The sequence below is a fragment of the Acanthochromis polyacanthus genome, chromosome 5 (assembly GCF_021347895.1).
Source record: "Acanthochromis polyacanthus isolate Apoly-LR-REF ecotype Palm Island chromosome 5, KAUST_Apoly_ChrSc, whole genome shotgun sequence".
NCBI lineage: Eukaryota > Metazoa > Chordata > Actinopteri > Pomacentridae > Acanthochromis > Acanthochromis polyacanthus.
Genome location: NC_067117.1, coordinates 7,013,033 through 7,070,177, shown reverse-complemented (window position 1 = coordinate 7,070,177; position 57,145 = coordinate 7,013,033). Strand labels below are relative to the sequence as shown.

The following is a 57,145-nucleotide window of genomic DNA, read 5'->3' as shown; positions in this document are numbered from 1 at the left end:
AGTCTTGCTCTTGTCTGTCTTATTTGAAAATTCTCCCAAGTGTCTCTTATCCATAGTTCAAGGCTGTTTTATTTGGTGTCACAGTATTTCAGCTGTTGCAAACTAAATTGTGACATTTTCTTCAGGTTTAAAGTTTAAAAAGTATACAACGGCTTAAGGAGTTAAATCTTTCTTACTCGTTTAGGATGGAAAATCTTATTCTGCAGCTGTCATAAATGTAATGGAGTGATGTGCATTATATTTCCCTGTAAATGTGAAGTACAGGTACAACATAAACTGAGCTAAATGATGCAGAGATACCTCAAACTTGTATGCATAGCACATCAGTAAATGTGTTTTGTTATAGTTCATCACTGTAGCCAAAGGGGTTGTTGTCGCTTGTTGACCTTTGACTTTTGTACCTGCTTTAAAGCATGGATTTCTGTCAGTTCTTGCCATGTCTCATGAGTTTTAAAGCTCCAAAAAGAAATCACGCTGATCATTAGCCGATCTAAAAATGAATCATGACTCAACTGTTGTCTCGGTGTAATTGGGTGCCAGAAGCAGCGCCTGTCTAGTAGCAGGATCGTGATGTTTTTTTGGTGCTGAAGATATGCGGAGTGGTTTCAGACCATGATTTAGATGCTACACGGACACAGCAAAGTTCTATTCGGTTGTTTATATAGATCTGAATATGCAGTTTTTGTTTCTGCCAGCAGACTATGGAACCATGTCTAAGAGTATTGGGAACTTGCCCTGTTTAAGTACGGAGATGTTTATGCTTCTTTGTAAGTCATCTATTGTGAGAGTGTTTTTCTCTGGTTTTGTTCTACTTTGCCGAAGCTATTTTTGTTTGTTGTGTTTTATGGGTTCGTTGCTCTTGAACCACAAGTCTGCTCAAAGAAAAAGTAGAGTCAGCAAACACTGGCAGTCGTGTTTGTGTGTACGTGCCAGCCGGTGTTTGTTGGGGATGGAGGGGTGTCTCGGTGTGTGGTGAGCCACCTTTGCCCGTTTCTTGGCCACTGCACAATGTTGTAATGATGGTGGGGAGAGACCGGTGTAATTACATGCCTGGTTTCTGTCACAGGAATGGAAGTCATTTTAGATTCCACCCTTGTTTTCCAGGCTTCTAATGCACTGATGCCTGAAAAACAAGCAACACAATGCAAAGCACTGATATAGATGAAAATGTAGCTCCCTCCTCACCCTTCCTCTTTTCCCCTCTTCATCCTCTTTTTTCTCATTATTTTTGAACCTCTCTAGCTTCTTGCATCGTGTCCTCTGATAAGTCACCAAGAGTGACTCATTTCAGCTGCAAAGACAGGAATGGGTGCGGTTTCTGATGTTGTCAGGTTGTTCTTGTATCTTCTTCATGGCGATTTGTTCGGTAATAACATTTAATAGGTTTATTTCATGAGTCATCAATCTCCCAGGCAGAAAAAAATGGGTTGAAAAGTTCAACAGTGACCTTTACAGATGTGGAGCTCCCAAACGGCAAATGTTAAAGATATGGACAAATAGGAATCAAACATCCGTGTGAAGTAAAACTGGTGACAAATTCTTTGCATGTAACTTAATCCATGCCGTAGTAAGGTGTGGCTGTAAAGGACAATGATCAAACAGCATGACCGGTACACTCCTTGGACCAGACACTAAAAAGCCACCTTAGATTGCAGCTTTATTCATAATACCACATATGTAGTTGTTTCATGATGGGCATTCTGTTGAGGAGATGCTGTGTGTCTGAACAAAAAATGCTTATTGCATTATGATAAAAAGAATGAATAGGATTGAATAAACTATTACATGCAGCAGGTCACAAATTGAAGGTAAAACCTGACCCTTTGACTTCTACTGGCTCCGTTATGCTGCTTTTGCTCGTATGGTTTGCTTTCCTCAGAGGGAAGGGTCACAGCAAATCAATACAAAGTTGTTCTGAGTCACCTTTATCCGATGATGAAACATTACTAACCTAATAGGAGTGGTCTCCTCCAGCATAATAATGCCCCCATCCAGAGAGCATGATGGGCCACTGGGTGGTTTGATGAGTATACGGTATGACCTTTGCAGACCTCAATCCAGCTGAACTCCTATTGTAGCATTGGAAACAGCATCTTTGACAGCATTCTTCACTACCTCTATCAAAGCACATGCAACAACCGAGGAAAAGTGTTGTTTCATCCCTCCACTTTGAGTTCAGGGACTTGTAAAATCAATATCAGAGTGCATTGAAGCTGTTGTGGTAGCATGTGGTGGCGTAACACCTTACCAAGTCACAGTGCATTAGCTTTTCCTTTCACTTGTGATCCAGCTGGGAATGCTAACATAGACCATACACACAGACGCTAACAAGCTAACAAGCTAACAAGCTAACAAGCTGGCTTTGAGATGGGGAGGATCAGAGCTGCCAACTTGTGACCAGACCTGAGAGGGAGATTTGGTTTGTGTGGGATGCGGACAGGGGATCTGAGGGCCCTCCCCCAGAAAATTTTGAAAATTATTAATCCCATTTCCTGCATTTTGATGTAATTTAAGAGCATTTTGCCTGTTAAAATCTTATTATAGCGATAATATTAAGGGATAATTTTTAAAAAAAAACCAAAACATTGAGCTAAAAAAAATCTAAAAAAATAAAAAAAACAGAGCAAAGACAGGCAGTATTGAAAATGGTTCTTCATGTAAAATTTGGATGAAAATTCTGTGGCTGGATGTGCGCGACACATTTCAGTATTTTCCCTAAATATCTGCATAATTGAAATAACTCCAGCAAACACTTTGTAACATTTGTCTTGGAGGATTTTAATGCACTCAACAGCTTCAAGTTGACCACATCAGCCAACTAAACAATAAAAAGTGCTGAAGCAAAAACAAAACATAACTTCAGAACTTAAATTATCCATTCACTGAACAGAATTACAATCAGACACTAAACTCTATTAAATGTCAAAACAATCCATGTGACTCTAAAAACTCAACAGCTTTTCATTTCATTAAAAATATTTGCGTATTAACTATTAAATCATACATATACTAATCACATGGGATAATTTTTTTTTAGTGCTGTGTCAAAATAAAATCTTCTATTTTTGCATATTTCTCTTACTTAAAAGTTCCTGATCATCAAACTAATATTTATATTTACTGAGTGTTACACAGTGATGATCCAGAAAACACAAAATGCCATTTTTGAACTGTAGTTTATTGACAACCTATATCAATGTGATAAAGTAATTGCCCCCTAAACCTAACAACTGGCTGGGCCCCCCTTGGCAGCAACAACAGCATATAAACATTTACAGTAGCTTGTGATCAGTCTTTTCCACTGTCATGGAGGAATTTTGGTCTATTCTTTTCTGCAGGATAAGTTTAATTTGGTTACATTAGATGATTTTTGAGCATGAACTGCCCTTCTATGGTCTTGCTAGAGAGTCTATATCACTCTCAAACCTTAATTTTGTTCTTTTTGAGCCACTCAGAGGTGGACTTGTTTGCATGCTTTGGGTCTTTGCAGCATTAGCGTTACACCAGATGGAACAGACCCACGTTTTCCAAAAATTTCCACCTTTGACTCGTCAGTCCACAGGATGTTAACCCAAAAGTCTTGGGCCTCATTTAGACATTGTTTTGCAGCTCCTGGACAAGCCTTTATGTTCTTTTTTGTCAGTAATGGTCTGTACCTTGCGACTCTTTCATGGATGCCATTTTTGTCCAGTGTCCTCCTTATTGTGGAATCCTGTAGATGGACCTAAATGGAGGCCAACGGGACATGCAGACCTTTAGGTGTTCATCTGAGTTATTCAGTGACCTCCTGAATGAGATGTTGATGCACTATTGGAGAAATGTTGGTAGTTGCTCCACTCCTAGGCAGATTTATTTGTGCATAACGTCTGTCACTATGGTTTTCTGGAGTCCCAGAGCCTTAGCAAGGACTTTGTAACACTTTCCAGACTAATAAATTTCATTGACTTTGTTTCGCATCTGTTCTTGAATCTCTTTAGAACATGGCATCATCAGCTGGTTTTTGAGACCCTTTAGTTACTTCACAATGTCAGACAGGTTCTATTTACTGATGTTTGGGTTCAACAAGCCTGGCAGTAATTCTATGTGGTAAGACTGAATGAATTTGGTCATTTGGTAGACTGGTAGCTGAGGGGGCATTTACTTTTCCACATAGGGCAAGATGGGCTGGACTGCATTTTTACTTCCAGAAATAAAACTGTCATTTAAAAACTGCCTTTTGTGTGTCCTCTGAAACTTAAGTGCGACAAATTTAACCCTAACCCAAGTCAGTAGAGTTTCTAAGTCAACAAAGATAATGACTCAGTATTGTAAAGGATAGACACTTTCTGAACACCTCTCACACAATCAGGTCCTTGAAAGAAATGGAGGGATGAAATATGACAACAGATGCTGCTTTGTCAGCTTTGATCTGCAGCCTTTAGATTTCTGTTCAATATAAGCCAAACACACCAAACACGCACAAAGTACAAAGGCTGACTTTCTTTAAATAAATATCATTGCTTCTTTGAGCTCATATAGGTCTAAACAATGAATCTGTGAGATAAAACACATTCCCAGATACAATCATTTTGTACTTTTGACATTTCAACGCTTTCTGTCATCCACCACATTCGGAACTTTCAGAATGAACACAAAGAGGTGAGACAAAGATGTGACTTTGGATGCCTTCTGTGTGTTCCCTTTTACACAAGAAAAGCAACCAACGTGGGGGCAATGGCAACAGGGAAGAATGAAACAGGACAACAGATGTCGTTTGGTCACCTTAGCCCTGGCCCTTTGGCTCTCTGAAGTGATGAGCTGCGTTTGCACACATCAAAGCCAAGGGCACCTGCCTGAAAGAGAATTTAGGAAAAAAAATAGTCCTTTTATTCCCCTCTGTTGCTAAAGGTGAAGACTGCAGTGAGGCGGCTGGATTTCTGTCAGAACTCTGATTTGAAATAACCGTACAAGGTTTTATCCCGGACTGCGGCTTTTCATTAGTGTCCCTTTCGACATAAAATCAAAATGAATAATAAGAAACTATAACTTAGACAGCAAAATGAATAGAGTACAGAAATGCGCCTGAGCTTACTGGCAACCTTTTTATTTATTCAAACCACCTATAGAATAATAATAGCTGGCATCAGATATCTATTCAATAAAAAGTCCAAGAAGCTTGTCAGTGCATATATTATTTCAGGATCAAGTTGGAATATGTAATGTAACTGCAAGATGACATCTCTTGAGACTGTAGGGTTGCATTCTGCCAGAATAATGCATTCCACTCTGGCTTCAGTAAACATTTCTCATCTGGCACTGGCGCAGAATACCTATATTGTATACAGAAATGGAACAGATCCCTGCTGTATCTGTAAAAGTACAATATATCAGGTAGAACACTGTCTGGGAGGGAGAACATCAGCAATAGCAGGAGGTGAATTCATACCTAGTTTGCAGCAGGAGCTGGATTTAGTTGGAGATTTCAGGAGGGAGTTTAGGATTACAAAAATATAAAATCTAATAGCTACAAAGTTACAAGTCTTTAGTATTTTTATGGAATCAAATCAGTTTTCTTTCCAAACTCTCTGCCAGAAAATCAGTTGGGATTTGTTCGATCTTAAACGGTAGATTTAGCATCTCAGGAATGGAGATGAGTGGGCTGGACTTTAAACATGAGTAGTTCACAGTTTTATAGCAGCTGTAAATTTCAGACTACAGAGGCTGTGGCTGATTTCTAGGGAGCAGTTGAAGCTCTTCAAAATAATATTGGGTCTGTTAAATTGAGGTAATAAAATGAAGTGTCCTGGGTATATTTTTTAAAATTGATTGGTTCCATAAAAATGAGAAATTTTGAGTATTGGGTCATTTGGTAGAATTTAGTTTTGTTAGCATTTCCTGAAAATAATCAACAACAACAAAAATCTAATTTGTTTTATTCTGGGTACAACTGGCATTTACCCATCTCTGACCTATTTCTTAACTTTATTCAGGCCATCTGACACACATGCATTTTTAAGATGATAAAAACATAGGTTAGAATATCTGTCATATTTTTCCTCCAGCACAGATTAGTGCTGCAGGTGGGTGGTGGGGTCGATTGTCAGTGTTACGTTTCACCCCCCCCCCGGTCTCAGACAAATTAAATTAACTAAGGTTGTTCACAGGTGAAATTAACAAAAACTGCACAAGCAAACAGAAAACAGGGTTCTGTGGTCTAAAAGAGGATAGTGTGTGCTTGAATACCACTATGTCTACCAAGGTGGTAGACCAAACAAAACTAAAACCCCTTAAAAGAAAAACATTCCCCAAAACGAAAGAAATGAAGTGCTGGGTTCTGTGCCCTGACACGACACAAAGACACTTAAGTTTCCATAAGAAGGCCGACTGATGGTGTCAAACCTTCCAGGTCACCTACTCACAGCCATCTGAGCAGTTGGGCGATCCCTCCTTACATCCCCGCCCAGCTGATTGGCAACAGCACACAGCTGAGCTCAATCACACAGGTGGAGCAGATTGAGCCTGATCTGAGAGCCAGGCTGTGAACTTCCCAAGTCCAGAACATTAGAATAGATCTTTATTGTCACTGTTACAGAAAACAATGAAAATCGGTTTAGTACTCTCCGAATAGCAGCATTAAAAATGGTCTATATAACACACCTTGCATTGCATCAAAAATATTTTTTCCCATCTAAAAAAGAAAAATCTATAGAGGACTCAAAGGCATAGAATACAAACATGAGGATTCCTCTTGACTCCTCTTCAATGGCTGTGCGAAGTTGCTGGATATTGGCGGGAACTGGTACACGCTGTCGTATATGCTACTCCATCCACAACATTGACATCAGAAAACCGCTCACCCACATGACGCCACACACGCTTTCTGCCATCTGCCCTGAACAGTGTAAACCGGGATTCATCTGTGAAGAGAACACCTCTCCAACGTGCCAGACGCCATCAAATGTGAGCATTTGCCCAAACAAGTCAGTTACGACGACAAACTGGAGTCAGGTGGAGACCCCGATGAGGACGACGAGCATGCAGATGAGCTTCCCTGAGACGGTTTCTAACAGTTTGTGCAGAATTTCTTTGGTAATGCAAACCGATTGTTTCAGCAGCTGTCCGAGTGGCTGGTCTCAGACCATCTTGGAGGTGAACATGCTGGATGTGGAGGTCCTGGGCTGGTGTGGTTACACGTGGTCTGTGGTTGTGAGGCTGGTTGGATGTACTGCCAAATTCTCTGAAACGCTTTTGGAGACGGCTTATGGTAGAGAAATAAACATTCAATACACGAGCAACAGCTCTGGTTGACATTCCTGCTGTCAGCATGCCAATTACACGCTCCCTCAAATCTTGCCACATCTGTGGCATCGTGCTGTGTGATAAAACTGCACATTTCAGAGTGTCCTTTTATTGTGGGCAGTCTAAGGCACACCTGTGCACTAATCATGGTGTCTAATCAGCATCTTGATATGGCACACCTGTGAGGTGGGATGGATTTTCTCAGCAAAGGAGAAGTGCTCACTCTCACAGATTTAGACACATTTGTGAACAATATTTGAGAGAAATGGTGATATTGTGTATGTGGAAAAAGTTTTAGATCTTTGAGTTCTTCTCATAAAAAATGGGAGCAAAAACAAAAGTGTTGCATTTATATTTTTGTTGAGTGTAAATACATTTACAGTGCCCTCCATAATTACTTACACCCCTGGTTAAGATGTGTTGAAAGTCTTAAAATAAATTCAGTTTTTATTGCAGAAGCATACTCTCACACTGGAAATAGTTGAAAAATGTATTATAGGAGAAGATTAGGTGCTGTTTTGTTGGCAAAAGAGGGTTGTACAAGTATTAACATCAGGGGTGCTAATAATTGTGGCACACATGATGTGATGTAAAAGAATTATTTCTTAATGTGTGGTTTTTCCCCCACTGAATAAATGCACTTGAATTAAAGGTTGGATTTTGCTCTTTTTTTTCATTATGGTCCTGTATTATTTAGAAAAAAAAATGAATTTATTAGAAGCTAAAGAACACATCTTAACCAGGGGTACCAATAATTATGGAGAGCGCTGCACATATACATATATATGTACTCCATATGTATATGCTCTGTAAATAGACCCCACTCTGTAATGGCAGTAATGAACGCAGGACGATGAGGAGGAACAGGAGGTGTGGGTACGCATCCTCTGAGCTTCATTGCTACTACATATTCATTCTGTTTAACCAGCAGACAGCCTGCTGCCTGCCTGCTGCCGTCTGGAGATGAGAGGACTTCAATTCACCAGTATCAACCATACAATCAAATATTACAGACCCAGCAATCAGTGCAATGATGAGCCAGCCTCTGTGCCTGAGCCCACGTGTGCCCATTTGCAAATCTGCCAAAAACAATTTCAACTATTTCAGCAATTATCCATTTCTGTCCTAATAGAATACTGGCTGCAAGGATGGACCTGGACCTTTCATTGGTATTCAGAGCTTGTGCCATCCTCACTGTGAAGGGGAAATGGAAGCATACACCTGTTTCCACCTATTTCTCCTGAGCTCCGTAGTTCAGCTCACAATGCACTGGACATGTGCTGCATCCCAATTCCCACTTCGTATGCTATGCTGCATTGGTGTTGCTTGTGGGTCACAGTCCTTCTGTTACACTACTGGAGAGTTAAATATCAGATTTTGTATGATGGTACAACATATTGGCTCCCAACCCGGGATTTAAACCTGTACAAGCTTTCACTCTCCAGGCAGGGGAAATAACAAGAGGCATAGTTCTGCTCCACAGCTGTATCTTTTATCTTAGATGGGTCGCTAGTATTTTTTTCATGTGAAATACTACCTCCCCCAAGCTGTAAGTATTCAAATGGAACAAAACATGAGGAGAAATTCACTCCCTGAGTGAAACGCTCAAAGATATGCAGCCTGTGGCGAGGTCACACCACAAATGGCTGGGAGCCACTGGTGCAGTGGAGCCTGCAGTTAGGACTCAATAGCTCCAAATCTTGCTCTCACAGTTGGATAATCATGGCCAGGCAAGTGTGCAGCTTGATTTGCAGAGGCCCTAAATGAATTTAAAGTGCTGTCCTTATTTCAAAGCACTGTGGGGAAGTCACAGCTGAGAAATAAAATTATGGACAGAAGCAAGAGTGAGGAGTTTCTTTGCCGCCCGTTTGTGAGCTCCACTAAATGTCATTGTTTTTTTGTTTTTTTTCTTTCTTTTTCTATGATTGCCTATTGGATGATCTGGGTTTCACCATCTTACTCCAATTAATTTTTTAGACATCTGGGATCTGCAATCAAATCTGCTACAATCGTGAAGCCGACTAAAGCTGCATCGATCAGTGCTTTTGCTGCTAGTGAACCAAATGCCAAGGAGAAAGTGGGTGGTTGTAACAAACCCGCAGAGAATTATCTCCCAGTTCAGCCACTCACTCTTTCAGTCTTTCGAGCAAACAATGTCAGTGAGTGCTGTGTGACTGTCAGCTTGTTTGCTGCTATCATGGGAGAACTTAAAAACACATAATTAGATATAGAACAACGCTATCACTGGAATCTCTGAGCTCAGTTTTACCAACTAAGGATAAAAATATTTGGCTGTTTAACCACCAACTGCTCCCCTATGTTGACCAGCTAGTTTTTTAACTTTGTCTTTCAGCTGTTTGATGCTATGCAGAGTTGCTTTTATTGCATTTTTACCGCCCGGCAAACATCGTTTTCTGGAAGGTATTGTTTTCAGCTGCATGATCTTGCTTGCTTGCTTGTTTGTCTGTAACAATTTGGTTTCCGTGCAATAACTCGATAAAATATTGATGTAGCCTCACCATATTTGGTACACAGGTGTACCATAATAAGACACAGGTCAAGTTCGAATTTGGTGACCTTGGCCTCATTTTCAAGGTCACAGGGGTCATCTTTGTCGCTGGGCGGTCCAAGTTTGGTAAAACTTCTTGTTTTTTTTGCGGCTGAAAATAATGCTGAGAGAGTGCTGACAGAACCAAAACAGTGAAGTTGAGGATTAGACCGTGATAAAATGAACTAAACTCGATATAAGGCTCTGTAAAGGAGCGTTAACTCCATTCTGGTGCTGTTATTCAATTGACTGAATTTCATAGTTTTCACATGATCATATGATAAATTACTGTAAAATATTCAATATAGATGCTTTTAGCTTTTCTTCTTGTGAGAAAGAATCCAGGAACCAACCAGCTGAGATTAAAATGGACAAAAAGTTGGATTGTCAGAGGGAAATATAAGACAAACAAACAATTAGCATCTTTAATAATTTTATTAAAGTTCTTTTTCAGTCATTTGGTGGTGAACATGACCAAACCAAAGCACAACAGAAATATGAACATATGTGATTTCTGTATGTACAGATGCAATAAACTCTACCATGATGAAAATAAATACATTATACACTAAATATATATATATACATATATCTTTATAACGCAGTGATACAACGAAATCTCCTCACAAAGTGTTAATTCCCTTACATGTGCACATTTTTGAAAGATGTTTTTTTTTTTTATACTGAGACTGAGATTGTTTCTCAGACTTGAAGACGGAGAAGGTGTAACTAATAACTGACCACTAGTATATCGAGCAATAGATAGATGTCAGGGAAGGTGTAGCGTTTTTCAACATTTTTAATTTTTTTGGCATTCTGTACACATGACAGGAGGAAAGCTAAATGAAAGAAAAACAGTGCTACAGTATCATACAGCATGTACAGCCAGGATGTGGCCACATCAACATGCATGCTCAGGCTGCAGTAACCCCCCGTCTCCTCATCTCCTCGGCCTTTTTCCATCCCCAATTACTTCTATTCAACAGTAAAGAACTCATCAAAAAGCACAAAACACCACTGGCATTGTAAGTTTCATTCCAATTCGGGCTGCTCTAGTTGCCTATACTAGCGTCTTTTTGCTTGTTCTCCGCTGGCAATAACATCAGACAAACACTGCAAGAGAAAGGAGGCCATACCACAAATGAGAGACGGGGATAGAAAATTCATGAAATGCCTTCTGCATTGCGGAGAATCAGTTGTCTTCAAGTCTATAGATTGGCTATAGGGTGCAGCTATCCCTTTTGACATAAGCAGCACAATAATGAGCAGTCGAAGAGGGGAACATTAAAAGATGCTGCTGGAGAATGCTGGATGACGCCATTGTCTCCCTCTCCTGTTGCTTTCAAACACATGGATGCCTTTTGAATTCTTCTGTGTGTGTGTTTGTATGTGTGTGTGTGTGTGTGCGTGTTTGTGTGTGTGAGAGAGAGAGAGTGCATGTAGGTGGGTGGGTTGATGCGCCAGTGTGTCTTTGTCCGTGTGACAGTGTAGGCAGAAGATGTGACATTCTGGATTTAGTTGCTAGTTGTTAGTCATAATCCACCAGGAAGCTGAAGAGACACATAGAGAGAGCAGGAGTTAGGTCACCTCAGACCGATGCACCGTGTAACCCGGGGCAACTGTGTGCAACATTTCAAAATCACCAATCAAGGATATATTTCATTGAGCTCCAATGTTTCCTATTCATCACCTAATTTATGTTATTTCATGTGTTTACATCATTAGGGATGTCAGCAATATCAAAAAGTTCTTCAAAACGTGAGGTTTTCTTATGTGTTTCCATATTTATTGGCTAATTGTAGCAAACGCATGCCAGTGACAAAGCAAATGATTTTACAGTATGTTTAACCATGTGTCCTTTTCAGACACAGAGCAGCACACATTCAAGCTGTGAACAGAGAGAGAGAGAGTTTACTACCTCACAAGTCTGACAGAGCCAGGCTTTCTTTGTATTAACAATAAATAAAACCCCAGTTGGAGATAATGGACAACATGACAGTGGTTATCAACTTTTGACTGCACTTCAACAGAAAGAGGCATCACATGACTTCTCTGACACAAAATGGACCAACCATGTGTCACCTACTTCATTCAAGAGGAGCAGGTTTTCAAAATGCAGAGCTATGAAGAATACAAAAATGTATTTTACCACTCTAAATGCAAACTTGACAGCTGCACATATAAGCTCTTCATACATTTAAACATGATAGTTATTAAATGAATTTAGGTTTGACACTGTCCCATAATCAAGGATATATGAAAATGACTTTAGTTTATGACCAAATGAAAGTGACATTAATGTTACTGCCTGAATGTTCTATGTGATAAATATCAATGGATCAATCAATTATCCTATCTGTGTCCTATAAACTACATTACTGGCAGAGTAAAAATGGACCTGGCAGCCAATCAGAACAAAGGATAAAATCTATTTTGTGCTGAATGCATGTGGGTTCCCATGGCAACAAACGTGCAGTTTGCCTGCCGCCACTGCATGGCTTCATTCGATGAAATTCTATCACTCAGGCTAACAGATTTGCAGATATATCATATCCCCTAAGCTGAGAATCTGTGTCACTTGTAACAAATTGGTGAAAGGATGATGCTTCTTAAAGCTGCTTTAAATCCCAAACTCTGAACATTACTTCCTGTGGAGTTGGTTAGGTGTGTAGTATAAGTTAGCATGGCGTTTAGCCCGCTTAAAAGAGAGCCATCTTTGTGACATTGAGATCTCTGACTTCAGGCACAAATTCCTTTGCTAAACCATTCATCTTCCTTTGAAGCGTACCTCTAAAATTCATGGTGATAGTCAAGCAAAGTCTGACAGAATAACCATGTCCATAAAACACCTGCCAGTTGGTGCAAAGTGTCTCCCGGAAAAGAAATATGAAGGCCGTTTCCGTGGTTCTAGAGTCGACCTCTTCCTGCTCTTACATGCACCTCATAAACTAGCCATAAACCCTCCCTTGTGGAATCACAAGGAGCAGCTTAGCAGCAATTTGACTAAGAATACTGCATTAATTAAAGGCCAAAACTCATCATAACACATCATGAAAGCACATAAAGCGCCCCACATGTCCCAGCATGTGGGGTGAAGGAATATAATGCTTTTTAAACCAAACAAGCTTGTTTGCATCCAGTGATGAGTACTAAAGTGATGGATGAAAAGCAATTTTTTACTCAAGATAAACTAGTAAGAAGAGTTTAGGTGACTGCACATAAACAAGTTTATTTTGAAGGAATTTTTTCAAATAAGTTTCATTTTGTTTTAACCCTCCTGTTGTCCTCATTTACGGACACCAAAAAATATAGTTTCCTAAGCAAGTGCCTCGGATCTCTCTTCTTCTTTTTGCTGTTTGAATTGATTTTTTTTCCACTAGATCCTGAAGAGCACCCAGTATACCTTCTTCTATCCACTGATGTACTCATCTTTTGCTTGTTTTAAATATAGCTTCTTTGTCTGAAAAGAAATCCCCCCAAAAAATCCCCAAATTTCTAAAAATGTGCAAAACCTTCAGGAAGAAAATTCCAATAATTACATAAAAGTTTTCTTTAAAAAAAAAAATCCCCCAAATTTGACAAGAAATTCTTGTAAATATTTTCAAAAAATGAGTAAAAATCTTCGAAAAAAAATCCTAAAAATATCTAAAGTGATTACATATATATCAGTTAAACTTTTAATATTTTCTTTAAGAGCATTCACAAAAAAATCAACCAAAATCCAGCAAATTTTGCTGAATGTGAATGTTCTAAAGAAATTTTTAACATTTTAAGATTTCCCAAAAATGTTGAAAATGTGGAGATCAGAAGTTTCACTGTGAATATATATATATATATATTTTTCCACATTTTCAAACTTTAAAACGGGTCAATTTTGACCCGCAGGACAACACGAGGGTTAATGATTCCATTCTATTTTAAGTTTAGTCAGTTGAATGTGAACACATGTGGATCATATCTATTTAAGTTTCCATGTTTATTTTAATCCGGCTAGTTTTCTTAATGTTCAACTCAATATCAGGTACTATTTTTTTCTGCTGCATGTTTATACCTGCTTTTTGAAATGACTCATATCTGATTTCTTTGTTTCTACCAAAAGTGTTCATGGCTGAAACAGTCAGCATGTGTGCACGTGCGTCACAGATGTGTAAGTAAACAACCACTTACGGTAACCTAGCAACAAGCACAACGCATGTAGCACCCACAGCTAAAGCACCATCTGCAATGAATGCAAGGAGGCAGAAATAATAATTACCTCTATTGCTTTCTGAAACACACTTAGAGTGGTGCCTTGCAACAAATTGGTCAAATTTCAAGATGACATATAAGAGTCATTATTGTAGCCAGTGATTCATGCTCCACTGCTGTGAGTTGAGAACTCAGTGATGCAGTGATGAGCAAAATAAAACAAATGTGCATCATGTGGAAGTCACTTTGCTAAAGGTAAGGTTCCTTTAAAAAAATTCACTTAATGCATGAGTGTGTTTGAAGGAAGGCAAGAAAATATTTTTCTCATGTTTTTGGTTTTTCCTTCTACACCTTTTAACTACATTCATGCCTATGTAAAGTCTTTGTAAAGACATTTTCATTTTGTCTGGAAATTCTGATACATTAAATTTGGCAATAGTTCCACATGTACAACAAATGCCTGTTTTGAAACTATTTTCATTCTTTAGGATGAACAACCAAAGTGAAAATGAATCATCTGGAGATGTTCGTAGTTTGGGTTGGAAGGTTTAAGTCCATCTTAACACAATCAAACCAAATGTACCAATTCAGTTCACAGCTGCAACAACCACATTAATTAATCATACTTTCAGCCAATGCGATGGAGTGCATGCAAACTTGATGAGTCTTTTAGTATGCATACAAATAAACTGCTTGTTTTCCAACTCTTGATATCCACTGCTGTCCCACAATGCAATAAGACGAGGAAATGTTGGAGCTCCACAGAGGTGCCGGGATGACTTTGGCAAAGATACCAAGGCATTAAATGTCTGGGGGAAATAGCTCCATTGTCTGTGAACACTGTCAATGGCATTAGTTTAAGGTTAAATATCACTTCATTAGGAGTTTTCAAAGCGATGCAGGTTGACATGGGCACTTGGGGCAGGCTAAATATACCACTTCATTTTAAGTTTGGCTGCCTGGCCAGAATATTTTTCAAAAGAAATTCTTCAAAAGAGTGACAGCTGGTGACACAGGGGGAGTAGCTAATCTCTGTTTGAGTGACCCAGCTAGGAATAATCACAGACAGCTCTGAAGGAATCAGAAGAACGACTGATCTTAGAAAAAATGGGCAAATGACTAGACAGAAAAGCAACAACTGTTCGCACTCTCTCAGCACTCAACGGTTTGGGTTTAACGTGCCATCACTTACATGCCAAAACTGGATTCATGCATCCAACACAGTGATAATCAGATCAAAAATGTCACAGTGTCTGTGGACATTGGCCTTCACCACAAATATCAAGCGTTTGTCTTGAACAGACACACACACACACGTAAAGCAGATTTAAAGCGATAATCTCAATGACAGGTATTGTATCTAAATTAATTTCACAGTTGTAGAGGTTTGTATCTTTTTTTTTTTCCGAGTTTGAAAGAAAACAAGAGGGCCCTGGTGATGCGGCAGCCTGTCACAGCAGCTTTTCAGTCCCATGTTTTTCAGTTTACTGTGGTTTTTTCTTGATGCCACATGTTTTTCTTTACAAACGTTGGCGATTTAAGCGTTATTTTATTCTATTGTTTTTGCTTATTTTGGATGAGTGAGAAGAGGAAATGGAGTGGAAAAGACTGTTGCGACCGTTGCTCACCGGAGTTCTACCTGTGGAGCAGCAGAGCCAGCCGGCCAGCCGTATTGTTTACTCCCAACAGGAGTTTCTGATCTAGCTGAGCTCTCCCAAACTGCTGGGATGAGACACGATATTCCAGGGGAAATTCAGTGGAAGAGACGTAGAGGGATAAGGGAGTAAAAAGGAGCAGAAGGAAGGGAGAGATAGTTTGGAGAGAGGCTTATAGACCGGCTGCGATCAGGGGAAATGTTCGCTCTATGGGTAATAAGATGAAGGAGCTTGAGACACTCGTCAGGAGCCAAAGACTCTATCAGGAAAGCAGCCTCATGTTTTACACGGAAATATGGCCGAGAGACTGTACGACTGAGAATAACACCAGAGTCAGAGGCTTCCGGACTATAAAAGAGGACCAGGACGCCACAGCGTGTGAAAAGAGGAGTGGTGGAGGACTTGCTCTGCTTGTGAAGGACAGATGGTGTAACCCTGCACACGCTACCATCAAACAACAGATCTGTAGCAGGGGCCTTGAATTTCTATCAGTCAGTTGGAGATCATACTATCTGTCACAGGAGTTCACTGTGATCGTCGCCATTATTGTTTACATTCCTCCTACTGGACATGCTTAGAGTGGAGAGACCAGGTCCACCATCTCCTCCCACACTCCTCCTCCAACCCAATTTCTACCTTCATCTTCTCAAGCTTGTCCATCTCCTACCAGCTCTGGGACCTCCGTCAGCTCAGTCCCACCTCACCTCATTCCGCCTTCCCTGCTCTCTGTTGTCTTAGTTGTCTGTGATAACATGCTACCGTTACAAATTAATTTGCTACTAAGGATCAATAAAGTATATATTCTATTCTATTCTATTCTATTCTATTCTATTCTATTCTATTCTATTCTATTACACTGATAATCTCAATGACAGGCATTCTATGTAAATTATTTTCACAGTTTTGGAGGTTTGTCCGTATCATACACGTTGATCTAACACAAAGCAGGGTTTTCTAAAATAGCATTGTTTATGTGAAAGCATTCACAGTCAAACAGACACAAACCTGGAAGCAACATAGTCGATACTTTTTCAGCATCCTCCAGCATGTCAATGACGCAGCGTTGGAAGTCTTTACTGTTGTTGGACTGGAGATAGCTACAGAGACAAGGATGAAACAAAATGAGGTAAAAAGAGAAACTGAGACAGCTTAGAAGAAATCAGAATTGAGCATCACCTAAAAGAACTTCCTTGCTGTGTTTGCAATGTACTGTGCATGCAAATTAAGCTGTCACATGTGCAAGCGCAAAGATCAACATCTGAGAGATAAAGATTTTAAAATTGAAGAATCTTAATGTAATATCGAAATTTTACTAAATGACTGCTCATTTAAAATCTTTAAATCTCTTGTCACTGAAAAACATTTTTTTTGTAATTACTTGTTCTAAAACACAACAGGTTTGCACAAAATGTTCCCAATGACAAGTTAATATAAGCAATAAGTTGTGTATGGCACGCTGTAGACACATTTTGAACCATTTAAGCTGCATCCCTGTGTGTGTTTGTGTGTGTGTGAACTGAGAGAGAGGCCATCTGCTCATCTTCACTGATGGGGAACATTTCCATCAAAAAAAAAACTTAAGAGTGCCAAACAGTCTGCCAATATCTGACGCACAAACACACTCAGTAAGACGCACACACACGCACACACACACACCGTACTGACCTCATCCAGGAGATGCGATCTTGCCAGAACTCATACATTATGTAACACGACTTTCCCGGGAGCTTCTGAACGGACACACTGACAGCGAGACCGAGAAGAAAAAAGTAGAGTGGGGCAAGAAGAGGATACAAAGTGAAAGAGAGTTTGCACTCAGCAAGGATAAATTACAAGAAAAAGTTTGAATCTTATGAGAGATATCAGAACTAGGCTAAAAAAACAAACAGCAACGGCGCAGTGAAAGGCCTTGTTTTCATCATGTCAGTTTTTGAACCTAGCAGATTTGTATTATTGCACAATTGTATTTTTTTCCTCAAACTGTTCACAGTCCGGGGCCCACACAAAAGCTGATACAACATCACAGGATGATTGATGAGAAACTACTTAAATGCTGGTATTTTTCTATTCTTTCTACTCACTTACATTCACTTTTGGCACAGTTTTGGCTGACGCTTCAAAGCCCTGATTCAACATTGCTCAATACTCGAAAAGTTGCCACAGCAGCAGAGCCTGACGCAGTGCTTTAAAGATACGCTGCTTTTCCTGGAAACTAGCATGACACTCACTGCAGGTTGTCAGAGTGAGCTGAGGTGGCATCGATGTAGCTGTTCAGAACTTTCCGGAAGTTGTCCAGATCGTCATCAGTCACCGACATCTGCCTCTGAACCAGCAGGATGTTCTGTTGGCAACAAGATAAGAGACGGAGAAGGGGGGAAGGAATGAGATGACAACAGATTTCTCTGTGTGTGTGTGTGTGTGTGTGTGTGTGTGTGTGTGTGTGTGTGTGTGTGTGTGTGTGTGTATATATCTTTGTGGGGATCAATGTGAGTTTTGGGGCCTTTAGGGTGAGGATGTTTGTGAAAAGTGAGGACATTTTAGACAGACATCACTTGGACTGAGGGTTGGTTTTAGGGGTCAGGTGACAATTAAGTTTGGGTCAGGGAATTTAATATGTCAGTGGCAGCCCTCATGAAGACCTAAGTGCAAACCTAAATGTGTCCGAAAAAGCATAAAAGTCAAATCACTCCCAGAGATCCAGGTGTGTGTGCAGACATTGCGGAGATAAATACTCTTGAGAGGGAACTGATGACTGATTGTTTAAATGCTATGTCATGTGTTCTTGCTTTCACTATGCTTTAGAACTTTCAGATTTGTCTGCCTGTGTTGCTAAAAGCTTAAGTGGAAACAGCTGCAAATTCAGTTTTCTTCTAGGTACTGATGAGCATAAGTAAATAAAAAAAGCAAACTGACAGAGTGGAATACTAATACCAGATCTGCGTTATAATATCTGTTGCTATGACACCTCACTGCTGTCTGTCAGAGCACTTTGACACTTTCTCCATATAGTGATGTACTGAAAATAGCCATTGTTAGTCCTTTCCATGCCAAATATGTGCTTATAGCAAATCTGAGCCCAAGACTTTAAAGTATCTACTTTACATATCAATCAATGCATTTCTTAATGGAAGAAAATAAAACCTTTAAAGTAATAATCAATAAAATAATACCACTTTTTGTCCTTTAGCAATTGATGTACTTACACACGTGGACAAAATTGTTGGTACCCCACAGTTAAAGAAGGAAAAACCCACAATTCTCACTGAAATCACTTGAAACTCACAAAAGTAACAATAAATTAAAATTTATTGAAAATTAAATAATCAAAATCAGCCATCACTTTTGAATTGTTGATTGACATAATTATTTAAAAAAAACAAACTAATGAAACAGGGCTGGACAAAAATGATGGTACCCATAACTTAATATTTTGTTGCACAACCTTTTGAGGCAATCACTGCAATTAAACGATTTCTGTATTTGTCAATGAGCGTTCTGCAGCTGTCAACAGGTATTTTGGCCCACTCCTCATGAGCAAACAGCTCCAGTTGTCTCAGGTTTGATGGGTGTCTTCTCCAAATGGCATGTTTCAGCTCCTTCCACATATGTTCAATGGGATTCAGATCTGGGCTCATAGAAGGCCACTTTAGAATAGTCCAACGCTTTTCTCTCAGCCATTCTTGGGTGTTTTTGGCTGTGTGTTTTGGATGGTTGTCCTGTTGGAAGACCCATGACCTGCGACTGAGACCAAGCTTTCTGACACTAGGCAGCACATTTCTCTCCAGAATGCCTTGATAGTCTTCAGATTTCATCGTACCTTGCACACTTTCAAGACACCCTGTGCCAGATGCAGCAAAGCAGCCCCAAAACATTACTGAGCCTCCTCCATGTTTCACCGTAGGGACAGTGTTCTTTTCTTCCTATGCTTGGTTTTTGAGTCTATGAACATAGAGTTGATGTGCCTTACCAAAAAGCTCCAGTTTGGTCTCATCTGTCCAAAGGACATTCTCCCAGAAGCTTTGTGGCTTGTCAACATGCATTTTTGCAAATTCCAGTCTGGCTTTTTTATGAGTTTTTTTCAGCAGTGGTGTCCTCCTTGGTCGTCTCCCATGAAGTCCACTTTGGCTCAAACAACGACGAATGGTGCGATCTGACACTGATGTACCTTGGCCTTGGAGTTCACCTTTAATTTCTTTGGAGGTTGCTCTGGGCTCTTTGGATACAATTCCAACGATCCGTCTCTTCAATTTGTCATCAATTTTCCTCTTGCGGCCACGTCCAGGGAGGTTGGCTACTGTCCCGTGGGTCTTGAACTTCTGAATAATATGAGCCACTGTTGTCACAGGAACTTCAAGCTGTTTAGAGATGGTCTTATAGCCTTTACCTTTAAGATGTTTGTCTATAATTTTTTTTCGGATGTCCTGGGACAATTCTCTCCTTCGCTTTCTGCTGTCCATGTTCAGTGTGGTACACACCTTTTCACCAAACAGCAGGGTGACTACTTGTCTCCCTTTAAATAGGCAGACTGACTGATTATGAGTTTGGAAACACCTGTGATGTCAATTAAATGACACACCTGAGTTAATCATGTCACTCTGGTCAAATAGTTTTCAATCTTTTATAGAGGTACCATCATTTTTGTCCAGACCTGTTTCATTAGTTTGTTTTTTTAAATAATTATGTTAATCAACAATTCAAAAGTAATGGCTGTTTTTGATTATTTAATTTTCAATAAATTTTTATTTATTGTTACTTTTGTGAGTTTCAAGTGATTTCAGTGAGAATTGTGGGTTTTTCCTTCTTTAACTGAGGGGTACCAACAATTTTGTCCACGTGTGTAGCAAAAGAGCAACTTCCCTGCAAATACCTGCAGTTCATCCAAGGCTTGAAATGATCTAGTCTCCCAAAGTACCACATCACCATCCCACCCTCTACACTTTCCCAACAATTCACAGCAGCAGTGAGTCACTGCTGCAGCTAAAGAAAACTTAAGTTCGACGTTCTGACGTAAGTACCGATTCACAGACTTGAGCCAGTCTTAAAGGGTCAGTTCACCCGCATGACAAAGGCATATTCTGGTCTTTATGTGTGATCTAGGTTTAACTTTGAGATCTCAGTCTGGCTTTTTGTATCCACTTCATCTTAGTGGACAAAAACAGAGAAATATTTATTTAATAATCCTTTCACCTCCTTTCTATAAACCACATTATTGTTATAAGTTTTCCTGGTATCAACTTACAAACAAACTCACCTCAGATAGAATTTATATTTTAGATACTTCAACACACCAAATGAAAACAATCTGCATTACAAAACCCCACTAAAGAGAGAAAGAGAGGTGCATTAGGTAAACAATAAACCACTATTCAAATCCACCCTGAGGTAATACAATTATTCGAAAATGGCAAAACAAAACGGAAGAAGAGACGCCATTCCCTTTCTACCTTTTCCCGACATTTATGCAAACATTTTAAAAGCAGACGTCCACTTTACTGGCACTATTATACTAACACTTTGATACAACTGTCACCATAGTTACCCATAGCAATAGACTTCACTTTCACCTGTCTGTGGGTGTTTTCAGCATTTGTACCTCTCAAGTGACTCATGAGTCAGTTATTCCTTTTGTCCATATGCGAACATGTCAAATGTACTTAGACCCAAAATAAGACAATTGAAATTCAGCACTCTCTTGTCTTAGTGGGAGCCTTCTTAACATAAAACCGCCCGTGTCCACTTCACATTTTACACCTTGAGGCTTGTCATATTTTTATTTTCAGAGCTGCAATGAACTACAGAGAGCACATATGTCCAAAAAAAGACAGCAGACAGAATGAATTGCTGCTAAGTTGCTGCAGTGTCATTTGGTTTGAGATGTAACTTGACATTTAGAATGATAACAGTGAACAAACTGAGTTTAAAAAGAAAGCATCCTCTGTCAGAAAGACTGTTGAGCACAGCTGAAAAGGAGTTTCAAATAATATTTGTCAGTTTTTTGGAACATACTGCAGAAATGGGGAAATGATTTGAATAAAGTAATCGCAAACTCCACTCCTTGCATTTCTGTAGAGCCACAGCTGGTGCTCCCTGCACCGAGTTCAGACTCTAAAATGTAAAATATCCTGTTGAGTTTTAGACATTTGAATCAGCAAGTACCTACTTAAAGCGAATCCTTTCTCTACCTGCAGTTTGTTCTTCAATCAAGACACCAGTTGGCCAAAAAAAGAGTTATTCTGTAAAATAATTCTGCTGCAGTGTCCTCAGGCAGAGAAGTGTCACATTTCAGTGATACAGTGTTTGATGACAGCGCAATGCTGCCTGTAAAAAGGTAGGTAGGTTGATCTAAAAAATAACAAAGAACCTCTGACATGAACCTTTACAGACTGGCTCCTGCTTCTTATATATGAGCGAATAAGCATCAGTAATCATATTGTGAATGTTCAGCTTAAAATTTAGCATTTCAGAGACAGAACATTAAACTTTGGATAGCGATATTTAGTCCCTTCCAACTCGATCCCTTACAACACAAAACTAGTCAAATATTTACACTGCACCTGCCCAAAAAAAAAACCACAAAATAAAAGTTGAATCACTGACTCTCTCAGGTCAGTGTTCCAGGCAAAATCCTGCCATCAGTGATAACTTACAGACTTGTATGTGCTGGCCAGTGAATCCTCCTTGAGCGGCTCCAACTTGGGACTCTAAAAAACAAGAAACAAGATTAACAAGAAAAGGAGCACTTGGATTCAAAAATATCTGGCTAGCAAAGATCAGACAGAGAAATTCAGATTCTGAATCTGAATTTCAATCTGAATGTGCTTAAAGTATTGCAGTTAAACCACTGATATGGAGTCATAGGACTGCCAAATCAAAATATAAATAAATAAATGTGGAAATATAAAGAGAAATAAATAAATAAATAAATGTGGAAATATAAAGAGAAATAAATAAATAAATAAATAAATAAATAAAAGGGAAAAAACAGAAAAAGTAAAAGCAAAGACAAAATTTTCCTATTTATTTATTTATTTATTTCTCTTTATATTTCCACATTTATTTATTTATTTATTTATTTCTCTTTATATTTCCACATTTATTTATTTATTTATTTATTTATTTCTCTTTATATTTCCACATTTATTTATTTATTTCTCTTTATATTTCCACATTTATTTATTTATTTATTTTTCTTTATATTTCCACATTTATTTATTTATTTCTCTTTATATTTCCACATTTATTTATTTATTTCTCTTTATATTTCCACATTTATTTATTTATTTATTTATTTCTCTTTATATTTCCACATTTATTTATTTATTTCTCTTTATATTTCCACATTTATTTATTTATTTATTTCTCTTTATATTTCCACATTTATTTATTTATTTCTCTTTATATTTCCACATTTATTTATTTATTTATTTATTTCTCTTTATATTTCCACATTTATTTATTTATTTCTCTTTATATTTCCACATTTATTTATTTATTTATTTCTCTTTATATTTCCACATTTATTTATTTATTTCTCTTTATATTTCCACATTTATTTATTTATTTATTTCTCTTTATATTTCCACATTTATTTATTTATTTATTTCTCTTTATATTTCCACATTTATTTATTTATTTCTCTTTATATTTCCACATTTATATATTTATTTATTTATTTATATTTTGATTTGGCACTCCTATGACTCCATACTCCTATTGCTCCATAGTTAATGAGCTTTTCAATGGGCAAAAACTGTATTGCAGTGTTCAGAGTTTTTTCCTTTTCTTCTACTGGTGAACAATATCTGATGTTTTCATGTGTGTAATTTATCTTTCAATTTAATCATGTTTTTCCAAGATCTATTGTGCGAGACAATTTCCCTGTGGCAAAATAAAGGTTGCATCCATTTGTTCAAAAAGGCCACTGCGATTCTCAGCATACAGCTAAAGTAGAGTAATGGATGACATGAAATACGTCAGAGCTGCAACACAGAGAGTATATTGAAGATCTTTCAAAGAAAAACATGTAGAATGACATGTAATTTATTTTTTGCAAGGGGTTCTGTGAAGCTATCATGCTATGAATAATGAAATACAGTAAAAGTAATAACAAAGAATGAGTTCTCCGTCTCAAAGGTTGCATTGTATGTGCTTGTTTGTACACAGGAAACATAACCTTTGAGGCAGAAAAGTCATTCTGTTGCATTTGAGAGAGCAGCGAATAAGAGTGAAATGGACAGAAGGTGTGTGTAATGGTGGCCGTGTCGAGGTGTGGGGATGGATATTGCACTCAGAAAATCCTGCAGGTTATGAATTGCTTTGATATTGCACTTTGAGTCCCTCTGGGTTGACAAAACGGAGGAGTGGTGAGAGAAAAATGCTTTGAAAGGAGGGAAAGTATGACCATCAAAAGGCGGTTGTAACGGGAGTTAATAAAGGAAAGAACAGACAGAGAGGGAACGAGATGGAGCAGAAGATGGGGCAGGAGAGCGTGAAAGAGGCTCGGGGATGTGGTGGTGAGAATGGGTCGCAGGATGAGCGATGGAGAGGTGACTGGGCTTTGTGTTTGGTGGATACACAAATCGGCAGAAAGCCATTTAGAAAAGCAGCATTTTTACATTATGTGAGTCCACCCACTGATCTTTTTGATCACCACAAGACACGCTGAACACAGAATTTAAAATACATGGCATAATCGACAGTTGAGAATACATTGCTGAATGAAAGGTCTGTTCAAGAAGACACCATTCCTGCCCGAACAGGTAACACCTTGTCCATGAGATAACGATGAGAACACAAAAGACTTCAGTGAAATCCACGTTGTAAGGGATCTTGCATCCCACAAAAATGTCACCTCATGGAGCTATGCAGAGCTGTTTGTGTAGTCCAACCCTGTACTTACTTATTACTCAGCCAAGGAGGTGTTGGTTTGTCTGTCTGTGAGCAACATTACACAAAAACGGAATAACGGATTTGGATGAAATTTTCAGGGAAGGTCAGAAATGACAAAAGGACCCTCTGATTGGATTTTGGCATTGATGGGGCTTATAGTCTGGATCCACAGTTTTGTTAAAGATTTCTGTATCATTGCAAGAGAGCAGCACGGCCTCACTGTAACTATGACAACAAGTAAACAATACGTCAGTGCCTGCTGATGATCACATGATTGTGATCCTACTACAAACCCACTGCTACGGACTCATCGGGACTTATCCGTTGGAAATTATACAAGGAACAGTTGATAAAATACCCGCTACATATTTAGGTCATGTGATTTGGTATCTGTACATAGCGTACACATCCATAACACACACCTGTGCCCAGTCAAAACATCATGTTGCTTGTCGGGGCATCTATGTTAAATGGCCACATTCTATGGTGCCATGATTTCTGCCACGACTTTTTTCAATATTTCAGCTGTCATACAATAACTGAGTGGCCTTGGCGGACTCCTTCCCTCTCTGAGTGCTTTTCTTGTTCTTAATACTTCAATATTGTGCACTCTAAAGAAATTAATGCACTAGATGTTTCAATTTTGCATATTCTCTGCATAATTAGTCAAAAACTGTGTAAGATTGAATATGTTGAGAAAAAGAAGATGGAAAGCCTTGGTTATGTTGTTATTTAATTTTTAGATTTATGCCATTACCTGCTCAAAAAGTTCACAACATTCATTGATGGTTGCTATATACACACGTGGACAAAATTGTTGGTACCCCTCAGTTAAAGAAGGAAAAATCCACAATTCTCACTGAAATCACTTGAAACTCACAAAAGTAACAATAAATAAAAATTTATTGAAAATTAAATAATCAAAAACAGCCATTACTTTTGAATTGTTGATTAACATAATTATTTAAAAAAACAAACTAATGAAACAGGCCTGGACAAAAATGATGGTACCTCTATAAAAGATTGAAAACTATTTGACCAGAGTGACATGATTAACTCAGGTGTGTCATTTAATTGACATCACAGGTGTTTCCAAACTCATAATCAGTCAGTCTGCCTATTTAAAGGGAGACAAGTAGTCACCCTGCTGTTTGGTGAAAAGGTGTGTACCACACTGAACATGGACAACAGAAAGCGAAGGAGAGAATTGTCCCAGGACATCCGAAAAAAATTATAGACAAACATCTTAAAGGTAAAGGCTATAAGACCATCTCTAAACAGCTTGAAGTTCCTGTGACAACAGTGGCTCATATTATTCAGAAGTTCAAGACCCACGGGACAGTAGCCAACCTCCCTGGACGTGGCCGCAAGAGGAAAATTGATGACAAATTGAAGAGACGGATCGTTGGAATTGCATCCAAAGAGCCCAGAGCAACCTCCAAAGAAATTAAAGGTGAACTCCAAGGCCAAGGTACATCAGTGTCAGATCGCACCATTCGTCGTTGTTTGAGCCAAAGTGGACTTCATGGGAGACGACCAAGGAGGACACCGCTGCTGAAAAAAACTCATAAAAAAGCCAGACTGGAATTTGCAAAAATGCATGTTGACAAGCCACAAAGCTTCTGGGAGAATGTCCTTTGGACAGATGAGACCAAACTGGAGCTTTTTGGTAAGGCACATCAACTCTATGTTCATAGACTCAAAAACCAAGCATACGAAGAAAAGAACACTGTCCCTACGGTGAAACATGGAGGAGGCTCAGTAATGTTTTGGGGCTGCTTTGCTGCATCTGGCACAGGGTGTCTTGAAAGTGTGCAAGGTACGATGAAATCTGAAGACTATCAAGGCATTCTGGAGAGAAATGTGCTGCCTAGTGTCAGAAAGCTTGGTCTCAGTCGCAGGTCATGGGTCTTCCAACAGGACAACCATCCAAAACACACAGCCAAAAACACCCAAGAATGGCTAAGAGAAAAGCGTTGGACTATTCTAAAGTGGCCTTCTATGAGCCCAGATCTGAATCCCATTGAACATATGTGGAAGGAGCTGAAACATGCCATTTGGAGAAGACACCCATCAAACCTGAAACAACTGGAGCTGTTTGCTCATGAGGAGTGGGCCAAAATACCTGTTGACAGCTGCAGAACGCTCATTGACAAATACAGAAATCGTTTAATTGCAGTGATTGCCTCAAAAGGTTGTGCAACAAAATATTAAGTTATGGGTACCATCATTTTTGTCCAGCCCTATTTCATTAGTTTGTTTTTTTAAATAATTATGTTAATCAACAATTCAAAAGTGATGGCTGTTTTTGATTATTTAATTTTCAATAAATTTTTATTTATTGTTACTTTTGTGAGTTTCAAGTGATTTCAGTGAGAATTGTGGGTTTTTCCTTCTTTAACTGAGGGGTACCAACAATTTTGTCCACGTGTGTATCTGTATTCATAGAAATGTTAAGCAGTCATTTCATCTGTGGGTGATTTCCAGCACCAGCATGCTGCAATATTAAAGCTTTTTACTCATATTTGTCTAACCTTGAGAGATTCAATTTAGCCTCACATGCAATAAAAAATGATATTTGTTGTACAGCACTTTTTAAAACCAAACTGGTTCATGGGTGGAAAGACAGAGAAGCATAACCATTTTGATGAAATAATTTATATAACAGGCAGAAAAAGAGACTCTTCTACAAAGTGACAAAAAAAAAAAATCCAAAGATGCATTGTTGTCCACTTCTAAATATACAGAAAGAAAGTTTCATACCTGACACTCCAGTTTATCCAAAAGTTGCTGCAGCCTGTTGATCTGAGAGCACCAGTTCTCTCCATCTTCCAAACCAACACCTGCAGACAACACACACACACAAATCAATCATATATATATATAAGTTCTTATATATACTTTAGAGCTGGGAAACAGCACAGTTATATTTCTGTGTTCAAGCATTTTATCAATCAAGGAGACCCCATTCAGTCATAGCCAAACAGATGTTTACTACGAAAGGACAAGGGCAAAAAAAAAAAAAGATGAAAGTCTCCAGAACAAAAACGCTCTCTCTCTTTACAATAAGTGTCCTTCATTGCAGACTCATGATTTGTTGTTGATGTTCAATTCATCAATGTGAGTGAAAAAGAAATAAATGAGGCTCAACATAAAGTAATTTTCTCCAGAAAATGTCAATATGATCTTTACAGGTGAAAAACTTGTGTGAAAGCATATAGCGGTGAGGGGAATCATCCATCGACCACAACTGCTCTCAGTGGCTGGCAATTAGAAGTACATTTCTTTATTGATTTACTTTGGCAGTAATGCAAAACTAACAATAGAAGTCTGTGTATGTATGTATGTATTCATAGGAATACACAAGCATATACACTACCGCTCAAAAGCTCGGGGTCACTTAGAAATGTTACTTTTGAAAGAAAAGCATTTCTTTCAGTGAAGATAACATTAATCAGAAATACAGTCTAGACATTGTTCATGTGGTCAATAACTATTCTAGCAGGAAACGGCTGATTTTTAATGGAATATCTCCATAGGGGTACAGAGGAACATTTCCAGCAACCATCACTCCTGTGTTCTAATGCTACATTGTGTTAGCTAATGCTGTTGGAAGGCCCACTGATTAGAAAACCTTTCACAGTTATGATAGCACATGGATAAAAGTGTGAGTTTTTATGGAAAACATGAAATTGTCCGAGTGACTCAAAATATTTGAACGGCAGTGCGTATCTATAAAAAAAGTCTCCCTCCCCCACAAAAAATAATAATTCCTATGTGTTAATTAAAAACACTAACATAAACAAGAACACTGCAGTAGGTCATATGGACATTATGATGAAAGCATGCTGTTCCAGGAAATTATTTACCAGTTTTGCAAATGCAAATGAGGTAAGAATTAATGGGCTTGAGAGCCTCCAACAGAGCAAGGAAATGAGAAAGTACTGAGAGTTACTAAGATGTTGTTGGTTTTGATCTTTGAGTTCTGTGGAAATGCTCAGCAGGCTGCAACACAGCCAGCTTCAGTCCACTGGGAAACTGATGGACAGCACAATGTAGAGGACAAGCAGATGTTTGGTTTTCCTTTCCTGTGATGAGAATAATCAGTAGTTTAAAAAACACCATATTTCTCCCTTAACTAGTTCAACCCTCCAAATCCCAAAACCATGAAAGCAGGTTTGAAAGGTATGTTTAAAAAACAAACAAACAAACAAAAAAGGCTACCAATTACCCAAGCCATTAACTATCAAAACCGAAAAAAAATCTTCCCTTAAAATCGTGACATAATAAAAAAAAAATAAACAAATCAATTTATTCTCTGTGTCTCATTTAAAAATGGACAAAATGATGTGCTTGCTCGAACCAGATGCTGTAAAAAACAAAACACATCTGCGTGATTTGGTTCAACTGAAAAGCTATGAGTGACTCATCTATGACCAACAGTTATTTAGGGACTTTTCAGCTGAACGGGGTTGAACTGCAGACTGTTTTTATGCTAAGGAGCAGATAGGAAACAGGTAAGGAAACTAAAATATACACTACCAGTCAAAAGCTTGGACACATCCTCTCATTTAATGTTTTTCTTTATTTTCCTGATTATTTACATCGTAGTTTCCCATTGAAGGCATCAGAACTTTGACTGAACACAAATGGAACAAGAAAAGGACTCAGAGAGCAGCACTCCATCAAGGATGCTCAGCTGTTGTAAACTTTCCGACTGATAAGTCCTGATAAGTCTGCAGTGGTTGATTTGTAGTGGGATCGAAATCATATGATCATGTGATCGTCAGCTGGCAGCTGATGTAGTGTTCACTTGTTGTCATAGTTACAGTGCCGCAATCTCGCAATGATACAGAAATCTTAAACAAATCCATGGATCCAGACTATAAGCTGCATCTCTGCCAAAATCTAATCAGTTGGTCCTTGTGTCATTTCTGACCTTCCTTGAACATTTTATCCAAATCCGTTATTCCGTTTTTGAGTAATGCTGCTCACAGACAGACTAACAGACAGACACAGATTGTCACATAACTTCGCCGCATTCCTTGGTGGAGAAATTATGCCGTAGTCAATAAAGTGTGAATAAGTCAAAACATATTTTGGATTTTGGATTCTTCATTCTTTGCTCTGAATACTGTTTTGCACACTCTTGGCATTCTCTCAATGAGCTTCATGTAGATAGCACATTGAGCCACAACTTTTCCAGCATTAGTAACAGTTCTGGGCACTCGCAAAAATGTTGTACGTGTGTTTTTGTAGCTTTTTTTTTTCAAATGCTGTACAATAAATATTCAAGAACTTTCACCTCTTCAATGATTTAAGGCATTCTAGCTCTGTTATACTGCACAAAATACATTTTTAAGTTGTCTCTGCTTCTTGCCATGGTTGTGCTGTTTCCATAGGGGTTCAGGAATGTATACTGGACTGAAAAATTTGCCTACAGCAAGAAAAAATGTGACAGGGACAAAAAAAAAAACATCCAGAAAATACCTGGGGTTCGGAGAGTTATAAACCTAATCCGATATTCCTCTTACCTGTGGTCAGGATGGCAGAGCAGGGATCGGATGGGGACATGCACAGGTTGTTATGGACCCTGCGACCACACCGCCTGCCATTTCTCTGTACCGCTGTCAGCTCTGGCGCCTTTACCTCTCTCCTGCCATGACAGCGGTGGAGACCCAGGGAGACAAACATCAAAGAGAAAGACAGAAACTGTCAGAGGAGTGTGAGAAAGAAAAACAGAAATCGAAAGTACAGCAGAGGGAGGTTAGTCGCATGGGAGAAGAAGAAGAAGAAGAGCACATAGAATGAAACAAGAAAGGAAACAGATAAGAATGGGCAAAGAGCAACACAGGAAGAGAAAGGCAGGGAGGTGAAGAAGGATGCATTAATAATTGATTTCAATCAGAAACTGAGATAGGTTAATGTGCGTTACAGTTGATGGTGCACAAGAACCACAGATGGGCTGCGAATGTCTAGAATAGAGGTGAAAAGAGTTAGTGACAGGCCGGACAGACACCAGAGCTTATTACCTCACAGGCAGGGATTTTTGGAAGACGGACACTTGTGCTTACACACTCCCACAATCACAAACACACAAATGTACGCACTCTGTCGTAGATGGAAAAGTGTTTGCTGTGCTAAATGCTGAGTGTCAAGGGCAGGACGTGTGAGACATTTATTCAAACGGGCGCATGTGTGTCGAAATACTTTTATTTTACTTGTGTGTGTGACTCTGTGCACGCAAATGCCTGTGCAGATTTGTTGTTTGGTGTGTCTCAAGTGTCTCCCTCCTTTTGCTGTGTCTTTGTGTGTGCACGCTAATATGTGTGTATGTGCGTGCAGCATCACGCTGACAGCACAGAGGGAGCGCATTGCTAGGAGGTTCTCATGCTGAGAATAGCCTGGAGCCCAAAGGCCACTGCAACAGCCATAAATCCACTGCGGTGAAGCGAAGGAGAGAGAAATAAGCTGTTTGTTGCTTATAACGCAGTGTGTCTCTAATTCTGCCACTCCCCACACTCACACTTTCACTTAGTCTGTCCAAAATCTATATCTGTTTGAACAATCTTGAAAGAGTCATTTGTGGCCTAAAAGCTCCTCATCACAGCCCTTTGTACGCCTCCTCTCTCCTTTTTTTTTTTAATACATCTTAGGCTTTCTGCACCATTCTTTTACTCATGCTCGCCTTGAATTCATCTTTGCTTTCTCTTTCTCTGTATGTCATTGCCACCCTTGTCATCCTTTCTCCTTCTGCCTCCCCCAGTCCCCTCTCAATAATTCACCTTGTCTATAATCGCTCTATTATTTCCAATAATACCAGTGTGGCACCCAGAGGGGAGAGAGGAGAGAGCTACTGAGCCCTGACGCATGCAGTTCAACAGACAACCCCAGCTGCAAGTTGTGCTACCAAACTGCTTAGGTGTGAAAAATGCAGAGAGTAGATTTGATATTTCAAGTATTAACAGTGAGTGGGGTGAGGGTGTTTGAAAGTCATCCGTCATTATCTTGACCTGTGCTGTTACATTTCTGCTCATTAAACGGCTGTGATGGATTGTTTTTTTTCTGACCGTCTTCTATATTAACTTTCATGCATCAAAGAAATGAGGATTGGATCAAAGCTGAGATCTTTGATGAAGTACAACTATCCAACTGTTATAATTACAGAGAAAGTCTAAAGTGCAAAACATTTGCAATCAGTTGATACCTTTGCATATAATGACTCATACATTGTGAATACCCAAAATCCCAAATTGATGACAGCAATTTAGATCTGTTTTTATGCAATGAGCTCCATTCACTCTTAGCTAAAGCCTCACGGTCTTTGATACGAATTCTGAATTTCAAACAGTCTGTCTATTAGTGACGTGACTGTTTGAATGACTGTGAGAATGTAGTGAATTCAAAGCTTTGTGCTGAAAGACATACCTTGAAAGAAAGACATCGGAGGTAGTGCTGATTAGTTGAATTTCCTCAGCGCTCTGATCAGTGATAACTTCACTGACATTTTCTCTTTTAATAGCATGAAGGGGGTGCTGAAAATTTACTTTGGGGCTGCTTTTATGTTGATACTTTTGAAGAATGACATGCATGCATATTTATATGTAGTGCTTTTGCAGTGGTGATTGTGACGCGACAATGTTGTGGATGAATTTGCTTAAAAGAGGCACTATAAAGTGAGCTGTATAACTGACTGACAGTCCTCAAAGATGAGCATAAACTGGTCCAAAAGCTGCTTCACACAGACTATTAAATGGTGTCCTTTCAAATCCAGTTGTCAGCACGAATATAAAATTGAAGAATAATATATTATAGGGCAGTTTAGTAAAGCAGTCTAAGATCTGAGAGATGATTCCTCCAGTCTGTGCGCTGTCATGTTTCACCTCCAGCTAACCTCCAGCTTATATAAAGTACTACACTGTGCTATGCAGAATGTAGAAGTAGTGGCACTTCCTCTGCTCAATCCATTACATTCCTACTGCAGAGTTTAACAAGTTCTCAAACCTAAGCCACCGTACGTGTTTACACCTACATATGTGAATCCTCATTAATTTACATGCAGCATATAGGAGGGGCGTATTTTTCTCTTCCACAGCAACATTCCTGACTGCATTCCAAAACAGCTCATATGAAGTGTTCTGCTCCCGTAGTTCAAGTAAAATTACGTTTATGATTAGAAACAAGAAAGACTATTAGTATTGGTATTAGTATAGAGGTACCACGTTTATAATTACCTTATTATTTTGAGGCTTTGTAATTAATTCATCATGATTAATTGCATTTTTGTCAAATAACAAGATTTAACACAATAAGCAGAGTTTTTCCAGTTCAAATTAATTTTGGTTCATCACTGAATCGATATATATGTTAGCTTCAACAACAAAAATGTTTGTTTCTTTTGTATTTATCTGCATTTTTCATCTGTCTACTACATTTACAGATTACTCCAAGTGCAATTATAGCGAATATATTCAACATTTTAAGACTTTTTGTAAACTCAGGCACTTTCAATGTCTTTAAAGTGGTCTGCTGTGGGATGTCTACACTGTTTGATAGCAAATGTGCCCCCCCGATCATCAATGTCTCACATCCCATTCATTGTCTATGTGAAACGCATTGCATGCTGGTTGCATTGCAGCGTGTTTGGAGATGCGTTCTGGTGCGTCTCCTCATAGATCATTTGCAGTACGCTTGACTTCTACTTTATGCAAATTCGGTGTGGACAACAGAGGTCTGATGCATCCCGAAATGCTCGTTAAACATCTAAACTAGCCATCGGTGAACTAAAACGTGGACAGATTCAGCAACTGCACAGCTTATTTCTCACCTCAAATACTTTCAGAAATACTTTTCGCTGAAGTGTTTGTGCAATAAAAGGAAAGGTTTGCAGCAGAGCGTGAAGTGTGAAATGTGTGATTAAATGCAATTTTTTAACATGTTATTTTTTCTTTAAGTAGTTAATTGAAATTAACGTGTCAAAGTCCCAGCCCTAAGCAGAATACAAACTACCTGTTGCTTTTTCCTTTAATATAACTAGAGGTATTATTTTCTCCTGCTACATGCTCATAACAGTGACCTGCAGGCCATTTAGAGCTCTTGTCAGCCAACAGTGCTCCACTTGAGTACTGTCAAAGACCATAATATAGCACAGATTATGTGTTGCACAGGGACAAATGACACTAATGTTCTGTTTCATGTTGGAGTACTAACGGGGCGGGGCTGCTCTGCTCTTCCACTGCCTCCATGGCACACTGCAGGGACCTCTGTAGAGACAGCAGCTGACTGGACGTCTCTCTGAGCATGAACCTGGTTACAAACTGGCCCAACACGCTGGAACCCTGGTACTCCTGAGAGAAAGAGACACACAGAACGAGAGGTTAAAGCACCGGACAGAAACTAATAAGCCAATAAAAGCAGCTCGGAGACACGACAGACCACACAGAGACGGAGAGGGGAGATGATTTGATAAGTTGTCCAAAACAATGACAGGAACTTCTGAAACGTGTGACAGCAGCAATTAAACGGGCTAATTAATTCACTGAACGCATGCATTATTCAGCACCGCATATAAAAATTCCAAGGTGGAAGAACTTTAATAGGAGACATAATTGCCACTCAAGTCCCCAAACACGAATGTGATTACACATTCTCTGAGGAGTCGTATTCACGCGCTGTGCTAATGAAGTAACAATGCAGAGCTCCTTTTCAAAACTTATGATGACAAGTGGCCCCCACTGAAAAAGCATCATGGGATTAGCAGCCCAGAGCACCGACAGACCACAGCTGCTAACCAGCGACTGTCCAAACCTCTGAGGATTTCCCCACTTTGACAGCTATAAAGAAGAGTCAGAACAGGGGAGCAAGGTGATCTAATTAAAACGGGACGCAAAATTATTCCAAACACATCTCCTCCCCTCTTCTCTTCTCATTTAACAAGCTTTGCTGTTTTCTGCTCCAGTACAATGCAAATCCCCGATTTGAGGTTACCTCAAAAAAGTCCAGAGGCAATATTAAAATATCTTGTCAGCTGCAATTGAATATTGTAACGAGTGGGCAAAATTTTTGCTCATTAATCTTTGAAGTTTTTACAAGAGACACTGCAATTTTTGGGAACTCAAGAGAATCATTTCATGTAGTTGTTACACGATGCAAATTCACAGGCAGATGCTCATTTTTCTACTGAGCGAAAACTATTTGGATAAAACTTCAGGGAATGGTTTGATATTCTTTGTCAATTAGATAAGAAGGCTGATAGCACTCTCAACATTAAGATGTAGCATCACTCTGCCTGAAGATTTCTCACTGGACAGCGTTATGGGACACCATTGCCTACTATATGAAAAAGCTGGTCTGCCTTCAGCGTCGGTGAGGAGACTCAGCATCTGCTTTTACATATTCATGGAGCTATTCCACAAAAGCTGCACCCAAACCTTTCAGCCCTGCACTGCGTTAGCGACCATCCACCTTCTCACATACATGCATGGGAAGATCTGCTGCTTTGCTACTGAGCAGCATAGTTGGAATGTGCTTCAACAAAACTTTAAGATGACCTGATTAATACCACTGAGACGATTCCACGGTTTAATTGCTGCACTTACTCATTGTAACTGTCACTGTGTTCAATTGGTTTTTAATTGCTCTTTTTCTTGCCGTTTTATTTGTGTCACTGTTCATTTCTATACTTCTGTAGCACAGTTAAATTTTGTTTTTATCCTACATAACAATATATTCTGTTACTTTTACTGCTAGTGTTGGCCGAAGCGTCACTGGAAATGCGCTTTGTCTCTTAATGTGTTGTCAGAAAAATATATATCATATATGAGGCTACCACCAACAGTTGGTTAATTTAGTTTAGCCAGTGGATGGCAATGGGAAACAGCTGTGGGTGAAACAGCTAGCTTTGTTCTGTAAGTAACAAAATCTAACTATTCTTGGCAATGACCATGAAATATTAGCCTCACACAGATGAAAGCTGCCAATCTTCCCTTCGAACTCTCAACAAGAATACCAATAAGTATGCTTTCCAAAATGTCAAAGTGTTCTCTTATATAAAGCATATTTTCACTTATGCAATGGGAATATGTACGGCTAGAGTCAGAAGCAGACTGTAATGTGGATATTCTGTGGATAGAAAATAGTCAAGGACAGCTGCTGCTGAACTGAGGTGGACAGACGAACTGGCTGAAACACCAATCAGCATCTTTGTCTCTGTGCAGCACCAGGAGCAGGAGAAGACCACAGGAGCCGGGCTGCAGGGAAGGTACACAGATCTGAAGATGTTCCTCGGGGCAGCAGAGGGCAAGTGGTAAGTGGAGGAAGCCGAGTAACCAGCTCCGGCTACATGTTGGCCCATTTATCACCGACTGCAGCTTTCACACCACAGTTAATATATAAAAGCCGTAGCATAAAGCTTCATATGAGCCACACATGCTAGATATTGTCTCAGGCTTACTGTGAATAAAATATAAAGCTATGATTGCAAAGAAAGAATTATTTAGTCTTAGCGTGGCTGCACAGAAGAGTAATCATTTTTCAAAAGACATCTATTCAGGAGTGCTTATTCAGGGTGAGAGAAGGAAACTCCAAAGTGACATTTATTTATGGGTCTACCACATTTGTTATACTACTGTTTTAGTTTGTGTTGTACTGTTTGGTAAAATTAGGAAAAGAAACCTGCAGCATTTTGTTCATGGGCAGATTGCTGTTATATCCCAGCTCCCTTTGTTAGCTCATCTCTTTTGGGAGACATGGCGCAGTATTGGCTCCATCTGTGCATGTTGGTGTTTCCTCTATTAGAAAGGAATCAGGGCTAAATTAAACTAAGGACATTTATAGCACAAACCCCTCACTTTGTAGGCATATGTGTGTGTGTATGCACGCGTACTTGTATGACTCATATTACGGAGACGTATTTACACAGTCACGCTGTCGGGTCCAACACAGCTTTTGGGGACTAAAAGTAAGTCACTACAATATAAATCATTACAACATTTTGAGGTGAAGACTTAGTTTAAAGTTCAGGTAAGAATCAGGAATAAGCAAGTGTGGTTGGAGTTAGAGCATGATTTTAGGAAAGCAGTACTTCCTTGTTTTCCCTCAACATGAGTTTCAAATCTACAGAAGATCACAGTAAGGAAAATGACTCATAACTGGTTTTGTATTTTAGAGACAACAGTAGAAGTAACCATGCATTCTGTGGAAATCTTACCTCTTTGGTTTTATCCATGGCCTTCAAAATTGCAATATTCAGGCTCTCCAGAGCTGAAAGGACATTTAGGTACTCGCCAAGATGCTGAGAGAAGTAATCTAGCAGGAAACAGAAAGTAAGCTGTCAGTATCAGTGCAGTGTCAAAACAATCAAAATCTTATATGTTGCCATGACAAATTCAAATGAAACGAAGGCCATGACAAGAGCAGTGGTAAAAAAATACCTGCATTTTGTTTTATCAGCAAGAAGAGTTGGAAGAACTTGATTTCTGTATCTGTGTGTGCTAATAGCACATCGTGCTATGAAACTGATTTAGCTGGTTTAATTATTTTAATCAACTAGTGTCAGAACTGTGGATATTTCCCGCCAGAGTTCTTTGTTATTGTTCGTGATAGAAGCCTTGAAGAATCATTTCACACCAGATGTAGCCAACTACATAAAAGAAACTCCCACACATGTTAATACTTATTACACAATTGAGTTCACAGAACTCACAAAGCCATGTGTATTTAGGTTTTTTTAACGACTCACAATAAACGGCCGTGTGAGAAATGTTCTCCAAACCATTTTACTACCACAACAGTAAATCTCAATTAAATCTGAATTCTTAATTAAAAACCTATTCAAGTTGTTTAACTGAATTTTAACCACTGAAACACTTGGTCAGAAGAATGCAGCGTGGTGACTCGTGTTCAGTGAACTACATCTGACGTGAAAGGAGCATTCTGTTACGGAAAACAGTCAACTTCTCTTGACGTCAAATGGAAAAGATGCCATTCCCATTCAATAAATTATGGAGAAGTTTTATTCTGGGTACAACTGGCATTTACCCATCTCTGCCCTATTTCTTCACTTTATTCAGGCCATCTGACACACATGCATTTTTAAGATGATAAAAGAAAATAGGTCAGAATATCTGTGCCATATTTATCCTTCATATTTACAGATCAGCGCTGCAGGTGGGTGGTGGGGTTGATGGTTGCGGTGTACCAAAAAAACATTTTCTATCTCAAAAAAAAATCTATAGAGGATTTAAATGCATAGAAAGCAAACAAGATGATTCTCCAAAATGTCAAACTTTTGGAAAATCTCCTTATTTGCTTTGTATGTGGATGAGAAGATGAGAATATTGATAACACTCTCAGGTCTGTAAATGCCAAATAGACACTACTGTTGAAAAGGTTGAGATCACCCAGACAATTTCATGTTTTTCATGAAAACTCACACTTTTTACTCATGTGCTAACATAATTGCACAAGGGTTTTCTAATCATCAGTTAGCATTTCAACACGATTAGCTAACACAAGAGTGGTGGTTGCTGGAAATGTTCCTCTGTACCCTTATGTTGATATTCCATTAAAAAAATCTGTCGTTTCCAGCTAGAATAGTCATTTACCACATTAAAAATGTCTAGACTGTATTTCTGATTAATTTATCTTCATTGAAAAAAAAACTTCTACTACTGCACATCCAGTACTACCAACAGCTAGTTAGCTTAGCTTAGCACAAACACTGGAAATAGAACAGCAGCTCTACCATCACCTCCAAATCTTTCTATGTTGTTATATTGATAGAGCTTATTTACCTGTTGTAGTTTAACAGGTATAATTTATACAAAAAAGACCTTCTAGAATAACTATCTCCTAGATGTAATTATAGCCAGATAAAGGAAAAAGTGGCATTTCCAACAGTTTGGGCAGCTGCTTTAAAGTTGTCTACACTAATCATCTAAATATAGGAATGTGCAGACAGAGCCAGCACTTATGTTGGTGAATTTTACAGAAATACACGTAGTGTGACACATTAAATTAGACAAAGCACTAACCTGATAGCTTGTCAGTGTCCAGATTGCTGCAGGGCAGAGCACATGAAGAGATAAATGGGGAAAGTTAATTAGAGAAATTTAAAGTCATGCTGCTCTCCATTTCTGCTTGACAGATTTTGTGGCTCTTAACTCTGTGGATATAAATGTGTTAGCCCAAGGAAGAAACACACACACACACACACACACACACACACACACACACACACACACACACACACACACACACACACACACACACACACACACACACACACACACACACACACACACACACACACACACACACACACACACACACACACCAAGTCTATGTCTTAAAACCACACAAATCACGATGTTAGCACAACCTGTTATCTTGTTAATTTAAATACAAGCCGCCTTTTTGCATTCTGTCAAGCTTTAAAAACACGAGGAACACATATTAATGCAGTTGTACTGGTCTTTTGTCTTGCTGTATAAACACTGAAATCGATACTTCTTTGTTTACCACTCAAGGCACAAATTTGAAGGTTAAATTGTTCTCAGTCACAGTTTGATAAAGGCAGAACCATTACTATATAAAAACTTTCCCTGTTGCGTTAATGGCTTCTTTTCTTTTCTTTTTTTACAGGTCATTTGCTCTGTCTGGTGCAAACTCCAAGTGAATCTGGTTAATGGCTGACTTATTAACAGCAAGAACAGCACATATATTTTTGTCAGTCCTAAATTTGCATGTTGATGGAGACAAGAGTGTTGCAGGCTTCTATCACAATCACCAAAGCGATTATTCCCTTTCCTTTATATTCACTTGAGAGAGAATATCCTTTGTGCTATGTAACTTTAAGCATTATCGCCAAAGCCAGGTTTTGGAAATGCTTTTATCCCCATCACCATATAATTAACAGTATTGATATTCAGAACAGGAAAGATCTTTAATTAGACATCAGAGCTCAGCTCACGGCAACTGCCTCAAAGCTTGGAGGCCGGTCAGAGAAGACTCGAGGCTATTGTGTCGCATCAGTGATAGTCGTCGTCAAACAGCACGTCCAAAAGCAATTTTTCACACAGCGATGGAAGAACTGGCACCACAACAAATAAATAATTGCTGAATTGTTACTGTGGCCAAACACTGCTCACTCCATTAGTTAGGTATAAAAACAGAAATTTAATACAAAGTCATCTTTAAAAGATCAATGCATGTCTGTGCGTGTATGCTCGGGGTCATTTAGGCTTTGGAGTGGTTCACCAGTCAGAGTGTTTTTTGTTATAATACCTGAGCTTATGCAAACTGTTTGGCAGCCAAGTTAAGAAGCTTTGTTTAGCCTCACAAAGCTGACACAGTGCAAAGAGGCGTGAAGGGAAAAAGGGACAAAATATCTCATGAATACAAATCCCTAACCTGCTAAATACAATATTAGAACAACGGATTTAGATAGAAGGAATTTAAAATAATTACAAATCCTATGACAATGGAGAAATAGTCTATTTCTCTGTGGCTGCACAGAGTTAAACGCTCACTCCGGTGCAGTGATTTTAGCTGCTACCCTGAGGCTGATTTCTGTGATTGCGATTTCAGAGAAGTAGGTTTTGAAGTGGCTGGTGTAGTCCACAGTATTTTAAGCCCAGAGGAGTCGGGTAAACACTAATTCAGCCAGCATGACTTTGGCTGCAGGGCTCTCTTTTTTTAAAAGAGAAGAACTTCCTCCAACTGTGAGACATTTCGCCTGTAACTGATGGAACATTTTAACTCTGCCTTTAACCTCCAGACACATTTTGCTCAATCTTTTATTTTATGACTATAAAAGGAGAAGTTGAAAAATACTGTGAAGCGATTTACTACAGAACGTGCAGAAACAAATCAAAAAAAAGGGCCAACATCAGTCATTTTTCACCATGACAGATTAAAAAAACTCACTTATTCTGTCGGCCGTCTATGGAGTAGAAAAGCTCCTGCAGCTCCTCGGTAGTCAGGATCCCATCAGCAAAGTAAGCGTTGAACTCTTCAAATGACAACTTGCCATCATCTGAAACATGAAGGATATTAAGGCTTTCATTACGGCACAGGCACAATAATAACCTTCAGAGTGTCATGAGAATCATTTTCAGTGTATTCCAGAGAGTCCTGGTTTATTTCAGAACATGTGCAGCGACCATCTCCATCTATATGATTCATCTATGAAAGCACTGGCTGCCTAATTCCCTGCAATATGTCAATAAGATTGTGGTGTGACAGCACACTCATCTTACAATTTCATGACTGCAGTCTCATTTCCATTCACATCCTTGTCACCTTGTTTATTCATCTATTCTGCTGTGGTTCTAAAAAGTCAAGACTGCACTGTCACTACTTACAGGACTGCTTGCAACTCTTATTGATTTTTATGACAAATTGATTCGTTTTTCTACTGTAAGAAACAATAATTTTCTGGCAGCTGAGGTGCAAAAAAATACTTTGCAATGGAAAATTAGTATTTCATAAAAAAAACATTAAAAAAATATTTTCTAGTCTTGCATTGGGTTGTGTTTGTTTTTTATAAAGTGTTTAAGGACGCTTACATTTGTAACAACAATCACTATGAACATTTGTGCAATTATACAACATAACATTTAGCAAACAAGTCAATGTAAGAAAGATGGAAAATCATTACCAGTGCAACATCCAATACATGCACAATATTTCAACCTCACATGTAGTACCTTAATTACAATGTGCAACATTATAATCAGACATGTCAGCACTAGTCCATTTTAAAGTGTTTGTTTTTTTTATTCAAATAACGTAATGTTTTGATTTTATTGTTGTTGTTACTTTTGTTTTATATATTTCGATAATTTTATCTTGAATAAGTTATATATAAAAGTATGTGTAATCTGATGTATTTTATTGATGAGCTAAGGTTAATTTTTAGAATTTGTTTAATATAATGTTTTATATTTATTATTTATGTTGTATCTGCCCAGGGACTGCAGATGGAAATTAGCAATAGCTATAATCTGGTGCAAAGCATCTTTTCTTTTTAAGATTAATGTGTTTGTACATTGTCCCTGTTAACTAAACTAATAAACTAAACTAAACTCTAATTTAAATTACATTTTAATTTATTCCCCTTGTTTAGGCAAATTTGACCTTTTTTTTTTTTTTACACAGTACTTCTTATAATTATGCATTTTTATTTAGAAATCCTCAGATTTAGATGTGCATATTTATTCTTTTCCTGTCTGTTGTTGTTGCTGAGTACTGTATCTCCACGTCAAATTCCTTGTGTGCAAACTCACTTGACAATAAACAAATTTCTGATTCCGATTGTGATCTAATTCTTCTTTTTCTTTTATCTGACACTAACTGTATTTAATTTTAGAATTAAATTAGATTCATAGTATGAAATTTAAATTTAACAGCTTCATCTTAAATAAACGTGAAATGACATTAAATTTGCAAAATGTATTTTAATACTCATTTGATGTCAATGTTTAATATTTTCTTTGAAAAAAATGAAAGGTTATGAAATGGAAGGAGCAGTAATATATTTTTAAGTTCGTTACATTAGATATTTAAACTCTTACTCTGTTTTTAAATGTTATTGATATTTTTGTGCATTTCAAAAATACATTAAAAATGAAGTAAAATTAAAAGGAAACATTCTGAAATATTACAGATCTGTTTTGCAGTGCAATCTATAAAATGTCAATTAACAATTACACAGAACATACAAAAACATTTGAAAAGCTGACACCAGAATGTTTTCTTGATAAATTATTGAAATGACTAATAAATAAACAAAATCATTTACAATTAATGGACAAACCATTTCAGTACTCAGTTATTCAACAGTTTAATTGGTCCCATTTTAACAAAACATTTGTAAATGTTTAAAAAAGTTGCATATGCTGTGTGCCTTTGACAATGACAAACTCTGAAATAAAATTGTTTTTCCAATACTATTCAGAGTGTTTGCACAAAATATGAAATGAAATGAAAGTACAGATTGTCAGCAGATTGCAGTTTTCTCCCTCTGCTCCGACTAGTTAACTGGGAGCACAGCTTGTTGTGACAGACAATGCACAGAAAAATCAATAGCAGAAGATAAATAGCATGGTTGTCATTTGTGAAGAAGTGTTCCTTCGTGAGTCTACTATCAATCTGTCTGCTGTACAGACTACAATCCGTCAGCAGTTTCTCTGCCAGACAGAAACTGCTAGATGTTTTAATCCTCATAAAGGAGTCCAGATGAACAGATTGATTTCTATAGAGAAGACTCCTGATTCTTGACTGACATTCAGGCATTTGGACGTACACTGGAAGGAGTTGGGGACACAATTACTCAGTGTGACTGAAGAACAGACCAGAATGATTAGCGGTAAAATAGAGCCAAGACGGGCATACGCACAAATGAGCACGACTGTGAAGTTGTTAAATGAGGCAAACAGACTGATTTTATCATAAAGAGTCAGACAAACAAAAGCGAAACAGCTGTGCCACAACTGTGCACATTTGGAAACTATCCCCATGAATTTATAATCTGCTTCTGGTTCTAAACCTTCTAAGTTGCAGATGACTACTAGCTTCATAATTTATCTGAGTGATGTAACTCTGTCTACACAAAGACGAGGTAAAGTGAGAGCGGTTTAATATGCCGTGGACTTCTGGTTGGCTGACTCAGCACTGCTGCGAACACAAGGGCAAGTTTGAAGACCATCTGTTCCTCTGGAGCCTCTGACACTGCTCATCATCGCCTCTGACCAGAATATATAATGTGCAGGTCCACACAATACATCCACCTCACCACTTGGTCTGTCTTTGCTTTTCAAGACAGACGTCATATCTTCTCCAGTCGCAAAAAACAAGCAACGCTTATTCCCCAAAGACAATATCTAAAGTAAAGGCTATTTCCATTTTTTTCTAATTGCCTCTTTGTTCTCTGCAAGAAATACAAACAACCTTACCACTGCAACAATGAATTCCATGAGTTATAAAAGGAAGGGAATGAATGCGTCATTCTGAACATGAAGCAGCAAAACAGCATCTTACAGAGGAATATAAATATACATAAAGTTAGAAGTCCAGCACTGCCATTGAGTATGCAGAATTGTAAATACTGCTTATATTTGAATCAACGTAGTCAGGCCCTATTCTTTGCCTTTAGAGCTCTGGGTGACTTTGTACTGTAGAGACATCAAGGTTTTTGTTATTTTTTTTCTTGTTTTATTTTTGTGGCTTGTAGTTTTCAAAAAAAAAAAAATGCACATGCTGGAGCAGCAGACTGAAGTGTCCTCAATACAAAACTAAGAACATTGTGTTCTTTCGAAGGTAAAGCCTAAAGCCCTTAAATACAGATTCTACATTGAGCATTTTTAGGATCCTACATTCATGCCTTGCTATCTAATTTCATTCATATATTTTATACCTTTTATGCTTAATTTATGCAGCTTACTTATGCATTTCACCACCATCTGTACTTCGCTTGTGGACTAAGAGACTAAAGATCCCTCCACATGTCTTCTTCTCTCCTCACAGGGTTGGAAGCTTCCTATATTTAGAGTGCCAAACTAGACCGACAGCAGTAAGGCTCAGAAGTGACACCTCCATTTGATGGACTAATGATGACTACTGGCAGTCTACTCTATTCATCTTGACGGTTCTGGGTTAAAGATCTTCATTATAAAAGAGGATGACCGCCACAAATGCACAAGCCTTGGCCTAAATGTCTTCTACGTCTATTAGAACAGAGTGCTACGCTTTTGCAAAGGCTTTGAATTGATTTGAACAACATGCAGTAATATCCCTTTTTTGCCCCATTTAGGAGACATCTGAGTTCTAAAAATGTAAATCTGCATGTGTGGATTAGAGCCATATTAGCAGCAATATAAAAAAATAAATGGACCTCAAGTGATGAGGGTGACAGCTTGCATCTAAAGATGGAGTTATAATATCTGCAATCAGGTGGGGGGATTATGTGTATTATCTTGAGACTTCTACCTGTTGGTCTCTTGAATTCCAATTAATGCCTCCTTATATCTGTTGCCTGCATCTCTTCATATAATATGAGGAATGCATAGAGGACAAGGGCAGAGAGAGGAAGTGATGCAAAACTTATTCGCCACATTAGACATTCTTGTTCAGTCAGACCTTATTCTGAAACCGCATTTATCATTTATGAAGTGCTATACATTTGTCACTGGGCTTAAATTAGTTGTGCTGATCTGCACTCATTTGTGTCTTGCAGCTTTAGAGCAGAGTTTTTCAGCAGTGGGGTCAGGACCAAATGTGAGTCCAGGTGATAAACATAAAGGGTTGAGGGAAATTTCGAGAATAAAAAACATCAAGTGAGGAGTTCATTTGCAAAAACAGATAACTCTGTTTTGATAAATTATCAGAAAACTTTTTTTTTATTATCGTTTACTTGAGATAATATCAGTCAAACTGAACTTGAGTGGATTTGACTCAGTAGAAAAATACATGACAAAATAGAGAAAAAATAAATTATTAGTGTTATTCTTATTATTATCTCAAGTAAACAATAAAAAAAAGAGTTTTCTGAAAACGGAGTTAGCTGTTTTTGCAAATGAACTCTTCAAGTATTCCCCTCAATGCTTGCAAATGTTTGTGAACTGATACAGGGTAGTATCTAAAATAATATTTCTTCAGAGTGTATTTTTACTCCGCCAAAGAATGACGGAGTTGTGTGACGATCGGTGAACGTTTGTCTGTCTGCCTGTCTGTGTGCAACATTACTCAAAAGCAAACGAACGGATTTGGATGAAATTTTCAGGGAAGGTCAGAAATTACAGAAGGACCAAGTGATTAGATTTTGGCAGAGATGCAATTTATAGTCTGGATCCAAAGATTTGTTAAAGATTTCTGTATCATTGCAAGATGGCGGCATGACGTCACTGTAACCATGACAACAAGTGAACACTTTGTCCACTGCCTGTTGACGATCACACGATTGTGATCCTTCTACAAATCCACCGCTGCGGACTCATCAGGACTTATCCATCAGAAATGATACAAGGAACAATTGATTAATTGTGGGGGTGTTTCTGAATCCCATCAGTTCCCGCCACCCGCTACATATTTAGGTGATGCGATTTGGCATCCGTACATAACGTACACATGCAAAACACACACCTGTGCTCAGCGCAAGGTCATTTTGTATGTGGGTACATCTATGGTAAATGGAAAGATTCTATCTGTCACATTTTTTTTTTTTAAAGATTTCAGCCGCTGGAAATAGTACAACGACTAAGCAGTCTTGGTGGAGTACTGCGTTCTCTGAGGGCTTTTCTTGTTTTATTATGTCGTCTCCTACCATCAGCATCAAACTGTACAATGTGCATGTTGCCATAAATCAATACATGCAGAACAGCTACCATTAAATCTGTATATTTTTGCATACTGAAATGCATCAAGTACTTTAGTCATTAATCAAATGTTGTGGTTTATAAAAACGCTGGGAGCACTAAAATGCCATTAACTTTTCATCCTCTTATAGTCTATTAAAGCAGCCACTGCAGTCAGTTACTGAACAAACTTCCAGCTGATGCCTTTGAATTAATAAGACATTCATGCATGGCCCAACGGACTATACAGTCTCTCAATCAGTCAGTCACAAATCAAAATATGCACATGCAGGCCTCTATTATGAACGTGACTGGTACTCTCATGTTTCCAGATAATGTGATTTCACAGCAGCCATTCAAGGAACATTTTCAGAGAAGAGAAAATGAGTTCTGTGGTGAATAACTTAAATCATTGTCCACAAATGAATCATTCTGTCTCAGAGCAAACGTTGTTGACCTGATTTACAGGAAACACGAGCTCTCTGAAACAAACAAAACACCTTCAATGCATTTTAAATTAGACCTGACACCATTTTCCTGTTCACAAAGTCATGAATTGCGACAAAATGTGCTTTTTTGCATGTCTGGTGTTTTCCAATATCAAGACAAAAACAAGACATTAGAGTGAAGTATTACACTTTGGTGACGAGGTAGACGCATAATAAGTAAGGACATTATGAGACCCAACAACCCGCTATAACCATTTATCACTAAAGCAATTTTATCAGTACAGCTGTTTCCTTTGAAAACAACAAACTGAATCTATGTGGAGCACAGATGTGGCAAAGAATATTTGCAGCACGGCACAGCTAAGTGTGTAATATCTGCCTTTAAACTGAACCAAAGTCTAAACAGCTAAAGCTTCCACACAGCACACCGATGTGCAAGAAATTCCATTATGACAGTGAAAGCTCTACATCATGCTGAAGGTTGAGGCAAAAGCAATACTGTGTGGATGAAACGAACTGTAGAAAATAATATACTGCTATTATAAGCCGAATGTAAAGTGATTACAGAAAAAAAAACATACTATCAAATATGTATAAAGAAAGTGAGAAAATTGCTATGGAATTTCAAGGTGAGAAAAATGTTCTCAAAGAAAGGGTGAGGCGGAAGAGGAGTGCAATCTCTACAACACAAAAGGATACAGACAGCTCGTGTACGGCTTTGTCTCCTTTGCAATTAGAAACAAGTCAGATTACTCTAAACAAAGCGTTCACAAGATCAGAGTAAACAAGAACCGAATACGAAGCTGGGGACATTCGATAAAGTAGGGCACAAAGTAGGCCACAGCCATATCTCTCCAAAGGTTAGTCCCATTGCAGACTCTCCTAAGTGGTTTATAAATTCTCCACGAATGCATCACAGCTTCAATAACTGCTAGAATTATTAAGAGAGATGGGGTCTCGTTCCTTGATGGTAAACTCCAAAGCACCACTGTACATCCGAGCCACTACGGATTCTGGTATTCTTAGTATCAATGCTCTACTTAGGATGTGTTCCACCAGGCCATCTGTGAGGAAGTCTGAAGCTTCTTTTTATATTTTTCCATATTCTAATTTAAGCCCTGCATGCCACTTTTAGACCACACATCCCAGTGCTTCTAGATTCTCCACTAATGGTTTGACGCTGACTGGTCTTTTCCTCCACACTGGAGCAGATGTCAGGACAGAAAAAGGTTCGTTAAAAGAGAGAAGAGGAAATGACCTCGTCAGCTATCACACTGAAAAGTGTGTTGGGAATCTATATGTTTTATATATCTGGAAAATGAACAAGTACATTTTTCAGCTATGTCTTGTATAGATTTTTTTTTTCTTTTTACAGAAGGATGCCAGTTTTAGTCACTAAACTTTAACTCAAACAAGACTGTGACAGTTGAACAGTTAGTTTGTGAAACCACTGGGCTTAATGAAGATGACTGATTAATTGTCTTAATGATCTCATGATTGTAAAACCTGAACGGAAAATGACTTAGACCAAATATTTAACAGGCCTTTTCACATTCAGCTCTCATCTGTGACAACGTTTCCAATTCAAGGTCTACAAATTAGATTTTCCCAGAGGTTTCATCTTTACATATTCCATGTGCTTATTAATCGAGATCATGAGATGCAACTGAAAACCACAGAAGAAAACATACGTGGACCGTGAGTCGGGGTTGTTTTGTCATTCTGCTCAAACCAGCTCTTCTCTTGTTTCAGCCAGTACATTGATAAAAGGAAGAGATGGGATATTATAAATATAAAATGTATACTCGCTACATTATTACTGTCAGCTACAGACATCTTTTTAAATATTATTATTCAAGGCATTCTGAAGATGTCCCCCTTTTTTTATTTTCCATTACGTCCTCCGATCAATTCCAGTACCATTTATTTCTGATGGAAATGAGCAGCAGATATGGGAACGAACATTTTCCTTTTAGGTTAGTAGCTCTCCTTCCCCCTCCTTCTCCACCTTCAGTTCACTGGTGACAGTCATCTCAGCTGAGCTCATTATAATAAAGCGGTGAATATATTTGGCTGGAAGCAACAGAACAATTCATCATGTACCAGGGACTGTTAAGGGCTGTTGAGAAGTAATTGTTGTTTGGAGACACGATGATTACAGACCCTGTGAACACAGCAATACCCCCGTTGACATACACTTCTTGATTCGCTTTGGCAATTTATCTCATGTGTTGTTCAGAAGACATAAATATGTCTTAGGCAGCATTTCCAGCCACAGCACCAGAAGAGGGAGACCATTAGTCCAAGAGGATGTTCACCGGGTCTGTTTGGGTCCTAAAAGGTTCTCCACGCTGAATCATTAGACTTCTACCTTTCCTGAATTTATTCACCTGTTTCAATATATCTTGTACCGTCACAATAAACCAAGAAACACGTTGCATGCTGGTCACAGTGGGTTAGTGGTTAGCACCATCGCCTTGCAGCTAGAAGATCCACAGTTCATGTCCCAGCCTGGGATATTTCAGCATGGAGTTTGTATGTTTGTTCTGTGCATGCATGGGCTTTCTCCAGCTTCCTCCCACATTCCAAAAACAAGCTTATGTTAATTAATGATGCTATGTTTTCCATAGATGTGAGTGTGATTGTTTGTCTCTGTATGTAGCCCTGAGACAGACTGGTGGCCTGTCCAGGATGTCCCTTGCCTTCACCCTAAGTCAGCTGGTATAGACTCCAGTCCCCTCGTGACCCTAATGGATGGATGGATGTCACATGTTAAATATAACTTTCTCTGAGTCAATTATTCTCAGATGTCACTCATTCTTTCCTGTCCAACGACAAACTTCAGCTATCAGTTTCACTAAATCGAGGGCAAAGGATGACTCTCTGAATTAAACGGTATCAGGCCATGATGTAACACAACCACATACTCAAGAAAGAAAACTTTTTTGAGATTCAGTATTAATCAAACAGTACCTTCTGCATAACGCACAGCTTCGGTTCATTCTCATTTCCTACGACTTGTTCAGTGCAGCGAAGTAAAGACAGCTGCTCGTGTAAAATTTGATGAGACAGCTTAAGGGCAAGTGGGTACAACAAAAAGTCATTTCATTACAATACAATTCCGAGAATGAATTTAACATCCCAGAGTGATGTTATATGGCAGTGTAAGAGCATCCGGGGCTTCCTGCGACAGAAGCTACAGCAAACCCTCGTAATGCCTCTGTTTGGTTTGATTGCTTTAACTTACTTACTTGCAGTGCCCTGAAAGCTTTTAGACACTGTGCAGTAAAAATCATCTTACAGGGCCATAAATCTGACACTGTGCAAGACAGGATCAATGAAATTTTGGTAGCAATCAGGCTTCCAGGCAAACCAGATATGATATCGGGAAACTTTAGAGTTCTATTAGATTTTGCAGTGAATACTGAATAAATAGTCTGGAGCAATGTCGTGTGTGCATAGATACACTACTGTTCAAAAGTTTGGGGTCACTTAGAAATGTCCTCATATTTGAAAGAAAAGCAGTTTTTTTCAATGAATTAATCAGTAATACAGTCTAGACATTGTTAATGTGGTAAATGACTATGCTAGCTGGAAACAGCTGATTTTTATTGGAGGTGCTGAGAAACATTTCTAGCAACCATCACTCCTGTGTTCTAATGCTACATTGTGTTAGCTAATGGTGTTGAAAGGCTCATTGATGATTAGAAACCCCTTGTGCAGTTATGTTAGCAAATGCAAAGTGTGTGTTTCCATTGAAAACTTGAAAATGAGTGGGTGACCTCAAACTTTTGAACAATATTATGAATGCAGAAAAGAAAAACTTCACCTAAACACATTACTGTATGTATGTATATATCTATATAAATACACCATCTGTGACATATAATCAACAGAGTCGTATATGCATACATGTATGCCTTTAGGAGTGTTGGCTTTGGCTAAAAATATTCCAGCGTTCATGCGTGGCTCAAGTAAAAGGTGTGAAATATGTGACTGTTTATGGCAGAAACCAAAGGTGCATGTGTGTTTACATGTGTTTGAACATGAAGAACCTTTTAGAAGAGCAAAGGAACTTTCATGCACTTTCTAATGAAGCTGTTGGTAGAAAAAAAATAACTTGGCTCTTTCTGCGTTAACATGACTCACATTAATATGTAAACAGCACCCAGTCATCTGTGTTGACACTGGCTGAGAGGTGCTTTATTTTGTGTGACACATTCTTCCAGTCTTGGCTATAATCCAGAATCTTAGCATCATTTTAATTGGGTGGAAAAAAAAACGTGTTCAAGCATGAAGAGGAAAGGAGCTTCACTTGAAGAGTCATTCATGCAAATCCCTTTCTTTTTCCCCGCCCAGATCGGCTGAGGGATAATGAAAAGTGGAAGGATGTGGGGGGAGAAAAAACAAGTATGAATTGTGACAAATTATTCATCAACAAGCCTATTATGTGCTGTTTACTCACCGTTTTTGTCTGCTCTGCGGAAAATCTGAAAAAAAGAGGAGGAGGGAGGCAGTTATTACTTGTAGCCAAACACCAGTAAAGGGGTTCTTGCAATAAGATGACGATGAATCGCGGCAAAAAGATGTTTGACGTCTGCGGTTTATTTGTCCTGCTGCACTGAACAGAAAGATCACAAGAACAAGGACATTTAGAAAAGACTGTTGTACTCCCTACGTGTGACTCATGTTAGGTTCAATACAAACTGATATAAGAGTCAGTTCTAAAATAGGTTTAAGAATTATCACTAAGTAAATAGTGATTTCAGAAGCAGAGTAAGGCCACTCTGTAGAATAGAGGCCACACTGTTATTATCCTGCAGGTGCTTCCATCACAGAAACTGCTTAAATTCTACCTACACAGACCAACTGCATCAATAGAACAGTTGGTTTGGACAGATTCAAGGCTTATGTTTAATTAGTTTGAACAAAGTTTGGTCTGATTTAATGTTGCTGGGTTGGACGTAATGAATGATGATAACAGAACTGCTGTGGTTACTGAATGTAATGTGTTTTTGGTGGGTTATAAATATTTTTGTTGATTATACTGTATGCATTAATATGGAGGAGCTGTTGCCAAGGTAACAACTAATGGGGACTCCAAACATCAGTCGCCGCTACTCTGCGATCTGCTTCTGTTGCGGCTCACTGATTTCGCTGGCAGGTGGCTTCGCCTGCACTGCAAGTGCAAACACCACACCCACCACTCCAGTTTCCAGCGTCGTGATTCATTTTGATGTTTTAGCACGCCACATCAGGAACGGCACAGGCTAAATAACACGTCTACAGCCATGCTATTATGTACACTTCAACATAGCCGCCATGTTTTTAATTACACCAATGCTTTTCCTGACGATGATAAGTCAAAATGTCTGCTGTGAAAAAACAGGCTTACTTGAGTTGCTGCCAGCTGCTGTTGCATCTGTTAACTACTTCTTGCTGGCACGGATCCGCTGTTGCATTGAAACTTTAACACCCAAATCATATTGGGTTTTACCTGAATCATCAATTATTAGGTCAACTTGTAATTGTAACAATTTTGCACAGTATACAGGCAGCCCTGTACAATCGCATTAGGTTTGGCTCCTTTCATTCTATTCCCAATGGGGACTCTGCAAAGGTTTATAATTAGCAGAAGAGGCTGCTGCACTTAAGTCAGCTGTACATGCTCTAAAAGCAGCTATAATGAGGATGTTTCTGAACGAATGGAGGATAAATGAGCACAGAAATATCAACAGTTTTAATACAAACATAGTGTATGCTTCACAAAGCTCTTTTAGCTGGTATAAACACAATTTATTTAACTTCAACTTCTGCATTTGGACCTTGCATTTATGTAAATAACCGAAAACCTGAACCTCTGAGAAATTAGGAGAGTGACACACACGACTGCAGAACTGTTTCACATTTGCAAATTGCCAAAACATGCTTTTATGAATCTGTTTTTCTTGCTGCTGAGAAATTCACAGTGTGATCAATCTTCTGATTGTGTGACTGGCCGGGAGTTGGCAGGGGCTATTGCACTAATTGTTATGGAGTCTCAAAATGCTAAAAAGCCTATTTGGAACAGAGGTTTCAATATTCACAAGCACCAACAACAGCAACTGCATAATGAAGCCTGTCTTCAAGGCAGAAAATAACAAACTAGCTTGACACACATCAGCTGAAATCGACAGAATGACTACAGTATGGATGAGTCACTGATACTGGGAAAGTCATTTGTTAGCTGACATGAAAGAAGACACAAGGCCACACAATATGGCTTATGGCTGACCATATAAAGTGTTAGTCAGCTGCTGGCAGCCTTGAGAAAAAGAACTGCTTCCAACTGTGGAAAATTCCAGTTGGTCATATTAGTTTTTATTTAGTCTAATGGGAACTTTATTGCCCAGAAACTAGAAAGTGAACCGTCTGGCTTCAGCACACAGCATAAATTAGAATAAAACCAAACAGTTAAGAGCACACATGAACAGTAAATCAATCACAAAAGAGTTGTGACGTCTTGTACAACATGTAGCAACAATAAACCTGGCGAACAGAATGATGTAAATGGCTACAATTATATAAAAAAAAAAGAAGCAGATGAAACAAGGATGCAAACTCCAGTGTGTCCACAAGCCCACTGTTCACATAGATGTGTTTCTAAAGGTTTAAATTTGAAATTGTGAAATCTGAGTTAACATGGCAACGAGGAAACCAGACACTATACTTAAAAAAAAAACCATTTAGTTAACCCATGTCATGCTATTAACATTTTTAAAATGTATTAATTGAGCACCTCACTTCTTAAATTAGAATTTGAACACAACCAAAACACATTTAAAATCTCTAATTTGTGAATGAATGTGTTTCTGCATTTGATTGTTCATCTGTATGCAACACATTTATCATCCAGAGGCGCAAAATACAATTCTCTCATGAATAGATTTTTCCAATGGGCTATGCAATGACGGTACATTTGTGATCCGTGTCTGTTCTGCTCCCTCAGTCATTTGTTTCCATTGTTAGGAAGCTGTCATGCTTGTCAGTTTTGACCCACAGGTTATAAATAACAGCAGAACGTTCTGCGGGTCAACATACTCGAGGTCTGCAAATCCGGCTCTCTGCAGCCTCAATCTTGACTTCTAATGAGAGCCAGGCCATTTCAGACCACTTCACTATGCACTCACTGCTCCATTTTTGATTCATCTGTCCAGACCCGAAAGTCAAGCTGCAAACTGCTCTCTATGTTAATGGGAAAAAATAAATGCATGTTTTTATTAAACGATGGCCTGACATTCTGAACTCTCCTCATTTATTACACGAATGTGCATTTTTTTGATGCTTTCCTGGACAGTAAATCTTCTTTTCTCTTTGGGCCAGCAGCTTGCCTTTTCTTTCCTTTGTCTAACCAACATGTCCCCCTCTGCTTGATTCAGCTGAGAGCAGGTAGTGTTAAACTTGTTTGCTGTTTAGCTCAGTCTTTGGGCTCTCTGTGTCAGGAGATGATAATGCATCATTTACAGCAAGCCTGGAAAAGGTCAGACCTGCTTCCCAGAGTGCCGCTGTTCTGATGCCGTGGTGGCAGATATTAAGACAGCGGCTTCTTTCTGACACACTATTTGTGCCGGGCTTTGAGAAAGAGGAAACCACAGGCAGTGGTCATATTTTATTAAGTACACTGTATGCACCATATTCTCCACTGAGTTATTATTTTTTCATTTTTTACAACACCGATTCTTCACAGTGGAAAAGATGAACATCAGGAGAGGGAGGAAAGAGATGCAAGAGACAGATGGGGCAAAAAAAAATCAGAGAGGGTTGCCGGGATCAAGCAGACTAGAAATGCAGAACTAGCGGATACATAAAACAATGGCATTAAAAAAAGCAGTCGACAATGCGTGTGATGAAACGGTCTCCCACAATCATTGCCAGCGTCATTAATTGCTCCTGGCCTTTGAACAGGACATTTCTGAGGCATTGCAGGATTTCTGTGAGTTGTTACAATCTCTGCATCTTTAACATTAATGACTGGCTCATTATCCTGTGAACTTTGACACACTGTCTCTGTAATTTAAAGAGCATCCATCAGTTGCATGCACAACAAAACAGCACGCTTTTCAAACTAATTTGCCAGATTTTTTTTTACAATCAATTAAAATACTTTCTACACTAATTAGCTCCACACTTCATTTAATAGTTCCACCATGTGTGTGTTTTGTTTATATCTGGTAAACAATTGAAAATCAATGTGTATCACCGAAAACATCAAGCATTTTCTCAGAAAAAACAATTACCACTGATGTGATTTACAACTTTTGGTCACTCAAAGTGCAGATTTAAGCTGTGACCAGGTCAATTTTATTCAGCCCACTTTGCACTGCATGAACAGATGGAAATGCCACAGCAGCCTAAGACAGCAGAACCTGCTTTAAATACAAAATTAAAATTCTCAAGACAAAATCTGTCAGCTATCCCAGTGGAATAATTAGACAACCTTACTGCAGGAATGCTTCCAGACTCAGCACATTGTTCACCTTCACCACAGAAGAGAGGAAAGCAAAAAATAAGAATGAACGAGGTGAAAAAGACAATGGAAGGAGGGACATGACAACCGAAACCAATACAGCATGTCCTTGTCAGAGTGAGACACTAAAATTCAAGCATAATTCTTCCATTTCGTACAATGAGCCTGTTGGTGTGTTTGTGCTGAACTCAAGGCTGAGGACTGAACATGGGAGACACTTTGGTGCTGTTCCCTATTCAGAACCAGTACACACACTTACTCTGATGTTTCCGAAAAATTAAAATGCTCTTGTTTAGACATGTCAGCCTGGGTGCTGCTTTAGTGACAGAGCCGACTTGAGAGTCAGATTTGGAAATGCCACTGGCCTGGTAAACCCTCAACACGGTTTCTATGGCAGCGTGGCAGGTTAATCAGGCGGCGGGTGTTATTGGTTCAAGCACCATTTGGGGAAGGTGTGTCCGTTGCGTATGTTTGTGTGTAATTTTGTGTGTATTAAAAGACACAAAAAGACAACAAACCATATTTGTGGTACCAAACATGACACCATCATGCAGTGATTAGGCTTTATGTCTGATTATTTTTGATGAAATGTACTATGTGTGCAGGTGTGTGTGTGTGTGTGTGTGTGTGTGTGCGCGCGCGCGCACAATGTGTGTGTGGTTGCCTGAAGCTTTTGAAAAACCACCAGTGTTTGTGTGTGTGTGTGTGTGTGTGTGTGTGTGTGTGTGTGTGTGTGTGTGTGTGTGTGTGTGTTACAAAAAGAGGAGAACCCCCAGCAGCCCTTAAACCTGTCCGACTGAGAGCTTAATTTATCATGCAGAGGCAGCAGCTGCAGCTCTTCCTACTTTACGCACGCACACACACACGCACACGCGCGCGCGCGCGCACACACACACACACACACTGCTCTTAATGGAGGAACTAATTCTCTCTGTATTGCATTGTGTCTGCACTGCATTGATTACATCTATAATTCAGTTAATCCATATAATTTGACTTTTAGAGTTAATGTGGAGAAAAGCTGCAAATTCTTCTTGGCTAAACAGCAGGAATACCAACATTTACTTGCACAGAACAGCACTTTTTCACGGTGATGCACGAGTAATAGAGCCGATCCACTCACATCATGAAAGATAGTCAGCCCCTGTCCGGCGCTGTGCAGCGGCTGCTGCTGCTGCTGCTGCTGAGCCCGGAGATGCTTCTGTTTGGCGGACTGCAGACACATAGTGATCATCTCTGTACAAGCCAGCATCTTGGAACGCGACGAAGACGCACTTTGTTCGGACCGGAATGCTCTGAGCTGCTGGAGTCTGCGCGGCTGAAGTTGAAATGAGGGGTTTATCTGCGGAGGAGAGACGGGCTGCAGGTGTGAGAGATGTCAAGTGAAGGCAGGAGGCGGAGACTCAGAGATGCTCCGCAACTTTGTGCTGCTGCTGCTGACCACAGCCTCCAGCCCCTCCTGCTGGAGCCGATTGGTTCTTTATCTGCGCTCTGCATCTGGGTACAAATGCAAATACTTCCTATCCTCTGATAACCTCTTGTACAGGCGTTCATTTGTTTGCATGGATCATAGAATGCTATAAGAGTGATGCATTCTAAACTGTAGCTCACTATAGGTGTAAAGTGGGGAATAATTCAATCAAAACACATTTGATTCTCTTATGTGGTCACAGTTCAGAGGTCAAATATGCACTACCCATCAAAAGTTTGGACACACTCTCTCATTCAGTGCTCTTGTGGTTTTTTATGTTTTTATTTTGTACATTGTAGATTAATACTGAAGACATCAAAACTATAAAAGAATACCTACGGAGTTATATTGTAAAAAAAAAAAAAGTGTTAATCTTCAGTATTAATCTACAATGTAGAAAAAAATACAATTAAAAAAAAAAAACATTAAATGAGAAGGTGTGTTCAAGTTTAAATATCTGAAACCCAAATCCCATTTTTGGGAAAATGAAAAGAAAAAACAAGTTTTTGTTTAAAAAGTCACTGGGGACTGTAAAATCAATTTTAAAAAACAATAAGAATAAAAATGAAAAAAAAATTGCTTCAAAAGTTACTGGGGACTGTAAAACAAATACATTAATAAAAAATAAGAAGAAGATAAAAGAAAAAAAAAAGAGAATCGTCAGATTATCTATTTTCCAATAGTCCGTGAATGTATCATATGTGAGGTATGGTTCCATCAAGAAAAAGAGCCAATGATGAGCTTAAAAATGTGACACTGGAGGAAAAAAAACCCTTCATTCTCCCTATCTTATTCAAAAACTCTCAGA

At 38.8% G+C, this 57,145-nt stretch overlaps 1 protein-coding gene across 1 annotated transcript; it reads right to left on the bottom strand.

The window, feature by feature from the left end:
- Window positions 1–10,242: 10,242 nt before the first annotated feature.
- necab3 (N-terminal EF-hand calcium binding protein 3) lies at window positions 10,243–56,327 on the bottom strand. Its single transcript, XM_022200487.2, has 13 exons — window positions 55,990–56,327; window positions 50,826–50,850; window positions 40,486–40,594; window positions 38,592–38,617; window positions 36,767–36,864; window positions 33,769–33,905; window positions 30,093–30,214; window positions 27,322–27,401; window positions 22,317–22,370; window positions 17,898–18,010; window positions 17,335–17,412; window positions 16,675–16,766; window positions 10,243–11,376 (listed from the first exon to the last, which is right to left on the bottom strand). The coding sequence occupies exons 1-13, from the start codon at window positions 56,116–56,118 to the stop codon at window positions 11,348–11,350; spliced, it is 1,092 nt and encodes a 363-aa protein (XP_022056179.2). The 5' UTR covers window positions 56,119–56,327; the 3' UTR covers window positions 10,243–11,347.
- Between the last annotated feature and the right edge of the window lie 818 nt (window positions 56,328–57,145).

What these genes read in the sequence shown, in the direction of transcription:
- necab3 (XM_022200487.2), bottom strand. Translation starts at nt 56,118, where the DNA reads ATGCTGGCTTGTACAGAGATGATCACTATGTGTCTGCAGTCCGCCAAA. An exon ending in GGACACTGACAAGCTATCAG is followed by an intron (nt 36,865 to 38,591) that starts GTTAGTGCTTTG and finishes GTTTCCTGCTAG; the next exon opens with ATTACTTCTCTCAGCATCTT. An exon ending in TGGATAAACTGGAGTGTCAG is followed by an intron (nt 22,371 to 27,321) that starts GTATGAAACTTT and finishes CTTGTTTTTTAG; the next exon opens with AGTCCCAAGTTGGAGCCGCT.